Source organism: Alligator mississippiensis, chromosome 11, assembly GCF_030867095.1.
Source record: "Alligator mississippiensis isolate rAllMis1 chromosome 11, rAllMis1, whole genome shotgun sequence".
Lineage (NCBI taxonomy): Eukaryota > Metazoa > Chordata > Crocodylia > Alligatoridae > Alligator > Alligator mississippiensis.
Window position 1 is genome coordinate 72,968,914 of NC_081834.1, and position 71,606 is coordinate 73,040,519.

General features: G+C 47.8%; 1 protein-coding gene and 3 long non-coding RNA genes across 4 annotated transcripts; all 4 read right to left on the minus strand.

The window, feature by feature from the left end:
* Positions 1 to 10,097: 10,097 nt before the first annotated feature.
* Positions 10,098 to 17,185, minus strand: LOC132244241 (uncharacterized). The gene is made up of 3 exons (XR_009455833.1): positions 16,997 to 17,185; positions 15,017 to 15,109; positions 10,098 to 11,539 (listed from the first exon to the last, which is right to left on the minus strand). It is a non-coding gene; the product is annotated as an uncharacterized LOC132244241 (long non-coding RNA).
* A 6,297-nt stretch (positions 17,186 to 23,482) lies between these two features.
* On the minus strand, positions 23,483 to 46,207 carry LOC132244242 (uncharacterized). The gene is made up of 5 exons (XR_009455834.1): positions 45,387 to 46,207; positions 39,503 to 39,618; positions 33,595 to 34,128; positions 33,299 to 33,412; positions 23,483 to 27,619 (listed from the first exon to the last, which is right to left on the minus strand). It is a non-coding gene; the product is annotated as an uncharacterized LOC132244242 (long non-coding RNA).
* Positions 46,208 to 47,273: 1,066 nt separating this feature from the next.
* On the minus strand, positions 47,274 to 50,943 carry LOC132244243 (uncharacterized). The gene is made up of 3 exons (XR_009455835.1): positions 48,934 to 50,943; positions 48,217 to 48,338; positions 47,274 to 48,040 (listed from the first exon to the last, which is right to left on the minus strand). It is a non-coding gene; the product is annotated as an uncharacterized LOC132244243 (long non-coding RNA).
* A 9,405-nt stretch (positions 50,944 to 60,348) lies between these two features.
* Positions 60,349 to 71,268, minus strand: LOC132244244 (fibrous sheath-interacting protein 2-like). Its single transcript, XM_059715371.1, has 6 exons — positions 71,145 to 71,268; positions 66,705 to 69,427; positions 65,327 to 65,379; positions 64,355 to 64,413; positions 61,205 to 61,265; positions 60,349 to 60,709 (listed from the first exon to the last, which is right to left on the minus strand). Exons 1-6 carry the CDS (start codon positions 71,205 to 71,207, stop codon positions 60,561 to 60,563), a joined length of 3,108 nt encoding a protein of 1,035 aa, XP_059571354.1. The 5' UTR covers positions 71,208 to 71,268; the 3' UTR covers positions 60,349 to 60,560.
* Positions 71,269 to 71,606: the final 338 nt, after the last annotated feature.

Consider the following 71,606-nt stretch of genomic DNA (forward strand, 5'->3'; position numbering starts at 1 on the left):
TGACTGGTTCTCATGCAGGCCACCATCAGGCCCCCAGTCCATTCTGTGAACAGTGATGAGCCGAGGCAATCACCCAAACATCTCAGTAGAGAAATTACGGTGCACTTCCGACGTTGTGACTGCAGAAACAAACAGCTGTATCTAGAAAATTGCTGTGAATAACAATGTTTTGTGTCACCAATCAATGTCGACTTTGAGAATGGGGCAAATGGGTAGATATAGCCTCACAATGGGGCATATGGCCCACTGTTTTCCGCCGGGCAGAAGCCAAACTGCTAGCAGCTAGAGCAGACTTCTGATGGGCAACGTAGTCCAATATGTCAAGAGCCACTCAAGCACCAGGAGTATTAGATGCTATTTCTGACTCCACTACATACAGACTTTGGGCAAGTCCTGTCATCTCCATGTGCTTTCATCCCTTGTCTCTCCCTGTAGAACATGTCTCAAAATGAGGTTACATAAGAGACTTATATCCTGGCATTTCCTAATATTTACATGGTTGACTGTGCAACCATAATTAACTGTGTGCGCGAATGTGCACACACGCTCAAACATATGGGCATGTCTGTGTCCAAGAGAAAGACCACCAATGCAACGTGGGATATCCAAACTCTACACCTTAGCTTTGTCATTCTGAAATCACTTCTTCAGGCCTGCCTTTTATACCAGAGCAGATTTCTGTCCCCACATGTCCTGTCTATGAATAAACATGGTAGCAGATTCATGTCTAATCATCCCAGGGTATTATTGCTCTTTTGTAAAATGATCTGCAAGAGAGTAATAATAATAATAAAAAAAAAAAAGTTGCAGACCTACATTGTACTCATTAGGCTGAGTCAATACAATGCACTCTAAGGTTACAAAATGCTCTTTAATATAATATAACCTCATGTTTTAATGAGTCTCTATTGATAAAGGAGTTTTGTTTTATTGGTTTTCTTGTACTGAAATGCAGCTCTACTGCCATACCACTGCAGCTTGCACTTGGAGACACATCACAATTAACCCTCTGCTCCTTTAGGACCCGTTTCAAGCCCATTTTAGTGAAGGGAAAGGCTCCCACTGACTCAATTGACTTTTGACATAGCATCTGAATTTTGGCTCTAAGGAGATCACTACCAGGGGCAGCTTTATGGGTTTGTGTGTAATGTACAGTCAACTTGGGCTCCCACCTATGATTTTACCTTAACCTATCCCTGCCATCTGCAGAAGAAAAAAAATCCATATATATATATATATATATATATATATATATATATATTTATATTTATATATTTTTTTTTGATGGTGCTTTATGTACAGCTTAGCTAGCACAGCGGGGAACCTAAGCTAACATGTTTGCTAAGGCTGGAAATACAGAAACAGTGAGGACAGTGCACTAGTTTTGCAATGGGAATGTTCCTAGCCAGGTAAGGCTAAATTGGTTGAACTGTAATAAACATAATCTAGACATGATACAAAGCAACCAAATTATTTCACACTACTGCATAATGATCCCCAGGCCCCTTTGATAGTGTCTTCTTCATGATCCCTAAAACAACAGTATTGCCCTCTATCCCTGTGAAAAAGAGATCCCTTTGCATGGCAACTTCAGCCTGGAGTGGTAGATTTAACTCTTACCAAAAGTTCAGTCCATTTAATTAGTAGCTAATCATACTCAGGACCTAAAAAGACCTACTCTTGCTGGAAAAAGACTCTCTTTAGAGAAGTGTTGCAAACTCTACTGTATGTGCCTTTTAAACTAGACCATAGAAAGCACTCAGGCATGTTTCTGACTTAAATTGACAGGAATGGAGTAGATTGTACTTTTCCATGTCTTACGACTGCCTTTCCCGTGTCATTAAGTGCATAAAATTAACAATGAAAACACAATTGCCAACTAGAAAGACATTAGTCAATTGTTCTAATTAATACATGACAGGCTAATGGTAATTAATTGGTGACTGATTATACAGCTCTTAGGTGTCAAGTCAGTTACTAAATGCTGCATTTAATGCATGAAAAAGGAGTGACTTTGTACCTTTATAGCTGATGGTTTGGTAAATTGGTTACATATTTATTGGAGTGTTTTAACTTTGGAGAAGTTGTCAAATGTTCAGCTAATGGTGCCATGCAGTGCCAAGTGAATTCACATCACCTTCCACTCTCATCACAGCCTTCGAACTGCATGGCAGACTATTTTCCCATCCAGAAAAAAAAAAGCTTTTGTCAACTTGGAGGGGAAATAAAGTGCTCCGAACTTCATCAGGATGAACCCAAGACCTTTCAAGTGTCTTCAGGAAAAGCTAGAAAGAGATAGCCTCACCGACACTAGAAGAAGCAGCTGCTTAATGATTAAGGTGCTTAGCTGGGAGGTAGGAAACTAAAAATCCTGAAGGAGGAGGAACAAACACTTGAACTTTGCTCTCCAAGAGCTGATCCCTGGACAAACCCAGAACAAATACCCTTTCCACGGATCCCAAAGAACTGCGCATCTAGAGTGAACTCAAACCAATGTTGGCAAAAAGGTAGGGCTATTCTCTCCTTTTTAGCCATTGGGAACCTACAGCGAGAGAGACACGAAGACTCAGCTCTTCCAAGTCATTGATTTTCCTCATTTCTAACTAAGATCAGTGAAAACTACCTGTGCTCAACACTTGGAAAAAAAATCAAGTCACAAGTGACAGTCAAACAGCTTATGGCAGAGCAAGAAACTTAATCTCTTTCTCTTGATGCCCCAAAGCAGTGCTGGACCAATAAAACCACCATCCTTCCTTTCTCTTGGCCATAAAAGAAAGCTATTCCAGGGGGCATCTGAGCACTATGATCTGTCTCCTGTAAAGGTAAAGGAGTTTACAACATAAAGCGGCTAATCCTGTGGGTGAACAAGAAATGGTTCATTAAGTGTCAATAATTTAAAAGACCAAATGGTTTGTTCTTTAAAAAAAAACAAAAACCAAGAAAACCCAAAAAAGTAATTTTGTTATTTGACCTTTCATGATCATACAATGGGTCTGGCCCACAAATCAGACCATTCTTCACTTCAGCATGGATCTGGTATTATTCCACATCACTAGGAAATAATGCAATCATGTAAAAATAAAAATGTAAATATGAAAATGTATTTAAAAATGTGTTGGTAATTAGATTCCAACATTTTTTTTAAATATTTAAAAATTCTGCCAAGAAATGCTGGGATTATGAATGGGAATTTCTCAAAAAAATCCATTTTATAGCAAATTACAAGAATATTTGTTTTTATGCAGAATGAAAACAAATTTCAAAACACCATAACTTCTTCCAAAACCAACTCTGTGATTTCAAAAACCTGACCTATTTTGTGTCAAGTAAGAGACATCACCTAGAATTAGAGGCAGTAAAGCATCAGTTATAAAATTGGTCAAAAATTCTCTGACAAAATATTTTTTCCATCATAAAATGTCATGTCATTGAAATAAAAGCTTTCTACAAGAATGTGTCAGTTTTGACAACATTGCATTTAAGAACTTGTAAGGAGGGATGTTGATGATGCAAACATGTCCCACTTCCGCATTATCAGACTGGAGTGTTTCCATTTCTTGTTCTGAAATGGCTTTTCACTCCCTGCCATGCTCTTTCCCCACACAAACTATAATTAGGTCTCCTAAAGAACCAGTCTGATTTTCCAAGTATTAAGTACTCAGCAATTCCCATTGACATAAATGTGTTTGCCATTTTTGAAAATCAGAATGAGGACAAGTGAGCCAAAGACAAATCTGTTACTACAAACACTAGACATAAAGGAGTGCAAGCTGGGAAAGAGTTAAGGCACAGACTTTCTGACTTCCCTGCAGCCATGTTGTCCCTAACACTAACTCCATTTCCATTAAAAAATACAATCCTCCTTTAATTCAACTACTGGTGAATTTTTCAGATGATAATCAGACTGGCACTGGCTTCACTTTATGGCTCTGTTATCAATGTTTTGGATGAACTAAGGCAAGATACTTCACTTGTCCATGCCTTGGCTCCTCACCTTTGCCCCTTCTCCCTTACTTGTTCAATTCAGGTTAATGCCTATAACATGAATTTATTCTTAAGGAAGTTTGCATGTGTCACTCAGCAACAGGTGGGGCCACGGTGTCAGTTGGGATAACCACACAGTACCATCAAACAAATGGTCACACCTTCATTAGAAAACAAGAACAGCAGCAAAAACCCTGGAGATTTTAAATGAGCCACTGTGATGCACAGCTAACTTTAAAAAGCAGTAGATTTTGTCTGTAATTTTCTTCTTGTCTAGGCCAAGTTCAAGCAGTCTGTAAAACTTGTCTCTCTTTCTGTGAGTGTCTATTGGAAAAAAAAAAAAAAAAAAAAGGATCTGATCATAGTTAAGGGATTTCCTCCTGCAGATTGGGGGGAAAACCTACCTGATCTTGAGCTCTGTTGAAATAAAAAATCTTTTTTTGCTCGTGGGTCTGGGAAGAGATGAGCTCAACTTAGTGGAGAGTTTTGTAGGGAAAATCACATTTAAGCATTAAAATATGTTCCTTTTCTTTTTGGACCACAAAGTCTCTCTTGCGTATTGACTGGTTCTGCTCCTTGTTGCAACCAGTGACTGCCACATATAAAATACAATGGCTCCCAAGAAGTCCTATAAATCTTCTCAGATCTAAGCAGATGCAGCAAATAAAGAGTGGCGTCGAATGCTAACATACAAACATAGCTGTACACTGTCTTTCAAAGTGGATGCTTTCATTCTTGGAGAAATGGCAGACTGGTTATACTAAATGGTCCGGGGCTCTGATAACTTGTAGAAGATGTGGGGCAGACAAAACACAAAGAGCCTGCCTGGCTGAATTACCAGTGAGTTTCACTCCTAGATCTGAGTATAAATTTTCCAGCAGAAATGTTCATGCCTTTTCCAGCTTTTCAGTGTGTGTGTGTGGTGGGGAATGGTTTTTGTCCCTACCCCTTTCCTCTTCTACAATTCCCCCACCCTATTTCCCTCTCTCTATTTAGCTAGTGGAAAAAGATTTTTTTTTTTTAAATGCACAATTTGTTAAATGTTAACACTTCTGAGTTTCAAGAAAGGTTAACCCACTGTAGTTAATAACCAGATCATGAACAACTTGAGGGGCCCTCCATGCTGACAAATCACAGTACTATTTAATTTCTTCTGGATCAGGTTGAATTTTTTGTCAAAGTTTGTAATTTCACATTTTCCCTCCCGCCCTGAAAATGCAATGACAACTTTTCAAGAAAATATCAACCTATTTGACAACTAGCTTGCATCTTTGGCTCCTCTTCTGGTGCTGACAAGGGAAGCATTTAAAGCCAAACGTCTAATTCCTGCTGGATAGACCCATGCACCTTGTGGGAAGTAGATTTATACAAAATAATTCCTTTTGCATAAACACTAAAATTACATTGTTCATCGAGAAGCCTGCTGTATTCCCATAAAACCAGCTCGGCAATTTTAAAAACCCCTTGGGAAAATGCCAGCATTCAATGAAAAAATAAAATAGTGTCTGCAAATCATTATTTTAAAACAACCGTGTGCCTTCAGTAACCCAGCATATTCATCAATTTTATAACCCATGTCAGTATTAACAAATGTCAACATCAGTATGACATCAACAATTTTCAAGGGAAAGGGACATGTGAAGGAGAAAGGACATGCTGCTGGAGTGACATGAAATGTATCTACTGGCTTTATTTTCCCCCCACTGCTGGAAAAAAAAATCTTTTCATAAGAAAAAAAAATATTCTAAGTAAAATGCTGGACAAAACATTCACTGTGATGAATCGTAGCTGAGGATTAGGAAAAAGAAAAAAAATCATAAAGTGGATGGAAATGGCTTTGTGAATTCAGGGTTGCTTTCACATTGGTAATTTTTTCACTGGAAGACTGCTTCACACATGGCCACCATCTGTTCGTATCTCCTCATGACTTTGCTAAAGGAAGGACTGAACCCCCCCAGCTTGCAGACCTCCAAAATGAACCTCAGTCTATCACTGGAAATGTGTCCAGCTGCACAAACACAACTGCTGGGCCTTATAGTTTCATAGTTTCCAGGGTCAGAAGGGTCCTGAGAATATAATCAAGTCCCACCCCCTGTCATGGGCAGGAAAGGATGCTGGGGTCAAACGACCCCGGCTAGGTGGCTGTCTAGCCTCCTTTTGAAGACCCCCAGGGTAGAGGTGAGCACCACTTCCCTTGGAAGTTGGTTCCAGCTTCTTGAAAGCAGGAGTCTGAAAACTACTGCTTATGTAGCTACAGTGTGCAAACAGGCAAGATGCATCAAATGCATTGGCATTTCAAAAGGAAAATGTCTTCTGAGGCAGAGAAGTATTTAGAGAAGAATAAATGTTAAGTGTATCTGACAGGAAGATAAATGCTTTGCACAGTCCTTGGCCTTATCAAAGCCTGGATATGATGTTCAATGCCAATCCAAAAATGTTGAATTCCAATTCCCAGGAGTTTTAAGGTGAGTCTCAAGATGTCCCACTGTGCTTAGTCCTTGATTCAGCAAAGTGCTTAAATGCGAGTGTGTACTTAGCAGGCATTGCTAATTTATGGCTTTAAAAAAGAGCCCGGGTTAGAGCCTGTCAGAATATTTAATGAAATACAGCTTTGCCTGACCAGAAAAAAGGCTATGCAAGTGAAGGTGTGACTGCAGCATAGACAGAGTTACAGAGACAGGGACAGTTTTATATCTATATCACTGAAGTACCACTACTAGATAAATGGTATCTTTGACCTTCAGCATGGACTAGCAAGAGGAGTATATGTCCTCAATATATTTGAATACATTTGTCTTCAGCATACTGAAGACACATTGCTGCTTACTCCCTTTTGACAGGGATTCTTTAAGAACCCATAATAATGATGGTGGTAATACTAACCCTGTCCTGACAGGTAAAAATCAATAGGAAGTTAACTATAAAGTGAGTTTTTAAAATAAAGTTGTTTCTTACTTTTGTTGCTCCTAAGATTGAAAGCAACTACATATAATATCTCAAGACTGAAGAAAAAAAAAACCCCACAATAATTTTACATTGCCCTAAACAAGGAGCTTTAAACTTGCTCTGCATCGTTCAGCAGCTGTTGCCGTCTGGCAGCCATCCATACCAGTAGCTCAGGTGACCTTCACATGGTGACAGCCCTTAAATGAAACTTCCAAGTGATTCTTGAGACACCCGGCTCCTGTCCTTTAGCCCCAAATCATGCTTTGAGCACAGATCTTAATTCATCACACCCCATGAAGATGCTGCAATGATTCTTTTGCTGATCTTTACAGTGGGGATTTGTCTAGTTGAACATCCTGGCTGGACGCTGACAATCAATAACCAATGATTTATTTATGACAGTGATGAATTTTATGGGGAGATTATAACATTTTGCAGACTGATCTTCTAGTTTCTCTCCCTATAACTTGGACCCACATTCATAATTACTGCGGGTGCTCACTTAAGCCCTGCCAGTAAGTTGAAACTAATGATAGGCTGATGGCATCACAAGCCTGATCCTTTAGCTCCCAATTTCCATGCACCCACTACATAAGGGGTATTCTGATCACCCATGGGTTCATTTAAAAGGATACCGTGCACAAGACATCACATATGCCATGAGGCCATACTCAAAGCTTACTCAAAACCTTACTGAAGGTCACCACTCAACAAACCAACCAAACAAACAAACAAACACAAAACTAGTTCTGAAACCTCTGCATCTCACCCCTTCCTGCTGGACTTGTTGCACTTGGTACGTGTATATGATTTGGGCACATCTCTTGCCGTAACTAGCATGAGAGACCACAATACCCTATGGGAACATGAAGCAGTTGATTGACAGCTCCCAAAAGACATGACAAGGGCTTTGAGAATCAAAAAATTCATTTTTAGAGTTCAGTCTCCCACCCCCCACAAAATGACAAACTTTGTCACAGAAAGGAAACTATTTTCCAGCCAGTTCTGTAAATCACCACGCTCCCCTCGTTTTGCCTCCTCAAATAAGCAACCCGTTTTAACTGCTGTGCGTTGACCTAGTGCACATCTAGTCCATTATCTCTTAGCTGCTCGTTTATGGATGAAAATATTTTAAGGCCCCTCTTCCTCCTCCCCACCCCCACTCCCAACCCTCAAAAAACTAACAAACACATAATAAACTTTGCTCCTGGTCCAACTGCAAGACTGAGTGTGAGGTTTACAAGGTAAATTCTTTAAAAACATAGGATTTTTATGGAAACTTGGACACAGCCTTTGCTAATGTGAATGGCACTTCTATTTTTTTCAACAAGAAGTAGCACCGATCTAGTAAGGCTGTTTGAAGGTTTGAGTGCTGATTCAGTTCGGAGGAGATTCGGCCCAATTCCTGGAAGTCCTGGAATCCAAAAGATTTCCTTAGGGACTCAGATAGCTACCACAAGACTAGTGCTGTTTTAAGCAGCACCTTAAAATGCAAGATGCAAAAAGGAGGTGGGATGACCCCTGTGCTCACCATTCATTACATGTTGAAGTGCTGTGCTGTAGCTGGGGGACACAAAGAACAGGGAAATGAGATCTGCGTGGAGATTGCCCACAGTGGGTTTTGCAGCAGGGTCTCTGTGCCTCCATTTAGATTTTTCATTGTCCTTCTTAAGGGTCCAGTTATACATAGAGATTTGTACAGGAAAGCAAGGATTTGAAAATCAACTTCATGGCTTGAAAGCTACTTGTTTTTTGGAAAAAAACAACAGTCATTCAACAAAACACATTAAGAGTTGTACACGTTCTGCTGTGAACATAAAGCCTTCCCCAATAAAGCGGTCAATATACTCATAGCCGAATAGTTTGCCTTCTATTGTATCTTAAGATTTTCAAAGTAGCAGATTCTCCACTTCAGAAAAACCAAGACTTCACAATCACTCGTGCACACGTTTATCTTGAATTCAGTCATGCAGAGGAACTGAAAGTGTTTGCAAAATTGGGCCTAAGGCTCACTAGTGAACTCACAGGGGGAAAAAAATAATTATCCTGGTGTCAGATCTCTCCCTCAAGGCTTGGTGAACCTCAGGAGACCCACATTGCTATGGCAGAGAAGGGGAAGTGTGCACATCCTATACTAGATCACCAGCCCCAGACCCTGATTACATTCAGCAGACTAAATATTGAGCATATGAATATATATATATTTTAAATCAAGGTATTCTTTTATTGTTGCAGTCTCTAAGAAACCCAGAGACCCGAGTCTGTCAAGTTAAGAAATTTTTCGCTATCCACAGGGCTTGCAGCCTGATCTCATGCTATCAGGTACTGAAGCTAAGATTGCAATCTACCCACCTGGTGATATTAAATTGGATAAACTTCCACTGCAGGCAGCTTAATATAAAGCTTGAAGGTGACTACTAGTCACAACACATACAAAAACCTGTAGGGAGAATTTGTTTAAAAGATGAAAATCTCCTTCCCAGCCTTTCCCCTCCCATCTGAGACTGTACAGGCAAATCTGAAGTCCACCACATTTGACTAGGATATTTTAATCATCATCTTTGGTTGGCTCCCTTTTCCAATCTGACCTGGAAAATAGCAAGCAAGGTTTGACAGCCTGTCTGTACCAGTATAAGAGGACCAAGTGAAATGGTTTCATGGGGGACTCCAGATTGCTATATACCCTGGCTGGCTCTTCCATGAAATGTCCAGGAGAATCACAGTTATCAAATCTCTCAGGGGGCCTTGCCAAAACAGCACTGGTTAGGGAATAAAGCTACCACAAAGTGATGTCAAGACTTCCAGTCTCTCTGTTGAGGTTAATATGGCCAGAAGAAGGTTACTTTAAACTTACTTGCAAAAAGCAATTTCCCATTTTCTTTCCCCTTTGTTTTCCAACAGGTTCTACTGTTACAAAAGCATCTCTACTTAACACACAGCATCAATGATTAATGCGTGGTAACCAGGTTTAATGCACAGCAGAAATGATGGATATAGAGTGGTAGCTTGCTTAATATAGTGCTAATACATCATGTTAAAGGTGGACTGTTGCGCCACATCAAAACGGAGAAAAGAAAGCATTTCTACAGAAGTGAATTTACTGGGCTGGTGTTTCTTGGCTTTCCAAGAAATAATTAATTAGAAATAATTTGATCAGGGTTGTGACTGAAGTGGTAGGACTGTCCCATTGCCCAACCCCATTTCCAGATAAAGCAACCAGCCAGGGAAATACAGGCCAATTCTTCTTGATTCATTCGTGATTGTGTCAGCAGCCTGGAGGTCCAGAATGAGCAGAGGAAGAGCCATAGGAAGAATACTTGAGTTGAATTTTATTCTGCTTCAAGAGGCTTTGCAAATAATAAGCAAGAAGGGGAGAGGTAAAGCATCTACACAGGGAGGCTGCTTCCTGCTTTCCCAAAACTAGAAACCTGCGTGGATTTACCTGTGCACAAAGTGGAGGTAAAATGCTCCCCTTCTGATCAGGTACTATTTACCTCTTAGATTAGATGCAAGGGGCTATGTCACCCATCACTAACCATGACATAAATGCCACATGGGCCTGGGACCGCAGTGGTTTGATACTGGGGTGTTTCATAAGCATGCCTTTTCAGTGGTGTGCATGGACACAGAAGGTGTCAGATGGCCAGGAATCAAACACCCTCATTGTGCAATAAAGCAGGATAAAAATATTGACAGAGGGCACTAAGGAAGAGCCAAGCATGACTATCAGCCCATCACTGAAGGCAGGGTAGCTCTTCTCTAGAAACTTTTGGCACAGTTACCTCCCACTGAGATACAGCCAGGCTCAGGGCAATTCTTTAATAGTGTAGGGCAACACCACCAAAGCTCAGGCATGAAAGGAAGACCCTAATGCAATAAAAGTGGGGGGAGGATTGATTCAAGGGGAAAGTGAAGTGCCAGACCCCTAAATTAATATTCTTCCCCTTCTTAGAAGTGCCCAGCACTTTTAGGAACTGATCCTTCAAGGTGCCCGTCTTTCTCACTAAGCAGCGCAGGACAGATCCTGCATCCCCGACTCCCATTGGTCCTAGCATGTACTATAAGCAGGCTAACACTTTGCGGGAGTCACTCATCCAAGTGTAAAATCAGTCCCAGCTAGCTAAAAAATCCCATCCAAGGATTTGCTCACATCTAAGATGGAACATGCCTGCCTTCCACGAAATAACCACCAGGCCAGTGGTGAGGGCATTTATCTATGTTGTAAGAGAATTCAATTCAAGTCTCTAGCCTAAATCAGGTGCAGAAGAGCTTGAACCCTGATCTGTTGGCTCTTGGGCGATTCTCCAAACCACCTGGCTGTTGTGTCAGGAACATGTCAGTCTTACTCTCTTGTAACATGGGCTCATGTAAACATTTTCTGCCACAACTGGTGTGTGTGTTCCTGCAAAAAATTCTCTTTTAATGAACTGGAATTTAATACTGAAAGCAATCCTTCCAAAATCCCGAACTAGCTCCAATGATCACCCAGCTGAAGTCAGATGTGATTAGTTTGTGGCTTCTTTCAGCCTTCAACTGAGCATGCCTACATCTGTTCTTGTTGTTGATGTTTTTTAATCACATCCATATTAGTGATGGGACTAGGGCAAATCTGTGGACAGCAGGAAAACAAATGTAAAGTAAATGTGCACTTCTAGAAAAATCTTTTAAAGCCATCATCAATATAATATGCTCTATTACTTGTATCCAAAGTTCCAAATCCATATTTCATGCAACTTCCAACTTCTCTTCTAACACAGTATTTATTAATTTAAAAGCAGTGATATGTTTTTATCATCGATTTTGACTAAAACAGATGGCGAGCAGAGTTGTCATTCCCAATAACAGATTAACTCTTTGCAGGCTTCTTATTCTTTTGAGGCTGTTTATAGATTTCCTATTAGGCCTGTGTGAATAGGGAACTATTCGATTCGGATTCAGCCAGTTTGGATGCCAGAGTTTCAATTCAGATATCTGAATTGTTTTTCCAATTCGATTTGGCTGCATCGCTTCGAAAGATCCAGAGACGATATGGAGATTCAGCCATAGAGTATAATGGGGAATCAATGAAATGACTATAACTTCATTGTCTTTTAGCCGATTTAGATGAAACCTGCCAAGAAGGCAGACTATTCTGGGAGCATGAGTCATTCCAAGCTTCAAGGTGATAGGTGTGGGAGTTTATGGGAAACTGCACCTCAAATTGCTGAAAGCAAAAGTCATATCCGTGTGTGTGTTAAGCCACAGTGCGGTGAAAACTGCAGGGATGGTAGCTCTTCCTTAGGCCACAAAGCCTGCCAAGTTTCAAGGAGATCGGTGCAGGGGAAGATAGGCTCTGGGGCCCTGCACCTTTGGCCACAAGCAGGCAAAACTCGTGACACGGGTGCCATCTCCCAGTCTCTCAGTCCTGATCCTCAACGGGAATTTACAACTCACTTCTCACAGACAGACCTATCAACTTCACTTCATCAACCTCCTAGATATAGAAATGTATGGACTGCATTTATGACACACTACAACCTGCCTGACATCTGACTCCCCAGGTACCTCCCTACTTTTACCTGCTACATACCCCTTCCCCTACCCCAGCCTCTCTCTCAACCCTGACACCTCCATTTCCATTCTCACTGACTGGCTTTCTTGCCTGCATTGCATGCCAGCCTCTGGCTTCTTTGCTATTCCTTCTGTCCAGCAAGAGCATACACATATGTGCACACAGACGTGCACACACCCACACACCAACTAGATGCTTTCTCAGTCTGACGAAGGGTTTTTAAACCTGAAAGCTTGCAAAGAACAATTTCTCCAACTCTTCAGTTAGTCTAATAAAAGATATCAGATTGACCCTAAGAAACTTCTCTGCACAACATCCTTACACTGACATGGTTACAACCAGATCCCTTCACACACACAAGTGACACAAGTTTTGCTTTCAGCAGTTTGAGGTGCAGGTTCACAGAAACCCCTGCACCACTGCCTGAAACCTGGCAGGCCTCATGGCCGCACAAGCGGCGATACATGTGGCAAGACAGGGCGGCCATGTAATGACCTGCTCTCAGAGCTGGACGTGGCTGTTTAGTTTCTCACCCAGAAGCAGGGGAAAAACATCTCCCTGCTGAGCTCCTGTGCCCGGAAGAACTTGGAGGCATAAGGGCTGGGGCTATATGGGGAGGAGGAGGCCCCACATCATCCTTGCACCACCTAAAACTGCACCCTGCGAGGGTAGGGAGGTCTGGATGGGACCACCGGTGGCATGGCAGCCCTAGGAAATGCCAGGACCATGAACATCCCTGGTGAAAGGCAGGTAGGAGAAGGAGGCACCTGATAACCTCCAGCCACCGCACAGTCTTGGCTGTGGAAAGCCCAGACCTGTAAGATCTCGGAGAAGCCTGAGGCTTACTGGTTGCAGTGGAGTTGTGAGGGTGAGGACAGGGGCTACCAGCCCTGCAGTTTTCACCCTGCTGTGCCTGAACACACACACACAACGTCACACATGTCACCAGTTTTTCTTGTCAGCATCTTGAGGTGCAGTTTCCCAGAAACCCCTACACCTATCTCCTAGAAACCTGGAAGGCCTCATGCCCTCAGAAAGGGCTACCATCCCTGCTGTTTTCATCCAAATCTAACAAAAAATGACCAAGCTAAAGGTATTTCAGTGATTCCCCGTTATAGTCTATGGGCAAATCTGTGAATCTGCACTGAATCGTCCAAAACTGATTTGGCCGAATCGATTTGGAACAGTGATCTGAATCAAATCACTGTCCTCCGAATTGGCGGAATCCAAATCGAATACATCCTTGTTTGCACAGGCCTACTCCCCAGTTGTATTTTTCTTTTGGCCTCTGTTTATACCATTAGCTGTTCGCAAGTGTTTACAGGGAACATTATTCGTATCACAGCTTGTGTTAACTTTGCAGTGGGGGGTATTTTTTTCTCCATCATTTCCACAGAGAGGAAATTTGTGATCTAAAAGTAAAGTAGCAGGGTCCTTGCTCGATTCTTCTGCCCTTTATTTACATGCAGGAATACTTCGAACTGCAAATGTTCTTACTCATTTTAATGGGACTGCTCGTTGAGTAAGGAACTACCAAGCGTTGAGGTGGAAGAACAGAAACAGCCTGTTAGGCCCAGGGCAAATTGGTCCAGCCACATTTTTAAAGGTGAGAAACTGCTGAAAGGGATTTGAGTGTTACATTAAATCATACTTATGAATTGGGGATATATTTTGATCATGAGCATCCAGAGCTCAAGGAGAAGTCCTCCCTCCTGCTCCCATGTGCGTCTTTACATCTAAATAGATAAGCAAGAAATGACCCAACCCTTCACCTTTAATTCCCTGTGAATAAAAAGCAGTGATTTACAGCCTCACAGGATTTAGAAGCATCCTTAACTACTACTGAGCTGATGAAAACAAAGAAAAACATTTAGAAAAGTCAAAATGCCCAAGCTATTTTTGGTCAAAAAAGTTAAGGTTTTTTTTAAAAAAACCTTAAAAAATGACAAATTTCATCCAACTCCAACTTGAGCAGCACACATTTCTGTATCAAAACTAACCCAACAGTGCACATGATACCACCTGGAACAGTTTTGAATGACATTTTATGCAATAGTAAGGTGCTCTAGTGACTCGGTTTGGATCCTGTAGACCTCCTGACACAAAAGTTCCTCTGCTAGAATCCAGTGACACAGGATTGGACAGCAGATGACTTTGTAGTTTCCAACATCTGATCCAGTGCCTATTGCAAAGGCTCTAGCTAACTGGAATAGGCACTGGTTTGTTCCCCAAATGAATACTGACATCATCTTACCTTTCCACTGCTTTCCAAGTGAGGCTTAAAAAATGCAGCACTGGAAGTGCAGTTCCCCTTGTTTCCCCATCGTAAAAAAAAATGGGAGGGTTTCACCAGGGTAACCCTCTATAATTACTGCATATAGCAGTGTTGAAATACATGAATTGTGTTGACAGATTGTCACTTAGTTCACTGATGATTTTGCATAATTACAATAGTTTCTCACTTGATTGTTTCTCTAATTTGCTGTCTGAATTATATAAATTAGATTGATTAACAGAGGTGCTTGCTTTGCATACCTTGTAGTAGAATATACAAATGGTGCTCTGTCCTTGGGCTGTTTAATCCTTTGGCCATGTTGTGTATTATCCTCTGCAGAGGCATTTCTCTGCCTGGGTGAGAAAGAGAAAGCATTGATGAAATCAGAATATCCTTCCCTGAGTGCTTGCTAGCATTTTGCTTAGGCTGAATTTTACAGGTGGCAACTCTTAAAAAAAAGACTGATTTTTATGTTGTTTTATAATGGTTAGAAAAGGATGCTGAAAGCAAGGACTTCTGTGTTTTCTACTCAGCTCTGTCACCAAAACCACGGAACAGTATACTTAAATTTTCTGCACCTCAGTTAACTCGAGTGTGAAATAATTCACATTTATAATTATGTAGATGCTTTCACTGAAGGATAAACAAGTGGTTCAAACTTACAAAAAATAATACTTATGACTAATAATGTACCCAAACAGGGTCCCCAACAGTGTTGCTAGTTGGCTCAAGGCCATCACTGCAAAGTGCTACATCAAACAAATAATAACACCTGTGTATAATTAAGGGGACACATTTTCGCAGCCTGAAAAGCAGGAGCCACAGGCTACTGAAAGCTTAATTCTCCATGGGCATGCACAAAGTATGGGCATTTAAATCACTGACAAATGAGCGTGCAACACAACAACATCAAAACATGGAGCATGATGGACTCCATTTGATCTGAATTTAAAAAATAGACAAAGTACTCGTCAGAGAATCTGGACTCCAGAATCTACCGCTGGATTCCAGGTACATGCCAGGATTAGCCAGACTGGTTAATGCTCTAAAGCAAGAAGGTGTTTAGTATCCTCAACCATTTTCATTATACAAAAAAATCTCAGCACTAATCACATATAACGGCTTTTGTCACCTATCCCATAGATGTCCAGTCTCTATGCTTTATATGTAACAGAACATAGATTCTGCCCATTGTAAGAAGTAATGGAAGTACTTCGATTGATACAGTTTTGCAAAACCTCTTTTTCACAAGTGAGTGTGTCTAGACTCAGATCTAGTTTCCTGCTTTGCCAGCAAGCCCTATAGAAAGGGGATCCACAGCTATGCAGAAGGAACACAGGGGGGAACCATGCCCCAGACAGACACCACTACATACTTACCTCCCTAATGATGGAAAGCAGAAGCCTGACACAACTAAATACCTCTCTCGACTCACCTAAGAGAATAGATAGCAATCTGCTACTATCCCATATTAACTTAATTAAACCTAGGAGCTTGGCAGAACTTCTGCTTCATGGGAAATAAACAGTTGCAAAATTATTTTTTTTTTCTTCCTAACTGGAAGAGAAAATTTAAATTCAACATTTTCCAGAAAAAAAATATTGGAGGGATCACAGACAGAAAAGAAAGCAACAATTATTTTGAGATCCCAAAACAGTCATTCTAAATGTTGCCTTATACTGTTTTAGAAAAAGAAATGCCTTTTGTTTTCAAATACATTTTTCATTTGGAAAACAAAAATATTATTTATTTAAAATGTTTTGAAAGGAACTTCTTCAAATTTTCTAATAAAAAACATGTATCAAAAGCAAGATCCTGCAGCAGAAAATTTAAAATTGATATTAATGGGCATTTTTGACAGGAAAAGTTTCTGTCAAAAACGTTAAATGCTCGATTTAATTTGCAAGATACACATTAGATAGTAGTAATTGTTATGGAAGAACAACAGATTCTGTTAGCACTGGAGGACATTTTATTCTTCACAAGGAAGTCATCTTAAGCAGAAATAAGTTAGGTGCTTAGTAGAGAAACACTTCAAAAGAAAAAAAAAACAAAACAACCTTATGAACTTCTTTAAAAGTTTACTGTAAATGATGCAAAAACAAAAATAACTAAAAATTAGCAGTAGAAGACTGCCATATATAAAGCTTTGCTATATGCTTCAATATTGGCAAGTCTTATGGACTGATTTCCTTCTTAAAAGGGAGCCTGATTCTCCTTTCACTTAAAAGGGCACAAACCTGGAAAAATTACACCGAAAATGAGCGAGTTACATAGGCACGAATGAGTGGAAATCAGAAGTGGGGTGCTTTTCAAAGAAACCCAAACAAAACTTAAGTGATGTAGTAGGTCCCTCAGGACTGAATCATTGCTTCACAGATGGACTCATCAGAAAAAAAGCCACACAGCCCTCTGTGTTCTGGGTTAGGTTTTATTTCATTAGGCTTACATTACCTGCCTGGGACATCTACCAAGGGGCAACATATCCCACCCATGAGTCTTTTGGATTTGTTCTCAGGGTCACAGGTGCCAGGAAGAAAGGTTTTTATTAACAGCACCTGGAATAGCATAGCAACCGTCTGCTCATTAGCAATCAGGCACATCTTCAACCCAAGAGTGTGTTTTTTATTACTGTTATGTGCTGCTTTACCTCTCAAGGCCTCTCTTTAACTTGGCATCTGTGAAGATCCAAATCCAGAAAATTTTTTTTGGTTGGGTTTTGGCTTTGCTTTGTGTACAAATATACATCATTTTCAACCCCACCAAGAAAGGTACAGAAGAAACCTGGGCTTGATCCTGACCATGACCTTACATTGAATAAACTAATTAAATGGTAAGAAGTGACCTGTGCTACAGGGTTCATGCTTTTTACTAAGAGAAAGTTCCTTTTCTCTCTGCCAGACAGGTGTAGGTTTTGCATTGAGAGGCCTGAAAATACTGGGTCATGGCAATGAACCAGGCCCTAGAGTGGCAGTAGCATAATCTAACTCCTTATTTTGATCTACACTCAAATAGACCAGTTGAGACTCTGACCCTATGAACTGGAAATGCATTTAGGATGTTTATCACTATTGCTTGTATTTTTATATTGCAAGTAAAATTGTCAGAAGTGCCCAAAGTTAGTTAGGAACTCAAATGCCACTTGAAGAAAACAGAACACAACCAACAAAAAAAGTCTCCACCTCCCCAAAAAAACAAACCTAACAATGAAGCATCAAAGTCACTTCAGTATTTCTAACCTTCTCACTTGCACAGTTTCACATTAATAATGTTCCTGTTAACAAAATGCTTTTGGCATCCAAGCTGCACATTTCTGAAGAGAGCTCCTGATAAGAAGCTGCATTTTTCAAGCAAAATCTGCACCCTCAGCCTTTGGGCCCACAATTACAGCTCATCTATTTACGTTCTAGGCATTCAAGGTTCTTTGGCTGAATCTGGTATCTTTTATTAGACCAACTTAAACAGTTGGAAAAAAAAAAAATCCCTCAAGTATTCAAGTTGGTCTAATAAAAGATAATCAGATTCACCGAAAGCACCTTGTCTGCCTTGGTCCTTAGAGGCACAGGGCTACAACCTACATCCCTATTAATGCCAAGTAGTTGTCAGGCTTGTAGTTAGCAGACATGAACCTTGGCTACCCAAGGGTGGATGCTTGCTTATTTCTTCTTGTCTGTTGAGGGGCTGTCACCAAATACTCTTTCTGACAGTCAGAGAAGAGCAACTGTAGAAGTCTCCCAAACTATCCATCTCATCCAAAACTTTACAAACAGGCTTTTACCCACTCAGCAAAATGCCCCACTGCCCAAACTATTTCATCCCAACACTAATAAGTAATGCTTTTTTTTTTTTTCCCAAAAAGAGAGAGACATGGAAAAAAAAACAAAAACCCAAAAGTTTAAAAAAAAAAAAAAGACCAAATAACCCTTTACTTCATCACAGACATGCAGGAACCCGAACTCCCTTTGGCAGCCTTTAATCAAGCCAAAACCAGTCTCAGCTGCAGTGGGTTCAGTTCCAAGGCTCTGCTTTAACCCTTTCCATTCCTCCTAGGGACAGGATCCTTTAGGGCCATGGCAGTGCCAGCAACTCCAACAGGAAATAAGCAACACAAACTGTTCTCCAGGGAAAGTGGATGAACAGAAAGCAAGACCAGAAATACCGTGGTGTGAAGGGACGTTCTGGAATCACAGATACACAGCAGAGGCTTGCATGCTGTGTGTTCACAAAACACACACACGCACACCACCCCTGCTTCTGTTTTCAAACTCACAAAACATTTTTGAAAACAGGCAGGGACCCTAATTAGGCCTTTGTCTAGGAACAGCGTTTCTAAATATTGCACGCTGTTTTGAAGCAATACTGGGGATGCACTTATGAAACAAACTAATTTTGGGGCAGCATCTGTTGGGGATAATAGCTTTATTATAATAAAACAATGTTGATGTCTTCTAGATTTACTTCCTCCCAATTCAGCAGATATATTTTGTTCACAAAATAAGAGAAGTTACATAAAAGAGGGAGATGAAGTTACTGACATACTGCAAGACAATGTCTGTTAGCAGGGGGCTGTAAGACCTGCTTTCAGGTGGCTTGTATTTGCTGCTCTACATTTGCAAAAATGATAAGCAGTTCTTCTTCGTATTTACTTATGGAGCTGGGTATTCATGTCATAGGAACTCAAGCTCAGTAGTAAGGCAGACACCTTGCCAACGTGCTTCCCACAGGTCTGCCAAAAACCCTAACTGAATCACATACTCTTTGAAAGCACTCAATGTCTTAACTAAGTATCAGGCTTTAACCTTTTTATTGACAGACCATCTGCAGACACTTCCTTAGTCTGATGAAGGTATTTATACCTGAAAACTGGCAAAGAAGATTTTTTTCCAACTATTTGAGTTGGTCTGATAATAGATATCAGATTCACCCAAAGAACCTTGTCTGCCTATGTCCTTAGACCAATACAGCTACCATCTGCACCCCTGAGGCTTTAACCTTGGCAGCTGTTGTCTGACTACTGAGGAAGACATCCATGTGCAACAGGGGGAGTGTCACTGAGGCCTTGATGGTCCTAGAAATGAGGCGAGAAGGGGTGGGAGAGCTGTGACATCTGCAGCTGGACCAACTGTACAGCTGGGAGAGAGGTTGGACAAGGTTTCCATGGCCTTCTCCAAATGTGGGCTCAGTATGGAGAAGGGCACTTTGGACCTGAAAGCTTGGCCAACAGGCCCCCAAGTGCACAACAAGGGAAAGGAAAAGTATCCCTAATGCTAATAATACTAATAATATTAATAACAGCAGATGCTAAACTATACTGTGTTTACACAATCCTGTATAACTTAGAGCTGTGGGCTTTCTGGATGTCTGTACCACACAGGATTTGAAGCGCCATTCACTGAGGTGCCAAACCCTGGTTGTGAGAGTTTGCGGCATTCAGTGAATGCCCCCCACATCATACTAGGGACACTAGCACTCCCCTGGCCCCTAGGGCTCCTGTGAGAATCAATGCACCGCAAGTTATGGGCATGGGGGAGATGGAGCTGAGAGCCGGGCACAGGAGAAGAGAGGGACAGTGCAGGCCCAAGAGCCCCTGTCCTGCCTGCACCTGAGGCAGGGCCCTATTTGAGTCCCTGGCCAGAGCTGGCTTGGGGAAAGCTCAGGGGTAAGAGCCCCACACTGGCTCTGTGCAGGGCAGTAGCTCAGGGGACAGGAGCAGGGGCGCTACCTTTTGCAGGAGCGTGAATGCAAGCAAGCAGCTCCTGGTGCAGGCAGGAAGGAGGCATCAGCCGTGAAAAGAGCACAACCAGTGTTGCCAGCTGTACAATAATTGTCATATATGCATGGTAATTTCCACCCTTGTGTGATGTACCAGCAATACTAGTAAAAGTGTTCAAAATGAATGATAATTTGTGAGGCAGATCATTAGGGCAGCATACGCAAAACCCAAGTCACCCTCAGGATGTCTTAACTGGCTTTTGGGTTTGCTGTTAACACTTTCTTGTGACTGCTTGCCACAAAATAAAGTAATGCTTCAACTCTGAAGACCCAGTTCTCACCCACTCACTGGCAATATACAGTAAATAGGAAACAGGCTTATTTGTATATTTATTTGCATATTTTCAGTGTACAATAGTTTTTCAGCAAAGATGATAATTTTGAGCTTCTAATATGATCATTTTTATATTTAAGACATGGCAATGCTAATCCCAGCAGGGGCTGGAGGCTGTGCAATGCCCAGCGTGGGGGCACTGTGCTTTCAGGGTGCGGCTTTGGCACCAGCAGTGACTGGGGTGGGGTGGGAGACATCAAAAGCAGCTGGAGGAGAAGAGGGACTGTAGGGCTGCAGACACCTAAACACATCCCATTTGGTGCCTCCAAGAGGCAGGCAGGATAAAAGCAATATACTGTAAGGAAAGATGGACTGAGGAGTCTCTCCATGCCATTTATTCCTCTGTGAATAAGGTGGGGAGGCTCATTATACATTCTGCCTCTGTGGCTCTGTAGAAATGAAAATGCTAATTAGTTTTCTTGAAGTTTGATTGAAAATTAATAGGACTTCACTAGAGATTTGTTGAATGGGACCAGAGTTAAAATTACATTTGATTCCAGTCAGGCTCAAAATCAAGAGCAGGGAATTTGAAGACAGTGGCTCGATGCTTTTTCAAATGCAGGGGATACATACTTGTCTGTTGGTATCACCGCAAAGATGGGTCCTTGCTTTAAAAAAAACAGGGTGGGGGCAGGTTTGGGTGAATGGCAGAGCAGGGAGACTCAGAGCAACACTCCAAGAAGCATATGACCTTTTCTTTTCTTCCGATGTCTTTGTAATGCAAAGTGATAGACTGGATACCTGTCACTCCCTGAGTGAGGGGCACGTCTTACCCCATTGCCGGGAGTCTCTTTCTATCTCAGAGCACTTAAAGTATGCCAAATCGGTCTGTGCTTCCCTGAGCTAGGACTAAACGGTCACTGGCAACCCCATCAGAAACCTACAGTCCTTTGGGAGCGTTTCATAACGGTGAATCAGCCACAGTAAGTGTTCATCAGCTCATCTAAGAGCATCCCTGAGGGGGGCCCTGCAAGGTCTGAAGCTAGGGCTGTAACTGGGGGGGGGGGGGGGCAAGTATACCCTCGCTCCCCCCCAGCAGGGCTGGGTTTCCATGGAGACCAGCCCCAGCAGCGCTGGCAGCACCAGCGGTGCCAGCCTCTTCCTGGTCGGGGGGGGGGGGGGGCTGAGGGGGACCTGTGATGAGCGGGTGGTGGCAGCAGCACTGGAAGGAGTGGCTATTGGGAATTTTGGGGTGGCTATAGCCCCTGCAAGCCCCTCCCCAGCGCTTCTCCTCCTGGCAGGACTTGGAACTGCTCTGGGGCCGGGCTGGGATCTATCGGCAGTGACAGCCAGGGCAGAGCTGTGATCTGCAGCCTGCGTGTCCTGGGCAGGGGTGTGCAGGCAGTGGCCCATGGCTCTGCCCTGGCTCCGGGCCATGCTGTCACCACCACAGCATCCCAGCCCAGCCCTGCAGCAGCTCCCCCGTCCTGCCACGCGCCATGCCAGCACTGCGGAGGCCAGTCTCCACAGAAACCTCGCCCTCCTGCTATCACAGCACAGCTGCTGCTGGGCTCTCCATGGAAATTGGCCCCAGCCACACAGGCAGGGGCTTCTGGGAAATGGAGTCTGGCCACCAGCCAGATCCACTATTTTGCCCACCCCTTATTTAAGGTCTAGGAAGCTCTGTTTCGGAGGCTGTACCCCTAACGCCCATGCTCAATAGTTAGTGACGCACCTTTCCTCCCAGCATGTGTCCAATCCCTTTCTGTATCTAGTTGAACTGCCAGGTGCCACCACATCTGGTGGCAATGAGGCCCACACTTTAATTGCATGCTATGCCAAAAAGAACTTACTACCTCGGCGTTTCATTTTATGACCCGTAGTTTTTGTACTGTGAGAGACTGTAAATAGTGCATCCCTATTTACTCTCTCTTCCCCACTTAATATTTTGTAAATCTTTATTATATCTCCCTCAAGCACTGCTATTCTCTAAACAAAACAATGTTCCAGCAGTCTTGAAACTTCTTTATTGCCAACCACTGATGCCCTGTTGTAACCAACACAGTTCAAAATGAAATGTCCTTAAAAAACAAACGAAAAACAAAATTTTCCTTTAAACAATTTAAAAAGTTTGTCCAAGTTAAATTGTCAGCCTTTGTCCACAGGGCATGCGTGTGCATGAGTGGCTGTTAAAAATGGTATTTTTTTGATGAAATGTCTTACCAAAATACTTCCAACTAGTTCCTCCTGCAGCTCTGGAATCTCACTTAAAGCAGGAGTTTCTACTTAAGCTGAAGAGCTAGGTACCTTATTGAAGGAAGAACCACACACACCCCTTCCACCACTGGAAGAGGAAGTAATACTATGTTAGTATGGTGTACTGCTTGGATGATGCTCCTTAAAGATCAGTGCAAGATTGGGGGCCTTGATTGTCTATCACTGTTTTTGGACCAGGAGATACTAGATCATTTAAAAGAATCAAGGATGGCGGCTTTTGAAAACAAGTACCAACAGTTTGCAGGTAGTTTAGGTAGCTATGAAATCTGATTTATAGTACCTTTTAATCCTTATTTGAATTCACCTTGTGGGAATCCACAGTAATAAAACATTCTGCAATGTTACAACTGCCAAGCTGTTCAAGTTTCAAGTGCTATGTACAGAGAAATGCCATACATTCAGGTGGATTTTCCATTCATTTAGTCACACCACTATGAACCCTTTAACTATAACCTAGTTCAGTTGTGGGTTCTGTTTCTTGTTGTACATAGTTATATGTTAAATGAGAAACAAAAGCAGAAACAGATCCTTCCAAGGCTGCCATCCATCTGCTATGGCAATGCAAGTAAAGCTAACAAAGTTTGACATGTAAGTTTGAGGTGAAATTAAAGTAACAGTGTGAAGCAACAAATGGAAGCTGTTGATCACAGGATTTGCTTTAGTGCTTGCTGTAATACACACACTTACCATGTGAGATTGAGGAGCTTGCTCACTCACTGGAAGGGACAGGGAATTCACCGCCTTGCTTGAAATGCTTTATTTGAGGGGGGAGGAGGGGAGATATTGAGATGGGAGACCAGCAGATAAACTGGAAACCACAATGACAGGCACTCTTGAAAAAGCAAGTATACCAAGGTGCGGAAAGAGGCTGGACCTTGTGTTGAAGCAACGTGCAGAGGCTCAGAAGTAACATCTTCTACTCCTAGGTCGGCCACAGATTTGACATGTGACCTTGGGCAAGTCTCATCATTAATTTCTTTCTGGAACTATGTGCTGATTCAGAAGTCTAAGTACTATCACAAATGAGGTTGGCACTTAGAAAGCTCAAGTGTCAGTGAAAGCCAGAGACTTAAAGGCTATGGGCCTGGATCACTGTAGAAAATAAGATGAGATTCTATAGGTGCCCATGAGCAATCTGAGCTCCAGTTTCCTATACATTAAATATGGGGAGGCTATAAACATTATTTTCCTTATTGCCCATCTAGAAGGTAAATTCTTCAAGGCAGGGACTGTATCAAACTATGTATGTACAGCTGCCTAGCACAATAAGGTCCTCATTACAGTCTGGGGCTTTAGGGACCACCGTAGTAAATATGATAATTAGCTGGTTTTGTCCTGACAATGACAACTAGTGCTATCTCAATACAGCCCCTGCTGTCTCCAAGGAGGAAGGTAAGCTGTGCCAGGAGAAATAACCCTTGCCAGGCTTCCCCTCTCCATTGCAGTTCAGTTATGCTACTGGCAGGTTGGAGTCCAAGTCCTTTCCAACCTAGTGCTGCCACTTGAAGCACCTGTGTGCCCACGGGGGACTAAGAAGTTTCCTTATTTCCTAGAGCAGAAAAGCAGCAAGGATTTTGAATTCACCAAATAGCTCACAGAGAAATGTTAACCCTCCTTCTGCCACCTTCCCTTCTGTAGAGTAGTAACTAGCTGCATGAAAAGACCTACCGGTTGGGTGTATCTACATTAATGTGAAGCGATAAACCCTGGAGTTTATTGCTTCAGAGTTTAGTGCTTCCAGACATGCTGTTTGAATGTTTGCCCAGGACTGCAGCATGTTGAGCCAGATTGGAGGAGCCGTGGATGGTGGGGGGCCCTGGGGTCAGCCTGTAGGCCCAGGGCTGCTCCCCTCAGCTCAACATGCTGTGGCCGGGTTGCCTGGGGCATAAGGGTGCTTCAGTGTGGGGTTAGCCGTTAGGCTTCATTGTAAATAAAAGTTAAAAAGGTCACACATTCAATATACCATACAAGTGGAACAAGCTGTTTCCCTGCTATTCCTCCTCCTCCCCCTACCTCAAATTCCACTAGTACTAACATAATTTGTAAGGAAAGGGAAATTGGAAGGTTAAAAGAAAAGACTATTATGGATGCTCCACTCAGGTTGAACTGAATTATAGATCACTTCAATTAGAGTTAATTATGTTTCAGAATATTAATTTGATCTGTAAATCCATTGCTATCAATGTCAACTTCCAGTTGAAAGTCTGGGGGGTTTCAGTCATGATATCACTATGATGTCTTGCAGGGCATAGACTCTGAAGTAGCTGCATGGAATAGAAGACATGCAACAAACTAGAACTCTTGGTTCCAAAGTGATTTGCTGGAATGGAAGAGGAGGCCAATATGCAAAATCCAGGTCTGTGAAAATGCAAATACAATGCAGTGAGGGACAGAGGATATGGGAGACAACAGGTGTGAGACAGGTACATGGCGGGGAAAGGAGTGTTGACCTGGTGATAAGAAAATAGCTGGTAAAATGTACAGAGGTTACCTGAGGTTAACCAGATAGCAAACAGACATTGGATTTATGGCACATTATACCCTATATGTAGTCCAGGATGTTTTGTATCCACTAAATTTATGAAGTGCAGTTTTACCCCAATTTCCATGCCTGTAATTCTTCTGGGCAAAGAGATGCTCGCAGTGTTAATTACCCTTGTATTCATTCCCAGTGGTTAAGCATTAAAAAAAAAAAAAAAAAGGTCACTTTAAAAACTCCACTCTGTCAAGTACATGTGGGGAAAACATGTCTTTGCAAGTTTACTTAAAAATGACTGAAGACACTTGCAAGCACTGGCTCCAAACTTCTTTCTGATGAACAGGCAGAAAAGACATTTTTCCTAGACTGCCTGTGAGCAGCAATTAGTGCTGAGCAATAAAAACTCTCATCCAGTCCCTGGCAGTGCTGCTCTCACCATTGCAAGAAAGGAAAAGTACCCTCTCCCTAGGGACTATCATTATGGTTGACATTATATGAAAATGGAGACGTAAGGAGGAAAAACAATAGAGAACAACACAAGATCAATGATTAGATGCTTTCACACACAAAATTCTTCCTTTGTTGACACAAAATTATCCCACATGCCCCTTGCCAGATCAGCTCTTGCTCAGATTTTCTAGCAGTGCTCAGAACCCAAAGATCTGAGCTCTTCCAAAAATTGTTCCCCTTTTCTGATACATAAATGGGAGCTGAGCTCTCTGGAAACCTGCACTGAATGCATGCATTGGTGGTCCCTCGAGGTTGAGGATGACATCCATCAGGCTTGATGGGTCCTCAGGTGACTGAGGAGCCTGATTCTAGATGCACACGTTCTTTGACAAAGGGGGCATGTTGTTGCACGGGGGAGTGGGATTCGGAGTACTGAGTTGGCCTCTTCTGCTTCCTCCACCACCACCGTTCCACCTCACTATCATGTCATTGTGCCTCAAAGTGGCAGACACCTTGGTGGACCAGGTGGTGCCATGCTGAATGGTCAGCAGCTTGCTCCTCCCAGCCATTGGTGTCTATGCCCCGGTGCTTGCGCGTAACCTTGAGTTTGTCTTTGTACTGTTTCCTTTGGCATCCCTTTGAGCATTGGCCAATGGAGAGCTGGGAGAAGAGAATCTGGTGAGAAAGAGGTGGTTCTTGGACATCCAGACTCAGTGGCCTATTCATTGGAGTTGATTTCTCAAGAGCAAGGCTTTGATGCTGGTTGATGCAGCTTCATGAAGGACGCACATGCTGGTCTGGCAGTCCTCCTATTTGGTCCCCAGGATTCGATGCAAGCACCACCGGTCAAAACTCTCGAGGGCCTTAATGAGGTATGGGTAGATGGTCCAGGTTTCACTGCAGTAGTGGAGGGTGGTCAGCACAACAGCCTTATAAACCAGGACCTTCATCGACTTCCCAAGGTCCCTATTTTTGAAGGCACATTGTCACAGCTTGAAGGCAGCACCACTGGAGCAGCTGACCTGGTGCTGGACTTCTTTATTGCTGTTAGCCCATTGAGGGAGGTGGCTGCTGAGATATGGAAGGTGCTCCACGTACTGCGGAGCCTCCTCGTCTATATAGATAGTGCAAGGGATGTTCAGTTCTCCAGCAGGCCTAGGAAGAGTTTTTGGAGAAGCTTCATCTTGGCAGCATTCAGGGACAGGCCAAGTCTCTTGTACAAAGTGTTGAAGAGCTCTAGGGTCGCTTGCATATCCTGTGCAGAGTCAGCCATCAAGCAGCAATCAGAAGCAAACTTAAGGTTGTGGGTGTCCTTGGTGGTGAGCTTCATTTATGCCCAGAAGTGCCCAAGATGAAAAAGCTTCCCATCCAGTCGATACTGAATACGGACGCCAGATGGTAGATCATCTTGGATGAGGTGGATGATGACGGTCAGGTAGATGGTAAACAAGGTGGGGACGATCACACAACTTTGTTTGACCCCGGTCTGGATGTGGAAGGTATCAGGTTCAGATCCGAGTGGACTGAATGCATGGATCCCTATCTCACCATTCATTCATTCTCCTTTCTTTTATTACTACTAGCAAACATAGAAACAGATGTCCCTTAAACCTGAAAAACATGAATTTTTAAGACTTAAGGGCAGTGTTGCATTTGTAAGGAACAGTTTTTACCTTGAAAGATTAAAGGACGTTTCAGGTGGCTGCCCAGATGGAAATTAAAACTCCCCTCATGACTTTGTAAGCACTTCCTGTCTAGAACTGCTTCTCAATAAAAAACACCTAAGACATCTAAGCTCTTGCTCAGCACATAATGATCTCTCTGTCTACTGTCAGCCAGGTACTGGTTTCTAACTCATTACTGTAAAGTGTAATAATCAGGAGGGCTACAACACAGGCAGTCAGGCTTTTACTAGATGGCGAAACAGTGATCAAAAGCCGGAGATAGAAACCAGGAGGTCTGAGGCGGGCAGAAAAGAAATCTGAGGACTTGCGTTTAAGTTGGCAGACCCGGATGAGTTCCATCCCAGGGTACTGAAGGCACTGGCTGATGTCATTGCACGGCCACTGGCGGGAATATTTGAAAACTCGTGGTGCATGGGCCAGGTCCTGGAGGACTGGAAGAGGGCCAATGTGGTCCCCATTTTAAAGAAGGGAAGGAAGGAGGACCCAGGCAACTATAGGTCAGTCAGTCTCACCTCCATCCTTGGCAAAGTCTTTGAAAAAATTATCAAGGCTCACATTTGCGACAGCCCGGCAGGAAAAATTATGCTGAGGGGAAACCAGCACAGGTACGTAGCAGGTAGATCATGCCTGACTAACCTAGTCTCTTTTTATGACCAGGTTACAAAACTCCTGGACGCAGGAGTAGGGGTTGACGTCCTATACTTGGACTTCAGGAAGGCCTTCAATACGGTATCCCACACCATACTGTTGAACAAGTTAAGGGGCTGTGACTTGGATGACTACACAGTCCGGTGGGTGGCAAATTGGCTAGAGGGTCGCACCCAGAGAGTCATCGTGGATGAGTCGGTATCGACCTGGAAGGGTGTTGGCAGTGGGGTCCCGCAGGTCTCGGTGCTTGGACCGATACTCTTCAACGTCTTCATCAGCGACTTGGATGAGGGAGTGAAGTGTACTCTGTCCAAGTTTGCAGATGACACAAAACTGTGGGGAGAAGTGGACACGCCAGAGGGCAAGGAACAACTACAAGCAGACCTGGACAGGTTGGACAAGTGGGCAGAAAACAACAGAATGCAATTCAACAAGGAGAAATGCAAAGTACTGCACCTAGGGAGGAAAAATGTCCAGCATACCTCCTGCCTAGAAAATTACCTGCTTGGTGGCACGGAAGCGGAAAGGGATCTTGGAGTCCTGGTGGACTGCAAGATGAACATGAGTCGTCAGTGTGACGAAGCCATCAAAAAGCTAATGGCACTTTATCGTGCATCAGCAGATGCATGACGACCAGATCCAAGGAGGTGATACTTCCCCTCTATCGGCCTGTGGTCAGACTGCAGTTGGAGTACTGCGTGCAATTCTGGGCGCCGCACTTCAAGAGGGATGCGGATAACCTGGAGAGGGTCCAGAGAAGGGCCACTCATATGGTTAAGAGCTTGCAGGCCAAGCCCTATGAAGAGAGACTAGGGCACCTGGACCTCTTCAGCCTCTGCAAGAGAAGGTTGAGAGGCGACCTTGTGGCTGCCTATAAGTTCATCAAGGGAATTGGTGAGGTTTTATTCACCAAGGCGCCCTCGGGGGTTACAAGAAATAATGACCACAAGCTAGCAGAGAGCAGATTTAGACTAGACATTAGGAAGAACTTCTTCACAGTTCGAGTGGCCAAGGTCTGGAATGGGCTCCCAAGGGAGGTGGTGCTCTCCCCTACTCTGGGGTTCTTCTAAAGGAGGTTGGATAGGCATCTATCTGGGGTCATCTAAACCCAACACTCTTTCCTGCCTATGCAGGGGGTTGGACTCGATGATCTATTGAGGTCCCTTCCAACCCTAACGTCTATGAATCTATCACTGGCTTTGTAATCAACCAAACAAGGGAAGAGACTGAATCTGAGAGGAATTTTCCACTTGGCTGTCCAAAATAAAAAGGAATATTCTCAAAGGCTCTGATAAGCTGTCGAAAGCAGGAAGTGACATCCTGCTAGACAGATGACGAGAACTATGTATACAGAGATGATTAGATGGACCTTAACTTGGGTTTTTAGCACAAACTGGAGCAGAAGGGGCTGGATAATCTTTGGGGGCAGCACCATGGCTCAAAGACACTCCCGTGAGTCACGTTTCCTTCTGAGCATGGGAAGGGAGTGTACTTTATTCATTTGTTGCTGGCTTATACTAACAGCAAATGATGACAATACAGAGCTGTGCCCCAAGTAGGGAATTTTCTTTCCCCTTCATAGTTTCATAGTAGCTAGGGTCAGGAGGGACCTGACCTGATCATCTACCATGATCCCTGCCACAGGCAGGAATGAATGCTGGGTTCACAAGACCCCGGACAGGTGATCATCCAACCTCCTCTTGAATATGCCCAAGGTAGGGGCAAGGACCATTTCCCTGGGAAGCTGGTTCCAGATTTTGGCCACCCTAACTGAAAAATATTGCCTTCTGATCTCCAACCTAAACCTATTCTCCATCAGCTTATGACCATTGTTCCTCATCTCCCCAGGTGGTGCTGGGGATAAAAGAGCTCTGCCTATTTGCTGTTGAACCCCCCTGATGAGCTTGTAGGCAGCCACCAGGTCCCCCCTTCAGCCTCCTTTTGTTGAGGCTGAACAGGTTAAGGTCCTTCAGTCGCTCCTCATAGGGCCTGTCCTGCCACCCTCTCACCAAGTGAGTGGCCCTCCTTTGAACCCTCTCCAGGCTGGCCACATCCCTTTTGAAGTGCGGGACCCAATACTGGACGCAGTACTCCAACTGCTCCTGACCAAAGTCACATAGAGAAGGAGGATCACCTCTCTGGACCGGCTTGAGATGCACCTTTGGATGCATGACAAGGTCTGGCTGGCCTTGTTGGCTGCGGTCTGGCATTGGCGGCTTATGTTCATCCTGGAGTCAATAACGACTCCAAGATCCCTTTCCGCCTCTGTGCTTTCAATAGGTGAACTCCCCAGCTGGTATTTATACTGTGGATTCCTTCTCCCAAGGTGCTGCACCCTGCATTAGGCTACGTTGAACCCCATCTTATTCTCATCTGCCCACTTTTGTAGTCTGTCTAAATCTAGTTGCAGCCTCTCTCTCCCTTCAAGTGTGTCCACCTCACCCCACATCTTAGTGTCATCAGCAAACGTGGATAGCGTGCTTTCCACCCCCTCATCCAAGTCACTGATGAAGATGTTAAACAGTGGGGGTCCGAGGACCGAGCCCTGGGGTACCCCACTGCTCACATCTCAACAGATTGAGTACGACCCGTCCACCACTACTCTCTGGGTGTGCCCTATCAGCCAATTTTTTACCTATCCAACTGTGCAGGCATCAATGCCACAGTCGCTTAATTTATTGAAGAGGATGTGGTGAGAGACAGTGTCAAAGGCCTTCTTAAAGTCTAGAAAGACTACGTCCACAGTGACACCATCATCCAAGGATTTAGTTACTTGGTCATAAAAGGCAATCAGGTTGGTCTGGCAGGACCTGCCTTTGTTGAAACCATGTTGATTGCCCCTGAGCACGATCTCCCCTGCAGGCCCCACAGATATGCTCCTTGATGATTCTCTCCAAGATCTTCCCGAGCACTGAGGTGAGGCTTACAGGCCTATAATTACTTGGGTCCTCCTTCCTCCCCTTCTTAAAAATAGGGACCGCATTAGCCAGTTTCCAATCCTCCAGCACTTGGCCAGATGACCATGAATGCTCATTACAGCCCTGCCAAGGGCTCTGCGATGACCCCTGCCAACTCCCTCAATACCCTTGGGTGGAGGGCATCTGGACCTGCAGATTTAAAAATGTCGAGCCCTTCCAGAAGATCCCTAACTACATCTGCACTACTGACTGAAGACTTGATAGAGCTAACCCCAAGATTGTCCCTACCTCTGGTAGGTGGGATGTCCCAGTCCCTGTTCAGGAAAACAGAGGCAAAGAAACTGTTAAAAATATCAGCTTTCTTGTCTGGTGTGGCCACCAGATTACCGTTTGTCTCTTGCAGGGGCCCTACGTTGCCTGGTGCTCTCTTCTTGTTCCCAATGTACTTGAAAAAGGACTTCTTGTTTTCCTTAATCCCGGATGCTAGCGTGAGTGCCATCTCTGCCTTGGCCTTCCTAATAGCCCTCCTACACTCCTGGGCCGAGGAGGAGGACTCCTGCTTGGTGATAGTTCCTCCCTTCCACTGGTTATACGCCTCCCTTTTAATCCTAAGGCATTGCTGGATGCCCTTGCTAAGCCAAGGGGGTTTCTGAGCGCTCTTACCCCGCTTGCTACTTTCAGGGAATGTTATCCTTTGGGCCTGGAGGATCGCCCCCTTAAGGTACAACCATCCCTTGTGGGCTCCCATCTCCTCTACCTTCTGGGCCCTTAGTGCCTCCCCCACTAGTCTCCTAAGCTCATTGAAGTTGGCCCTTCTGAAGTCAAGGGCTTTAGCCTTTGTGTGAGCCCTAGACGCCCTGCATTCCATAGATTCATAGATGCTAGGGTCGGAAGGGACCTCAATAGATCATCGAGTCCGACCCCCTGCATAGGCAGGAAAGAGTGCTGGGTCTAGATGACCCCAGCTAGATGCATATCTAACCTCCTCTTGAAGACCCCCAGGGTAGGGGAGAGCACCACCTCCCTTGGGAGCCCATCCCAGACTTTGGCCATTCTAACGGTGAAGAAGTTCTTCCTAATGTCTAGTCTAAATCTGCTCTCTGCTAGCTTGTGGCCATTATTTGTTGTAACCCCTGGGGGCGCCTTGGTAAATAAAACCTCACCAATTCCCTTCTGTGCCCCCGTGATGAACTTATTACAGGTTATTCACATCCCATTTGAAGTGTGGTGCCCAAAATTGGACGCAGCATTTGAACTCGGTCTGATCGGCGCCCGATAGAGGGGAAGTATCACCTCCTTGGATCTGTTCTTCATGCGGTGGATAGTGAAATCCAGCAGGTGATGATCGCTATTGCCCAGGTGGTCAAGGACCTGCAGTCCCCTCACCAGGTCATCCCCCGTGGCCAGGACCAGGTCCAGCAAGGCGTTACCCCTAGTGGGGCTGTGCACTTCCTGGATAAGGTGAAGGTCCTATAATACAGCCAGGAACATACGCGAGTGGTCAAACCTGGCTGTCTGCTCCTCCCAGCAAATATCTGGGTATTTTAGGTCACCCATGACAATAGCATCCCATGACCTAACCGCCTCCATAAGCTGACTGGAGAAGTCCTGATCTAGCTCTTCCCCCTGGTTGGGGGATCTGTAACAGACACCCACCGTAAGGTCCCTTTTGCCACGCCCCCTCGTAGTTTGCCCCATAGCATCTCTGCCCGACCCTCCTCTAACAGGAGCCTATCCTTGATGATACGAGGTGCTCTTTGATATAGAGCACAACCCCCCACCTTTCCTGTCTGTCCTGTCTCTTCTATATAGGGTGTACCCCCGAATGCCCACTGCCCAGTCATAAGTAGGGTCCCACCAGGTTTCTGTGAGCCCTACTAAGTCTGGGTTCTTGCAATCAGGAGGCAAAGTTCCTCCTGCTTACACCCCATACTACAAGCATTAGTGCAGAGGCACCTGAGGCCTCTTGAGGGTTCTCGGGCTTTCCTCCCACTCCCAGGACAGTTGTGGCCCCCTACTCATTGGACATTGACACTTACCTGTTCTTCCCTTCCTCTCGTCACCCTGCGTGCTGGTGAAGTATCCTCTTCACTCAAAGCAGCCCCTTCCCCCAGTGAAGCTAGTTTAAAGCCCGCCACATGAGATCAGCAAACCTAGAGGAAAAGATATGTCTTCCATTAGGGGAGAGGTGAAGCCAATCCCACCCCAGCATTCCGTCTTTACAGAAACCTGGGTTGTTGTCAAAAAACCCAAAGCCTGCCTCGTGGCACCAGCTCTGAAGCAGCTGGTTAACCATGTCAATGCAGGCCTCATGATGCCTACCCCATCCACTTACCAGAAGAATGAAGGAAAATACCACCTGAGCTCCCATCCTCTTCAGCTGGTGTCCCAAGGCCTTGTAGTCCCCTCCATGATGTTATCCAGCTTGCCCTTGGATGCATCATTTGTACCCACATGGACCACAACCAGTGGGTAGTAGTCAGAGGGCTTGATGATTTTAGGAATGGTCTCTGCGACATTGCGAATCCTCGCTCCAGGCATGCAGCAGACCTGCCGTGACCAGGGCTCTGGGTGACAGTTTGCACCATCGGTTCCCCTCAGGATGGAGTCCGCGATGACCAGAACTTTGCATCTCCTTCTTGGGCTGTGACTCTTCTGAGCTGGTGATGTAGGTCAACCGGCTTCAATTCCTCTGGGGACCAGTTCTTCTGCCTCCTCCTCCAGGGGCCCCAGGGCTGCATACCTGTTCCCAAGGGGTGCCTGGGGAGCAGGCACACCAGTTGCTCAGACTGCCCTGCCCTTGAGAGGTACCTGCTGCCACCGATTAGTTGGGCACTGTGCACACGGGGTGTCTGGTGGATTCCTGTCCCTGCAGAGAATCGAAATGCAGGTCAATTTCATCCTCCGCCACCTGGATCTCCCACAGCATGCTCACCTCAGCCTGAAGCTCTGCCACCTGCCCCTCCAGAGCCTGAAGGTGCTCACAAGAGGGGCAGGTGGGGGAGTCACCAGACCTGAGTCCCACCCCAAGGCATCCCACCAGGCCACACCCACAGCTCAGTGGCAGGTGGTTGCCTGGCCCCACAAGGGCTCCGTCTGTGTGGCAGCCTCAGAGGAGCTCTGGAAGCATGGCACCATGTAGGCAGGACCCCTGGCAGCACTGTAGGACCCCTGGCAGTACTGAGGTGGAGCCAGAGATATAAGAAGCCATGGATATATGGAGTGAGACACAAACGGAGCCAGAGATATAAGGAGCCAGAGATGTATGGGGACAGAGAATATTAAGAGCCAGAGATACATTGGGGCCAGAGATATAGTGGGAGACAGTTATATGGAGCCAGAGATATATAGACCCAGAGACATCTGGGGACAGAGAATATTAAGAGCCAGATATATATTAGGGAGAGAGATATATGGGGACAAAAATATAAGGAGCAACAGATACATGGGGACAGAGATATATAGCGCTAAAGATATAAGGAGCCAGAGATATGGGGACAGATATTTATAGAGCCAGAGATATAAAGGAGCAAGAGATATGTGTATGTGGAGGCAGAGACATATAGGGACAGAGATATATGGGGACAGAGATATAAGAAACTAGAAGTATCTGAAGGCAGAGATATGAGGAGCCAGAAATATAAGGGGAGAGAGATATAAGGGGAGAGAGATATGTGGAGCGAGGTATATGGGGACAGATCTATATGGAGCCACAGATATGTGGAGGCAGAGATATATGGGGACACAGATACATGGGGACAGAGATAGAATTAGCCACAGATATATGGTGCCAGAGATAAGCAGAGCCATAGATATATGGGGACAGGGATATAAGGAACCAGAGATATATGGGGACAGATACATATGGTGAGAGAGGTATATGGGGACAGATCTATATGGAGCCAGAGACATATAGAGCCAGAGATATATGGGGACAGAAATATATTGGGAGAGAGTTACAGAGAGAGCCAGAGATAAGGAGCAAGACATATACGGAGTCAGAACTGTATGGGGACAGACGTATATGGGGAGAGAGATAATGGAGCCAGAGATATCTGGGGACAGAGATATCTGGGGACATAAATATATAGTGCCAGAGATAAGTGGAGCCAGAGGTGTCTGAAAGCAGAGATACACGGGGACAGAGATATATGGACCTGGTATATAGAGAGCCAGAGATACATGGGGACAGAGATATATGGACCTGGTATATAGAGAGCCAGAGATACATGGGGACAGAGATATAAGGAGCAAGACATGTATGGAGTCAGAAATGTATGGGGACTGATATATATAGAACCAGATATATATGTGGAGGCAGGGATATATGGAGCCAAAGATATATGGCACCAGAAATATATTGGGAAAAAGATATATAGAGCCAGAGATGTATGGGGAGAGAGATAAATACAGCCAGAAATATAAGGCACCAGAGATATAAGTCGGCAGAGATATATAGATCGAGAGATATACGGGGACACAGATATACGCAGCCAGACAGATTGATGGAGAGAGAGATTTATGGAACCAGAATTATACAGAGCCTGAGATATACGGAGCCTGAAGTATACGGAGCCCAAGATATATGTAGTCAGGGATAGTTAGAGACTGATATATATTCAGCCAGAGATAAATAAAGACAGAAATATATGGAGCCACAGATATATAGAGGAAGAAGTATATGTTTGCAGAGGTATATGGAGCCAGAGATATATCAAGCCTAAGATATATGGAGCCAGAAATATATGGAACGAGAGATAAATGGAGCCAGAAATATATGGTAGAGAGGATATGGAACTAGAGATATATAGGGGAAGAGATATATGGGGCCAGAGACATATTGAACCAGACATATATGGAGCCAGACATATATAGAACCTGAGATACATACAGCTTGAGACAAGTGGACCCAGAAATATATGGGGACAGAAATATAAGAAAACAGACATATCTGGAGGCAGAGATATACGGAGCCAGAAATATACAACCCAAGTAAAAGACAACAAGAAATTGTTTTATAGATATATAGGGAGTAAAAGGAAGGCCCAGGGAGGAATAGGACCACTGCTAAATGGGCAGAAACAATTGGTGACAGATAGGGGGGACAAGGCTGAACTCCTCAACGAGTTCTTTGCCTCAGTGTTCCTAAGTGAGGGGCAAGACAAGTCTCTCACTGGGGTTGTAGAGAGGCAGCAGCAAGGCACCAGACTTCCATGCGTAGATCCTGAGGTGGTGCAGAGTCACTTGGAAGAACTGGATCCCTTTAAATCGGCAGGCCCGGATGGGCTCCATCCGAGGGTGCTGAAGGCACTGGCCGACATCCTTGCAGAGCCACTGGCAGGAATATTCGAACGCTCGTGGCGCACGGGCCAAGTCCCGGAGGACTGGAAAAAGGCTAATGTGGTCCCCATTTTCAAAAAGGGGAGGAAGGAGGACCCGGGCAACTATAGGCCAGTCAGTCTCACCTCCATCCTTGGTAAAGTCTTTGAAAAAATTATTAAGGCTCACATTTGTGAGAGCCTGGCAGGGCAAATTATGCTGAGGGGAAACCAGCACAGGTTTGTGGCGGGCAGATAGTGCCTGACCAATCTAGTCTTTTTCTATGACCAGGTTACGAAACTCCTGGACACAGGAGGAGGGGTGGATGTCGTATACTTAGACTTCAGGAAGGCCTTCGATACGGTATCCCACCTCATACTGGTGAACAAGCTAAGAGGCTGTGATGTGGATGACTGCACAGTCCGGTGGGCGGCGAATTGGCTAGAGGGTCGCACCCAGAGAGTCGTGGTGGATGGGTCGGTATCGACCTGGAAAGGTGTGGGAAGTGGGGTCCCGCAGGGCTCGGTCCTTGGACCGATACTCTTTAATGTCTTCATCAGCGACTTGGACGTGGGAGTGAAATGTACTCTGTCCAAGTTTGCGGATGACACAAAGCTATGGGGAGAAGTGGACACGCCGGAGGGCAGGGAACAGCTGCAGGCAGACCTGGATAGGTTGGACAAGTGGGCAGAGAACAACAGGATGCAGTTCAACAAGGAGAAATGCAAAGTGCTGCACCTAGGGAGGAAAAATGTCCAGCACACCTACAGCCTAGGGAATGACCTGCTGGGTGGCACAGAGGTGGAAAGGGATCTCGGAGTCCTAGTGGACTCCAAGATGAACATGAGCCGGCAGTGTGACGAAGCCATCAGAAAAGCCAATGGCACTTTATCGTGCATCAGCAGGTGCATGACGAATAGGTCCAAGGAGGTGATACTTCCCCTCTATAGGGCGCTGGTCAGACCGCAGTTGGAGTACTGAGTGCAATTCTGAGCGCCGCACTTCAAGAAGGATGCGGATAACCTGGAGAGGGTCCAGAGAAGGGCAACTCGTATGGTCAAGGGCCTGCAGACCAAGCCCTACGAGGAGAGACTAGAAAAACTGGACCTTTTCAGCCTCCGCAAGAGAAGGTTGAGAGGCGACCTTGTGGCTGCCTATAAGTTCATCACAGGGGCACAGAAGGGAATTGGTGAGTATTTATTCACCAAGGCGCCCCCGGGGGTTACAAGAAACAATGGTCACAAGCTAACAGAGAGCAGATTTAGATTGGACATTAGGAAGAACTTCTTTACAGTTCGAGTGGCCAAGGTCTGGAACGGGCTCCCAAGGGAGGTGGTGCTCTCCCCTACCCTGGGGGTCTTCAAGAGGAGGTTGGATGAGTATCTAGCTGGGGTCATCTAGACCCAGCACTCTTTTCTGCTTATGCAGGGGGTCGGACTCGATGATCTACTGAGGTCCCTTCCGACCCTAACATCTATGAATCTATATGAGGAGTGAGATATAAGGAGCCAGAGATATATAGAACCTGAAGTACATGAAACCTGAAATATAATGATCTAGAGATATATGGAGCCAGAAAGATATAGAGCCAGAAATATAAGTAGCGAGTGATAATTAGAGCCAGAAATATATGAAGCCAGAGAAATATGGAGCAACAGATATATGGAGCCAGAAATATTGGGAGCAAGAAATATGTAGAGCTAGATATACATGGAGCCAGAGATATGTGGAGCCAGAGATAGCTAGAGACTGAGATTTATTTAGCTAGAGATATATATTTCTTGGTCCATATAGAGCCAGAGATGAATGGATCCAGAAATACGTAGGGCTGGAGATATCTGGCACCAGAAGTATCTGGAGCCAAAGACACACAGAGCCAGAGACATGATTTCAGAGATGGATGGAGCCACAGGTATATGGAGGCAGAGATATATGGAGGTTGAAAACTATGGAGCCAGAGATATAAAGAGCCTGATATATATGGAGTTGGAGATATATTGAGCTGGATTTTTATGGAACCAGAGATCTATAGCATAGTATATATATTGATCTGTAGTTTTATAAGACCAAATGTATATGTAGCCAGAGATACATGGAAGCAGGTATATATGGAGCCAGGGATATAGGGAACCAGGGATATACTGAGCCAGAAATATATAGCGTGGGACAAATCTCTACTTTATTGAAACCAGAGTTATATACAGCCAGAGGTATATGGAGCCAGAGGTATACAACGTGTGGGATATATAACGCCAGAGATATATGGAGTCAAATATATATGGAGCTGGAGTTGTATGAAACCTGAGATAGACAGACCCAGAGATATATAGCGCAGGGCATATATAGATCGGGAGTTTTATGGAACCAGAGATTTGTGTAACCAGAGATATATAGAGCTGGAATTTTATGGAACCAGACATATATAGAGGCAGAGATGTATATAATTATAGATACATGGTGCCAGAGATATACAGAGCTGTAATTTTATGGAGCCAGAAATATATGGAGCCATAGGTATATAAAGGCAAAATATATAGAGCCAGAGATAGATGGAGCTAAATAGATAATGAACTGTAATTTTGTGGAGCCAGAGATATATGGAGTTGGAGATGTATGGAGGTAGTGATAAATGGACTTACAGTTATATACAGCTAGAGATATAGGGTGCTAGAGGTATAGGGAGGTAGAAGTAAATGGACATAAAGGTATATGGAGATAGAGATATATGGAGATATATACAGATAAAGATATATATAGAGAGAGATAGGCACACTGCTGAAGAGCTGTTGTTGCTTAGTGGCTTGTTATAGAAGAAAAGGGAGCTGCAGTTGTGCAGCCACATGAGCCCAGGCATGCTCTCTCACACAAGAGTCATCCTCATTTTCTGACGTACAACCAGAGCATTCCCATAACGTGGTACATACCTTTCATTAGGAGGTTGGACTCCGCTGGGCGCTGTATGACTTTTGAAAGAAGCCTTGCCGTTTTCGTATGGAGAATGAAAGCAAATGGAAGAGGTTCACAAACATTGAGGACATCACTGTGAAAGCAACAAAATTGAAAATTACAGCAATTACTGGCAAAGTGCAATTCAAATACTCAGGAAACACCAAAATGTTTGCTTACAGTAGTATAAAATGACTGGCTTCCAAAAAAATGGAACACTTTTTAAGCTATTTTTCAACCACTGTGAGTTTCTGTACATCTGGTCCATAAGCACACTTGAACAGGAAGCACGGGAGCGGGAGTCCCAGGAAGCTGGAGACCTGGGGTAAATTTGCACGGCTGTCTGCGAGACCAGCATCGATCCCATGACAAACGTGCATGTGGCAGACTGATCTTTCCCAAAATGGAAGTTCTCTCATCCTCTTGGGCCTTGGCACCTTCTGGGCAGAGAGGTACCTATACTTAGCCCCATCAGCTGGAACTCAGCCAAAGGCAGGATATATAGCTGCATTTGTACAGACTAAATTAATCCCGAAATCCATAGGCATCCATAAGGAGCAGCTTACACCATCACATGCTGCTTTCCAGAAACCCTCTGACACTGCATTGAGTCCAGTCGGCTCCATGCAAAAAAGCCCCTCTTGTTTTCCCTTCCTACCTCAGCTGAGGTGCCGCCAACTTCAGCCTAACCCTGAGACATCCCCCCCCACCCCACCATGAAAGGGAAGAAAAGGGCTAAAGCCTCCGTCCTGCACCACCCCCAGGCAGGGTGCACTCTGGGCTCCTGTCACCACAGACACCCCCAAGCATAAAATCCCCATTGGGAGATGTCACCTCTCTACCACCAGCACTTAAGCTAACTGAAAGAGCGCCAGCAGCCTCGGGCACAGCCACAGACAGGATACACCCTGAGCAATAGCCTCTTCATAGAAGGGGGGGTGCAGACCAAGGTTCAAAGAAAAGGATGATACCAGAACAACCCAGGGAGAAAGGACAGGCAGCAGGTGTGGTGACACAGTGCCAGAGCAGCAGGGGAAGCACAGCAGGAGGAGGGATGCGAGGGAAGAGGAGGCAAGTGCCAGCAAAAATGAAATGGGGAGGGCTGAAATTGGGCTGAAACTCCAGGAAGGGCCAAGGGGCAGGAGCTGAGGGCAGGGAAAAGGGGGAGAAGGTGCCAAACCAAACAGGGGAGTGAGGTAAGACAGGGGGTTTAATAAAGAGAGAACAATAAACGGGGACAGGGAGAAGTGTAGCTGCAGTAGCATCCCATGTTTCACATACGCTAAAGGCCAACACAATTGCACTTCCCTCAGCAACCTTCAGCCCACCACCAGTTTCAAGCCCCAGCCCACAGCCAACCAAACTAGGGGCTGCCTGTGTGCGCATCCCGAAACCAGGCCCATGGGTTACGGGCAGTTGCCACCAACTGTGCCCGCACACCCCTTCCCAACACAACACCCAGCAAATCCCATCAGGAATCCAAACTCGTGGACTCCAACCATGTACCTGTGAAGTGCATGTTGTCCATGCCAACCCCCACCCCTCGTGGTGCACCAAACACGTTACGATTTGCACCTGGTCTAAGCTCCGAGATGCAGCCAAACAATCCTTGCATCCCAGTTCCATCAAACCTCTGTCCCCAGCACTGCCAGCCTTCACTCCTACTGCCATGACAAGGCCCTCCCGTGTGCACTCCACTAAGAAGGAGCCCCACAGGGAGCTGTCAAACAAGCTAGCCTACGACTATACTAATTTTAACCCAACAAGCCAGGACTCCCCTGCCATGCAGAAAACCCCACCAGGTACTAGGTAGGGGACTGCGCACAACACAACAACACAGGGCTACAACCTGTCCCACACCCAGACCAAACAGCTGCCCCATCACCATCCCCCAGCCCAACCAGCCCCACTCACTGCCATCACGCAATGTCTACTTCAAACCAGAGATGTTCCTATCCCTGTCCAAACCCAAATATGGCACCCAATCCAGACAGGTCTCCAAGCCCTATCTCCATACAACCAATCAAGGCATTCTACCAATTAGTTGAGCTCCCCAGCAACATAGCCCCCTCACCTCACCTGAGTATCTGGCATGACCCAAGAACATGTTGTCTCTTCCCTGAACACCAGGTTTAGACTCAATCTCCTGAGGACCCCTCTTGCAACCCAAGCCCCAGGCCACAGCCAATGTCACTGCCCCAGCCACTTCTCAAAGTCCTCAGGCTGCAGGAAAATAAGCCCCAGCAACAGACTCCCAGTGTAACTCCAGGATGCTCCCAACCAGTCAAGCCACCTCATCACTCTGAGCCCACAAAATCCAATTAACCGATGCAGAAGCCCCCAAGCTTCCTAGCCTGCTCCTAGCTCAAAAAGGCTCCAGGCTCACACACCAAAGGAGCTGAGGCTCTTCTCTCAAAGCCTCAGAGCTCCTGCCTCCGGACTCCTGAAATACAGCACGGATACACCCTACTGCTTGAGTACCCAGCGTGCCCCAAAGTCTAGTCAGTGCCCCCACAACTACATCCCAACCCCAACAAGATGCCCCACAATCCTATGCAGGCTGCAGCCATCCCAGCCAGCCCCCATCCTTTGTGGAAAGCTTCCCAAACTCCCCAATGCATCCAACCAAGCCACGGCTCTGATCTCTCCTACCTCTGCCCACAGTCTGTCCCAACCAAATACCAACCACCCTTCCTGGCCACAGGTGGCACCAAACCAGGCTAGGGAAAATCAAATGTCTTTTTCTAGTGCAGTGACAGTCTCAGAAGCATCCTAAACAGGCATGTCTTCGCCTCACAAAGAAACCATGCCATCAAGTGCACACCAACACTGAAGGATGCATATCTTAGTACCAGTGCACCACTCCTAATTCAAGAACATGTCTCAGGGGCAGAGTTATGTTTATGGTACATATTTAATAAATAATTCAGTGCCTAATTATTTAATAAATAATGCAGGTGTTTATGGCCCCAGGTATAGGAAAGGCTAGGCAACCAATTCATTCCATCAAGTGTCAGGGGTCTTACACATCCACCCAAAAAGCAATCACTTCATAGTGATACCTATCTTTTTCAGGAAGCGGGGCACACTGCTTAAGAAATGTGGGTACAACCAGGACATTACTGACTACCTATAACAGACAAGAGAGCTGCAGTGATGCAGCAACATGAGCCCCAGGCATGCTCTCACGCAACAGCCATCCTGCTTCCTGGACCTACAACCAGAGTGTAGTCCAGTAAAATGTGCTATCTACCAAAATATGCCATTTGCCCTATATGCTAAATATCACCCTCCCTAAGTACCATATCCTCCTTAGACTTGCAGCATAATGCAACCCTGCACTGAAGTAACTAGGGCTGGACACAAAACCTGACAGTTTTGTAAAAAACAGCAGAAATCTTACAGGTAAGCTTTCAAAAAACATACTCCTCACTTTCCAATACCAGTGCAAGGCATGTCTCGGTCTCCCCACAATAAATGCCACTAATGACCATACCATGTTTCAGCTGCTCAAGTAGACTAAGTCCGGTGCTCCAATACATGAGGATTTTTTTTAAGGAAATACAAATCAAGGGAGAGATATTCAGGCCATAGTCTCAGGGCTACCCATGAAACTGAAAATGTTGCTGAGGAGCAGGGGTACAAGAAGGCTGTTCCAGAGGACAGACTGTACGTGGCCAAAGGGTGCCCTTTAAGGCTCAGATGCAAAACTGTCAAGACAAACTGCCACGTCCAGCCTCCAATAACCTGCCTATTGGAAAGGCTGAACTCCTCTGGGGGAAAAAAACACCACCATCCCACCGATCCATTCTCCAGTCTTCCTTGCAAACAATGAGAATGCAAACCAAACCTGGTGTTTTAGTTCTTCAGAAGTGCAAGGGCGAGTAGACTTTTTCAGACACCGGGTCCCCACTGCTCAGCACTAATGCTCGTACAAGTTGAACAGGAGCTCACATGAGCAGCAGCGAGGAAACCGGAACGGACCAAAAAAACCCCCTCCTTCTCTCGGAGACACTAGCTACTATGACAAGTACGTCTGCGGGGCCTACCAGAACGGGGCCCTGATCTTTGGCCCTCTAATGATACAATACAATCAGTACATGAAAATGGAAACAGGAAGCCAAAAGGTGTGAGGACATACCCTCTGAGGGCAAGGAAATCAGTAGAACAGAATCCTAGAAAAAAGTAACAGCTTAAAAATCAAGCAAATATACTGCATGTTATAAAGAACAGTGTTCACAAGTTTTACGTAACACCACAAATGGTTTGGGAAAACAAACCAGCCCAAATTCAGGCCATTACACTGATAGCCTGAACTTCCAATGAGGGTGGCATTTCAAAGCCCCAAGTCCCTCCTAAATACAGACTGGGGAGGAACGTCCAGCATCATGCAAAGTGGCAAGATTTTCTTTTCCTAACGCATAAGAGGGGTGTCTGCCCAACTGCTTTTTGGCAGACTCCGACAGAAATAAAGATCACAGCTATCTTTCTCCTTTGGATTAACTTGGGTTCAGAAGCAGGATGGAGCCACCATACAGTATGTTGCTGTGAGTAAATGGTCGAACCTGCACAACTTGACTATAGCAGGCTATCAGTACTTTGCCGTGAAAGAAGGGTTATTAGGAATACCACACAGAAGGTACCATGGGACACCTCTTTCCAGAGCTTTACCAATGAACCCCTGCGGGGCACACAGAAACATCTGAATAAAGCTCCCACTCCCAAGGGCAGCAGCATTGAGCAAAGGCCAAACCATCCAAGCCCTTAAGTTGGTGGGGATCACTGGATGAGAGACCAAGAGGGAATGCAAAGCAAGTGTAACTTTCCGTCACCACCGAGGGCTGGGTTCAGATTCTGGGGCCGAACATCACCTTCCTTGCCCTGGCTCTAGCCCCAGACAGAAAGCCAAGAAAGTATTTTCTGACTGGGTGCTCTAACATTTACAGGCTCCCCACCCCCACCAGCAAATATTCCATGGAGACAGGACTTGTTATAGGGACAAACTCAACAGCACCAACTAAAGGCCACCCTAACTATGACACATTCAGCAAAACCAAAAATAGTTCACTCTTGGGGACTCACAAGGCAACCCAAGGGAGGTGCCACTTGGCCCAGTTAGTGTGGAAGGGAGGATCACCCACAGCTGTCCTTGTGGGGCTCTGGCAGCTACACAACCCAAAGCACCAAGTGCTGAGTAGGGAGGTCTGCACCGTAGCCTAGGCTACACCTTGTCAAGTCATCCCTGTTCCTCCTTGCTCCCCATCTACTGCTCTACTGTCTCTGCCCCAGGGCTGTTGTCCCCTGGCCCTGCTTGGGGACCCCCCTTGGTGCACTATGTGCCAGTCAGCCTCATGAACAGTCTTCTTCCCTGTCCTGATTTCCCCCCTCCTGCCTCGCCTCCTATTCTGCCTCTACTGTACAGTCCTTGCTCCTGTCTTTATTTCAGTCCTGGCTTCTTTTTCCCCCTCTTCTTTCTTTTTGTACTTTGGGTAGAGACTGGCCTTTTCATGAGGCTGTAGTTGGTAGAAGCTTGGGGACATTCAGGAGCTTCATTTAGAGGGTGAAGGGTATGGTGGCATTAGCTTGGTTGTATATAGTGTGGAGGCTTGGAGAGGGCAGGGTGTTGGGCTTTGACGGCTACAGGGCAGGGGGTTGAATAGTAGTCAGCTTGGATGGCTGCTGCTAGGAGGTAGGGTGGTGTATGTTTAGTAGGACTAGCTGATGCGACAGCATGGGCTGTGTAGGTTAGTGCAGCCTTGGTGCTCAGGTAGATGGGACTGCTTGGAATTGGTGGTGATGGATAACTGAGGGCAGTGCAGATTCTGAGCTTTACAGAAGAGGTTTGAATTAACTGTGTATAACCTTAATGTTAGGGCTGATTAGAACGGAGTAGGGACCCATGGGCATTATGCCTCTGCTGCTAGCTTTCGCTGGTGAAGGGTAGCTTTCACTTTCTGCTCCAAGTTGACACACAGAGCATGAACAACACGCATTGTACCTCCAGCCTTTGGTCAAGAGCTTTCTGGCTTCTTTCATCTGAAGGCAGGCTCTGAAACACAAGACAACACAGATGTTAAAACCTCAGCAACAGACTGCAAGCAAAGGAAGAGTAAAGCTCACTCAACTCTGTCCATGCCTCCTTTCCCCTCCACCTTACTTCTTTCTGACCTTTCATTTGTGAGAGAGAAATCCACCTGTACATTGTACCCACTAAAATATAAAGCAGATAGACAAATGTTTTCTTATTGTAAAAAGAAAAAAAGTGACACGCACTGTGTGTTACATAACAAATATGTGGACTAAATCCTTATACAAGGACAAGTGTCCAACAGACTTTTTGATGGCTTCTATCTCCAGCTCACTCTTCTGTGCTGGGTACAGTATATCTCAGTGATGCAAGGACACACATTCAGCCCAGGCACTCATCTCTGCAGCATTTGCATTCTTGAAGCTGGAATCTGTTCCTTGCACATAGTTACAAGCTTTGGCCCAAAGGTGCACAATTAGTTTGTGTGAAACAGGCTGAACAGAAAAGTTTCCATGGACAGGGTAAAAGTCAAGCCATACATTTTAGGCGTAAAATGTACACGTAAAAGGTGAGCTGCAAGGTAGCAGGGGATGCTACTATATGCAGCTTTCTGCCATGGTTTAGCAGATGTGGGGAGCTGACTGAATCCCAGGCCCTGTTCTCTCCACCCCTGCCCACAGAGCCAGGCGCAGTCACCAAGGGGCTGGCCGTCCTTCTTGCTGTCCTGGAACCAACAGTTCTTGAAGGCGGGCTGTGGCTGCGCTCACATGTCAGGTCCCCAGGGCCACGGCACGTGCAGCACTCAAAGCACTCCTCCTCAAATTGGGCGTCTCCCACCTGTCAGTGGGGGATGAATGGGAAAACAGGAAGGAACATGCAGAAACACTCATGCAGATCCCACTCTGGGTCCAGGACGACTTGTTATACTCAGCCACTCTCCCCAGGCCAGAGGCAGTTGCATCTCAGCTCCCTGCTGCACTTGGTGTTGCCCTACTCCATAGCTGGCTGCAATGGGGCTGTGCTAACTGCAGCTGTGCCCTACCCCACACCTGGGTGCATCCAGGCCCCTTTCTACCCCACCATGCCCCTGCCAGCTCACCGGGTGGTAGGTGCTGCTGGGCCAAGGCAGCTGTAAGCTGAGGCCAGGATGCAGTCGGTTCCACTGGAGATGAGGTTAGCCAGGCAGACGCAGCCCTCAGCACGGCCCCCTGGGGAGGCTGCAGAGCAAGAGGTGGGGCAGTGGGAACCATAAGTGTTGTAGTTGCTGTTGGCCGGGCAGGTGAAAACTTGGCGGGGAGGGGCAGAGAGAGAAGAGGGGGCGAGTGCCCTGGTGCCTGGGTACCCTAGGAGGGGGTGGGGGCCGGAGAGTGAGAGGTAGGGAGTCAGGGGGCCTGGCTGCTTGGGCCCTGCACTCCAAGCACATGTTGGGACCATGCCAAGCCCAGACACTAACGGGGGCACCAGAAGCAGGGCAGGCAACTGTGCAGCTGCTGAGGCTTGTGCAGAGGGGCTCTTCTGGCCCCCAGGAGTTGCACAAGTTGAAGTGACAGGTCCAGAAGAATTGTGTGACGGACATCTGGGCCTGCCATTACCTGTGGGGGCAGGGGACAGCAAGGCCAGTATCCCTCACTCTCAACAAAGCCCCATCTCCTTCACCCCAATACCCCTCACACCCATCCTGCAGCCCCCCCACCCCACCCGATTGCCCCCCAGTCCTGACCTGCAGCCACCACCGAAGACCCCACCAGGGTCCAGCAGCTGCCCACTACTCTCGGGTCCTTCTGTCTTGTCCAAGATCTCGAATCTGCAGTCAGTGATGATCTGCCTCCCAAGCTGGCATATGGCAGCTGGGCAGGGACCTCCCAGTTCTCCTGCATCTCCCAGTACCCAAAAGCTACCTCCCAATCCCCTCCCAGCCGCACTCACAGCCTTCAGTGTCCCCCACTAAGAGAGCCCAGTAACCTTCTATTAGCTCCCCAGAAAATTCCCAGTATCCCCCAGGGCCTCCCAGCACCCTCCCAGGCAGACCCAGTAAACAGCCCAGCTCCTCCAGTAGCCTCTCAATAGCCCCCCCCCCCCCCCCCCCCCCCCCCCGGTGCCTTCCAATTCTCCCAGACGATGAGGAGACACTCAGTTGCTGGGGGGGGGGGGGGGGGGGCGGCACTGGGGCTCCTTGTGCTGAATGCCAGGGCACTGTCATGGCCCTCGTAGATCCCATCCAGGCAGCACTGGTCATTCCTGGGGTCTCCATGAGTGTCACCCCATGGGCCCCACAGCTGCCAGGCCACTGTACTGGGACAAGCAGAGGAGGGAGGGGTTGTGCACCAGGCATGCCGTACACTGGCAGGGGGACAGGCCTGCAGTGTGGGATTGAGAGGAGACCAGCAGGGCTGGGATGGGGGCAGCTACACCAGATCTGCAGGCTGCTGCCCCCATCCCAGCCCTCACTCTGCGCCCAGTGAGGAGCAGGCAACAGTCCAGGAACCAGCTGCAAAGCAGAAGAGGGGGCATCACTCACAAGCCGTTTACCGGCCAACAGCCACAGCTCCCCAGTATCCTCCCAGTACTTTGAAGGAAGCCTCAGTAACCCTCAGCCCCCAACTTGTCCCAGCCAGTGCCTCCAGTATCTCCCAGTATTCTCCTAGTTCCTCCCAGTGCTCTCACCAGGACACAGCACCACCAGCACATGCTGACAAGAGCACCAGGCAGCTGTATCATGGCCACACAGTCCCGGGAGCCTCAGCCTGTGGTCCCCTTGTTCTCACCCTTGACCAGCAACCGCAATCCTGCCGGACAAGTGAACATACATGGGGTCAGGTGGTATGCTTGCAGCTGCCCCAGCACCCCCACCAGCCAGCCAGCTCCCACCCCACAAGTAACACAGTAACCTGTGACCTGACAGTCACAGAAAAGCTACCAGCCCAGGAACACTAAAGCAGCTGCCAGCTACAGCCAGGCCCTTAGACCATCTGCTGCAGCTGCATGGAGGACCGCACGGGACACCCACCACATCCCTGACATCTGCTGTTCCCAGCACAGACACCACGACAGGGCCCAGCTGGCATCCAGACCCCACGCGCTGCACTGACCAGCTAGAACAGAGTGAAAAATCCCCTTTCCCATTCCTGGTACTTGTCACCTGCTTCCCACATGGTACCAAGAACAAGGGCCAGCAGCTCTCTCAGCCTGTGCTCGCAGAGTGTACGACCAGGAAAGGAACACGCCCAAACCCCCTACTTCTCTTCTGCACCTGAGGAAAGGGCCTCTGGGCCAGAAGCCTTGTCTGCCACTTCTCCCAACTGCACTCTCGGTCCAATACAGCATCCAAACAAAACAGATCCTTGCCTCACGCATTCCCTGGACGATCAGAACTGCACTTACCCTTCCCGACTTCTGCTTCAATCCAGTCTACAAACAGCTGCAGCAGACACGACTCAACACAACCGATTCTTCTTCTTGCTACTTAGCTCTGGCATCACTTCCTTCCTCCCCAAACACGAGTAAGGCCTGTGAGCTTGTCTGCCAAGCCTCTGAAATACACAGCTGGTCCAGTATAGGCAATTGCCAAAGACCTGGCTTCATATACATTTCTTGGACCATCCCGCCCAAAGCTATACTCCAAGCCTGCTAGCACACAGAAGTACACCCAAGCAATGGGACACTAGCATGGAGGTGAGAATTGCAAGAGCTCACCACAAATACATTATGTTAGGAACCTGCCCATCATTGCAGATCCGGATAAACAGACCTGATGTAGCTTCACGTGACTAAGGGCTGAGGCAAGAGCTCCGAGCAGATCTGGTTCCAGGCAGAATAGGGTTGAGGAGATTCCCCAGCAAACACTGTCCTCCTCAAGTTACAGGCTCCAGCTGCTTAGTCAGGGTGTGGAGCCCAGGGCCAAAATCCCTGGGAAAGCCCTTGGCTAGGATCCAGCCTTAGTCCCCTGAGAGTGCAGGAAGGGTGGGAGAAGCTGCAGCACCTATGTTACCTCCTGCCACCCTGGGAGCCAGGGCTCCAGCAGTCTCAGAGCTGAGGGGCAGGGGCCAGGCTGCAGAGCCCCATTTCTGAGAAGGATGCAGGACACATCCTGGAAGTTTGCAATCACTGCTTCTGCTTGACAAGAGGAGAGAGGGGGCAGGGGAGGGAAAGGTGGGAGAGGGGTAGGATGGTATCCAGGGAGGAAAAGATGCACAGGAGGCTACTCAATGGAGAGGGTGGAGGCATGAGGCAGAGGGACAGGCATCCTGTGCAGCTGTGGGAAGGGCTTCAGGCACTGGGGACAGCAACACTACAAAACCCAATCCCAGGGAGGCTCTAGAGCCTTGGGGTCTTTGCAGGTGAGATTCAAATGATTATTAACCAGTCTCTCTTCCCAGACACCTGGTTCCAGGTGCAGCTGCTAGAGTTGGGCAAGGCCATGAGGAAGCCTGGAGACTCTCTGCACCTCTCCTGCAAAGCCTCTGGGCTTGCATCCGGCAGCTCCCACATGCACTGGGTCCCCCAGGTTCCTGTGGAGGGGCTGGAGTGGGTAGATGCTATGAGCAACCTTGCACCTACCATACACTGCAGCAGGTCTGTGCAGGGGGGGGGTCACCATCTCCAAGGGCAATTCCCTGAACCTGCTACACTGACAGATGAGGCATATGAGCCCTGAGGACAGTCTCGTATTGTGCCAGAAACACTGTGAAGCAAGTCCTACTGTTGCTGAAGGAAAACCCTTGAGCTGCAGACCTCTTTTCTCCCAGGTACCACAAGCAGCACTGGCTTGGGGACTGGGCTGGAGAGACAGCACTGTTAGCAGGGCACCAGAACCGACAGCAAGATTTAACTGTCATCACCTGCAAGGATTCCCTCTGCTACCCTCCTTGTCCAGCATTTCCCTGAAATCAGCAGCACTTCTCCTTCTCCTGATTATGAGGGCCCAGGCTGTTAATTAGGCACAGGCAGAACCACCCCTCCCCACAAGGGTTCAGGGACTGGGGAAGGCAGCAGTAACTGGGACATATGTCAGGGTGGATGCAGACTAATCACTGATTTTCCAGATCTCTGCTACCAGCTCCAGCTCAACAGAGCCCAGACCAGGGATGGTGCAGCCTGGAGAGACCCTTACCTTGACCTGCGCAATCACCAGTGTCTCCAAGACAACTTATTACTTCACTCCCTTATAGTGACCACAGACTATGCTGCATCTCTCCAAAACAGAGTAACCCTCTCTGGAGACTCTTCCAAAACCAGTTTTCCTTGCAGTCCCAACAGCCAAACAGGGGAGTTGTACCATGATGCCAAACAGAGCTGGGATGGCACAAAAAGGGGAAGCACCTTTTACACAGACTTAGGGCCCTTTGGCATTCATTTCTCCATGAGAATCAATCCAAAACCTGACCCAACCCTTCCCAGGCCCTGACCCCCAACATCCTGCCTGCCCCTCCAGTGCTGCCCAGCTCTTACTCCAGGGACAGTCACCCTGAGCTCATGCACCCCAACACCCATGTCTTCCTGCTTACATGGCACAAACTCTGAGCTCAGGCCCCATCACCCCCACTGTCCTGGGAAAGGGCTGAGAGTCCCCCCCAGTGCCAGTTCTCAAGAGCCTGCTGAAAGCCTCACAAACCCAGAGCCAGACAAGACTCAGCTCCCTCCCCATCTCTCATTGCCCCAGGGGCAGAACAAAACCCACAGGGGCTAGACAGTGAGAAAGGGAGGGGAGCACCTGCAAAGTGAGGCCCCAGCCTCACGCCCAGGGGTGGCTCCTGTGGGACATTTCACTCCAGGGCTTCACATCTGAGACCTCAACCCTGAAGAAGACAGCTCTCACCTCAGCTTCCCTTCCCAGCAGCAGGGCAATAGTCTGCCAGGTGCAGTTAACAGCCTCCCTGCAGCCAGCTGGAGCAGCTGAGGCTGATGTAGCTGATTGTAATGGGTACCAGCTGATTAGGGCCCTCCTTAACCCTCTCGAGGCTGCTACCCTGTGGCCTGCCCTTCCCTACCCCAACCTGTCTCCTGAGCTGCCCACAGGAGCTGGGCTTCCCTCCTGGCTCTGGCCTCCCCTCCTGCAGCACCAGGACTGCCCCCTTCTCCTCCTGCCCTGGTCCCACTGCTCTTTTTGATCAGCAGATTCAAAGCAAAAGCTAGTGCTCTGCTTCTGCCTGTGGCTGCCCCTGCCTGGCCTAACTAAAAGGTACCTGAAACCCCACGGCCTGTCTCTCCTTGCCATGGACATGTTGGCAGCACCTGAAAACATTCTCCCAGCATGGGGACTGTGTCACAACTCCATGCTGAGACAGTATGAAAAATGCTAAGGAGTGATTCATGGTTATATGCATTATTCCCATCACCTTCTCAGGACCCATTAAGGGGCTCAGGGTCCAGCATAGGCTTTAGCACTTCCTTGTGAGGCAGAAGCAGGTAACATCCTACTGCTGTCATCACTAGGGACTAGACACCGCAGGTCTGTCTACACATGTGCGTTGCACAATGGCTGTGGGCACTACCGTGCCCGCCCCACATCCCAGGGCTGATCCCCTGGGTAAATTTCCCTCTGGGCGTGGGGACTGGCACCAGGCCTGGGCACCTACAGACTCATGAGCCTGAAGGGGCTGGCAGCAGCTCGCACACTGCTCTGTACCCTCTGTGCAAATAAGGAGTCCCCTGTCTCTGCCGCGCTGACTCCCATGTTCCCCCTTCCCAACGCTGGTGCCAGGCTCCAGGGCGCTCAACACACTGGGAAGAAATCCTCCTATTGAGCACAGCCCCACACTCACCATTTCATTTTTACCCTCATTTGCATGTCATGTACAAACCAGAGACACAATCTGAACAAAGGAGCCCTTACACCTGCAGCCAACAGAGCCAGCTCTCCTGGCCTCCCAGCCACTGCTGCCACAAACACAGGGCATGGGGGTGGGATGCAGGTTTGTGCCTCATGCTTCTTCAGGACAGGCGCTGCCCACTCCTCCTGCCATAGCAGCAGCCTCTGCTAATGTACCACACCTAGGGAGAGCTCCCGGTAAGCCACAGCCAGAACAACTGGTCCCTGGGTACCCACAGGCCAAGCAATCATCCTCCAGCTCGGTCCTGGGCACACACAATGAGTCAAACCCCAGCCACAGCCCATCTCACTCCCTGAGCCATGGGTGTTGCAAGGGTTCAACCCCGGGAATGTTCCCCTTCATTGTGGCTTTACCGAGAAAGGAAGCCCCTTCCCAAAAGACAGAGCTGAGAGCACAATGGCCACTCATCTCCTGGCAGTTCCAGGGAAGGTATCTGGGACACTTGGCCATGACTTGCCTGCCTGAGATCAGCCAGGGCACATTTCAGATGGAGCACTGCAGCCCAGCCCCTGCTCCCCACGGGCCAGCCACTGGAGTTTGAACAGAGAGCTCTTCCTGGGGCTGGCTGGCACCTAAGCAGGGATGAGGGGAGGCAGGAGTTGTCTGTGGGTGCAGCCTGGGCAGAGCCAGACAGATATAAACTGGGAAATGTCACTGGGAGTTGCATACCCCACTCCCTAAGGGATGCAGATTCTGCCCCTCCAGGGAGCCTAGTCTCTACGAGGCTCTGGGGAGGGGGAATGGGACCATCCCTTCTCTTGCCTCCATTCCAGGCCTGGCCCAGTGCTGAGGCCCTGATGACATTGCTGAGTGAGGGACATGTCACCATGTGCCTGGAAAAACTAACCCCCAACCCAACACACACACACACACACACACACACACACACACACACGGGGACTCGACCCTGCAGATGCTAGTGTGGTGGGGTAAAGGGAGATAGTTGAACTTTGGATTCACCTGGTATTCATTGTACCAGCTCTGGAAGGTATTTTCTCCCCCTCAGGAAATTGGTGAGACTGACACACCTGGTTTCACTCACCATAAACCCCTCCTGGCTAGAAGTGACTCTCCATGCAGGTGCCTGGTCACAGGGGCAGCTGGCATAGTCTGGAGGGGCTGCAAGGAAGCCTGGAGACTTTCTACACCTCACCTGCACAGGCTCTGGATGTGACTTTAGCCAATAAGGGATGTACTGGGTCCAAACAGCTCCTGGGAAGGGCTGGAATGGGTCACACTTTTATGTCTTAGGAAAGCAGTAAAGAATACAACACAGACTCTGTGAAAGGGAGATTCACCATCTCCTCAAACAACTCCAAGCACTCCAAGAGCAGCGAGTAGCCTGCCCACAATCTACGCACAGATCAGGGGGTGGGGGGCACATGTCCCCTAATTCATCCCCTGGAGATGAGCAGAGTGGTGGGAGCTGCTTCCCCCTTCCTGGCCCCAGACAAGCCATAGCTCTGTCCTGCACCCCACCCTGGCTGCTCAGCACCTGCCCCTGCCTGAGCACCAGCCCCACTCCCTCCCTCGCCTTGGGGGCCTCTTATCTGTCCCACCCTTGCCCCTTCCTCCACACAGACTTACCAGCCAGACTCTGCTCTTGAAGCTGCCAGGCCACACTGCTGGTCATGTGCATGCACATGGCATTTCTTGGTGACATTACTGGCCACATCAGCCAAAAAAGTCAATTGCCAATAATGTCAATTTTCATTTAACGGTGCCAATACGATATGGACTGATGTATTGGTGCACTTCTAGCAGATGCTCCCTTCTTCCTCCTATTTCATTCCTAAAACTCACAGCTGATGAACCCAAATGATCCAGGACACCCTGAGCAGGACACAGGCAGCTCAGGTCCTGCTGAGCAGAACCTGGGTAATTTGGTCTAGAAGGTGCAGCCCAAGGGGATAAAACTAGTGGAGAAGCTTCAGTTTCCCTCATGAGATGACTGTCAACCCCAGATCTTCCTTTCTGCACCACTGTCCCATGTCAGCAAGCAGGCCCAGGAGTGCTGGAAGCACTGCTGTGAGAGGGTGAGGACCCTGCCCCAGACCTAATGGGGTCTGTGAGCTGCCCTGTGACACCCTCCACACCCTCAGAGCCTGGATTCTGTGGAGGCAGCATTGCACCTACGTGGGAAGTATGGCCCACTCACGGCTGTCAGGGACTGCCATCACCAGGAAGCCTGGTTTTCCCTGATTAAAATAAATAAATAAATAAATAAATAAATAAATAAATATATCACAAATTCTCTGTTAAAAACACCTAAATCTGTGATTAAAATTAAAGGCCCTCCACAGCCCACCAGGTCCTGCTCATGCCGTTCTCTCCCCTACACAGCCCTCCCCAGCCCTGCTGGTGAGCCTTGCCCCCAGTCCACTGCTCCCTGTCCCCCCCACCTGCGAGGGTTATGGGGCCAGGGATCTGGGTCCACAGCTCCCTACCCCCAGCAGGAGGTGACGGCTGCTGCTGCGGAGCAGGAGCCCAGCTCTACCCACTGCTGCCTGCCTGCTGCGGGCTCGGGGGGGGGGGGGGGGCTTCCTGGGGAGCAGGGGAGACCCTTGCCCCTCAAATCTGTCTGTGGGACAGAGGCAGGGTGGGCTGTAGGGTCAAACAGATATCTCCTAGGTGCTGTGAGCTCTGTGCTTCTCTGGCAATGCAACCCTTGTACGAGGGACACAAACCTGAGCAGCCACCCCTGGTGCTGCCAAGCAGTCAGGGGACGTGTCAGCAAAGCAGCATGGAGATCAGTGTCAAGAACTTTTCCTGTGCTGCTCCACTCTTCTCTGCAGTGCTGGGCCGCACGCCCCACGCTGTGCAGGTGCTGAAGGAGGGCAGCAGGGTGGGAGCCTGAGCCTGTAGCGGGAAGCTCATGCCCGCCCCTGCTGCACACACAAATGTAGGGGAGCACGTCCCCCTGGCTCCCCAGGCATACATGCCCCTCCCCCCCAACCCCTTGTATGATCCTCCCATGGCCCTGTCCCCCTCCTTGCTGGGGCCCTGCAGCCATCCATTGTGGCCCCGGGTCCCAAGCACCGCCCAGCTGTGCAGCAACCCCAGCCCTGCCCAACTGCATCCCTCTGGGGCTCTCAGTTCCCACCTCAACCTCTTACCTGCGGGAGATGCTCTCCAGGCTTCCTGGCACCTGTGTCCATATAGATACACATGGTACCTCCTGCCTGACAGCCCTCCTCCTGCTCCCCACAGCCCTTGGCAGGATGGACCTCTGCTGGGCGGTAGAGACCTCTCTGCAAAACTGCAAAATCCATGGGTTTATCAGCTCAAATGAGAAATACACATTTCCCTTTGGTAACAAGGGAAATCCATATTTTACTCTATTTCCCTGTGGGAAACGTAAAAGCCAGATCCAAACTCAGACTGCCAATCATATAGGCCTGATCTTCTACCCCAACTCAGACTGCCCCCTTCTCCCAGGCACTGAACTCTCTATGAATTAGGGACTGGATCTCACACTAACACGGTCACAACCAGGCCAATAGCCCACATGCGAACCTGAGCACTGCCTCTCATCTCTCAGCCTCCCCCACCCACCCCAGCCTTGCCTGAGGGCCGGAGACCCACTGACTGCCTCGAGTCCCCTGCAGTCTCTGCACGAGTGGCACCAGTCAATGCTGTGGCCAGTGGCCAAGGGGTGCCATTCAAACTCTGTCACAACCCACAGGGAATGATGACATGTCCCTGTCCGGGGAGACACTGGCTGTGCATACAGCTGACCCACCGCACATGGGGACGGCACTCCAGTCCTGACCTCCCAGCCCAGGATGCCCCAGGAAGGGACGTGGCCTGACTCAAGGAGCGGGAGAGCAGAGGGTCTCCAAGGCCTTGGGCTGTTTCCACTTCAAGCCTGGTGGAATCCAGGTCTCCTGGTGCTGCTAGTGAAGGAAAGAAGAGGCAGCCTTCCTCCTTCTCTCTCTTGCTCCCCTCTCCCTCTTCCACACACTTCTAGTTCCTTAAAATTCAAGGAAGGGCACCTCTGCTTCCAGGGACAGTCTCAAGAGCCTAGTGCATTTGCAGGGGAGGGCACTGAGACTGAGGAGATGCCTGGTGTTACTGCAGGAAAGAGCATGTAGGGCCTGGCAGCCTGGGTGGAAGGCACCTGGTTACACAGTCACCTCGATTCTGATTCGGCTTCAGATGGGGGTAGCCATTCCCAAACCAGGCAGCTGAGGTAAAGATGGGAACAGGTGGCTGTGCAAGTCCAGATCAGCAGGTGCATTGCATCCTGGGGTCTAACCCTGGCAGTGGCTCCTTTGCTAAACAAAGCCCCTTGGGACCTGCAGGGCATAGGTTGCTCCCCGGCTAAAGAAGCCCCGCTGTGCCCCACTAGGAAACAAGGGGTAGAGGAAACAACAGCCACTACATGAGACAGAAATAAAGGGAGAGGGAGGGGGAGCCATCAATAAATAGCACCTGTTCCTGGGCACTGGTAACCAGCTTACAAGTTCGCAAGGATTTAAGGGAAATCTAATGTCTTCCGCCATCCAGGTTCCCCATCAGCATCTGCATGAAAACCCTAGGAGAGTAGGTTGTGGGGATATGGGAGATGAGGAGGCAGGAGAGAGGCCACTTCCCTATCACCGCTTTACCAGCCTCACTTCCCTAGGACTGCCCCGGCAGTGACCATAAGAGGAAAACTTGCTGGGGCTGCTCATGCTCTGACCCCCTCCACAGGGGAAACTGAGGCAGCCTGTGCACTAGCCCTGCAAGGGAACAAGTTGGGATCCACCAATGGGGGCGCAAAGTCTTTCTGACCCCCAGACAGCCCTGCCCAGCCCTGAGACTTTCCAGAGACAGTGGAAGACTCCCTGACATTGCTGGAGGAAACAACATATCCCATTGTAAGGGGCTGTTCTGGGGCCCACTAGCAAATCCCCCAGCCAGACCTGGAACCGGGCACCTGCACCCAGAGACACGACAGATGTGGGAAACAACTAGAAACAACACAGCACTCTTCCTCTGCAGTGGTAACGGTGGTGGAAATGCCTTCTGCAGAGTCTGCAATGTGACCTTCAAGGCCCTGCCCACACCACCCCGGAGAGCTGGCTCGAAGGGCCTTGGGCCACACAACTCTGAATTTCTCATGTCGAAAAGCCATGGGGATGGATTGATTGATTGATTGATTGATTGATTTTAAAGGGCAGATTCCTTCCCTCCCACGTGTCCAGGATGGGTTTTTTGAATGTTAGAAATTCAGCTTGTCTTTGCCCTGTGAGAACATACTGATAATTGGGAGGGAAAAGGGCAGAGAACCACTGCTGACTGGACGGGAGTGAAACCAGATCGCTGCGGGGAGTTCAGGGCCCCCAGGGCTGTAGTATCCGAGTGCCGGCATTACTCAGACCAAAGAGCTTTCTGCATCCAGCCCCGTTCTGGTGACTGAGCTAGGAAATATTTTCTAGGAAGAGACAGAGGTTGTTTCAGATACCGTCCCCCCTGTATCAGGTAGCAGGTCACAGGGAGGTGACCTCAGTCATTCCTCTCCAACACTCTGCAGTATGGGTCCATTTTGCAGAGGTCCTTTCCCATGCAGCCGGTTGGTCCTCCTCCTCTGATGCCCTGCTGCCATGCAGTCTGGTGCAGTATTCCTAGCAGGAAGTGCAATGCACAGCCAGACTCTCTGGGTGCATTTCCAAGGGGCTTCCCGGGTAGTCCCCCTCCCCCCCCGCCCCTGTGTATGTGAGAGCTTCATCATCTTGCTCTGATGACAACAATCACACTGACAATGGGACTCTGCTCCAGCTCATGCATCACCAACAGGCACATCCAAGGGGGTTCCCTTACCGCTCTGCCTTGCAAAGCCATGAACCGGGAATAACGGAGGGCGGGATTACACTCTGCTCATTGGAAACCAGCCTGCCTTTCAGACCATTCCCCCTGTCCCACCCCAGCATGTCCTTGCTGACAACCTCCAACCCTTGTCCTCTCCGTGCCCAGGGCCTGGACCTCGGACACTGCCTTGAACTGTCTGTTCAAGAGCAATACACCAAGATCATAGGACTAGTGCTAGAAACCCTCCTTGCACAAGTTGAAAGGTAGCCAGCCATGTTGCAGCCCTGGCCTCACCAGGTGACCTCGTGTGGGTCTGTGGTGATGGGCTGGTGAGTGCTCAATGGGGCAGGATGCTATGTTCCCCCCGGAGCAGCAGATCAACCCAAACACAGGCCAAGGTTCATAGAGGATTTCAAGGTGTGTGACTGCAACCCAGGAATCGAAGGCAAAGGATGCAAATGGGTTGGCATGGCAGGATCTTCTGAGCTTTGAATTTACTTGGGTCAGTCATCAAAAGGATTCACTGTCTTACTCTTCACCTAAATCTTGAGCTGAGAGAGGGGCCAATTGACTCGCTTCAGAGGGGCAATCGTGACCCCATTGCTACCTTGGACTGAGCTGCTTGAGCAAGATGACGTTTGGAGATTTCCCTTGGGATAATCAGCTCATCAGTGAAAGGGCATTAGTGAGGCTGTGCGATGGACTGTCTAGGAGAGTTGTGGGCTCTCATTCATTGGAGATATTCAAGAAAATGATGGATGAGCCTTGTCAGGGATGACTAGGAACAGCTCTGCCTTTGCCATACTAGGGGTAATTCTCATGCTTCGGAGCATTGCTGGCTGCCACAAGGGTCAGGAAGGGATTCTCCCTGGTTGTCAAACTGGTGCAGGCTGTGGGGGTTTGCCTTTCATTGTAGTGCTGGGGCTTGCTCATCACCTCCTCTTCCTGCTTCCAGGTGCCTCTGGGATTTGTAGACCACAGTTGCAGCCAGCAGGAAGTTTGAGCAGGAGAAGGGGTGTTTAATACATGTCCTTGACCCCAGACTCCACCGGAGTTTGCCTGGGAAAGAGGCAGTCCCCCCCTGTAGACTGGGCTGCATCCCCAATGGGGCTTGCCTGCCCCCAGGCAGGGAGCCATCAAAGCTCCCAAAGCATCACCTGCATCAGTCCCCATGCTTCCCTGCTTCCCTTCCACATGACCCAGCACAGCAGGGAGCAGAGAAGCCCCAGGCCCCAAACCCCAACCCCTACCCAGTGGGGCAGCAGCCCCAGCCCTACCCAGATCCCTCCTTATAGGGGCCTCAGTCCCCCTCTTTTTCCCTCCCGCCTTTACCTGTTGCAGCTAGATTGCAGGCTGCCTGGGGCCACATGCATGCCCATGCTTGTGGCCAGCCTGCAGGCAAAATCCATGGGTTTATCTTGTAAAACAAGAAATTCATGTTTGCTTCTGGTAAAAGATAACATCTGGGGTTAACTCCGTCTTTTCATGGGAAATGGAAAACCCGAGTCCCTGGTAAGGACAATACATCAGAGCAGGCTGGTGGCATGTCTATAGGTGCCCCAAGTGACCAAGTGGCAGACACGGAAGCTAGGAGCACAGCCTGTGAATTTGAATTACCTGGATCTTAAATGCTAGAGGCTAGGGGCAAGACAGGAATAGTGGGGAAAAAATCCCTGGTCATTCCCTGTTCACTTTCCCTTTCAGCAGCCACTCCCTGGGCACGTCTATGTGAAAAGCCCCGTCACAGTAGCAGTGAGATATGGTAACATAGTGTGGGGGGCACTCGCCATGACGCTACTGTGCAGGAGCTCATAGGTGGCCTCTGGTGAACCTGAGCTCCCAAGGGGGAGCAGGGGTCAGTGACACCAGCAGGTCCTCAGTCCTGGGTGTGTTTGCTCCCTGCAGGCAACTGTGCCACGCTGCTCTTCTGCTTAGAGAGCTTGAGCTCCACCCCTGGCGCTGTAGCTAAAGACTCAGACAACTGTTCCCTGTACTGGTGCAGAGAAGGACGGGTCAGCACCTCTGATTTCAAGGGCCTTCTGATGACCCAGTGATTGCAGGTGGAGAATGAGGCCCTCTCCAAATGGCATTATCTGCTGGCTTTAATCCCCCACTCTTGCTAGGCAGCACCTCCACGTTGTCTCAAGGAGTGCTCTGGCCCTTTGTGGCAAGACCCGCTGGTTGGGCTGGCTCCTGACCTCTGTCTCCAACTCCCCTCCAGCGGGACAGCCACCCGCTTGGGAGCACACCTTAACTCCGGAATAACGCATCCCGAAAGGAGATTCCTGACTACACAAGAATAAAGTTGCAAACACTCTCAAACTACAATTAGCAGCCTCCACCAGACCCCAGTTTTTCTAACTCTATATTTTTCCTAAAACAAATTTAACATTGCGGAATAATCTCAGGTGCAATTTTCCGAAATTTCCTGGGGTGCGGTAGGCAACGTGACATGAGCGAGCGGACTCTGGCCAAAGCATTTGGTATGTTGTTAAACAAGGAAGACAGTTTTTTTGGCCCATTGGCACCAGCTGCTATGGAGAAAAGAGAGCAGTCAATTAATATAGAAGAATAAAGCAAGGGTGTCCGCAAAGGTCATTCAGTCCAATGCCCTTCCTCAAGAAACAAGCCTCTCCTGTGGACAGGATTTGATTTTGTACTGGGAAATAGCTTGGGATTTCCAACCCGCTTCGGTAATCACTCAGCCCTGGCGCTTAGCCACAAAGGCGTCTACAAACAGAGTGAACAAGCCGTGTGTGCTAGGAAGGTGTGTGTTAGGATGGGGCACTGATCACCAGTGTGACTGGATCCAAGCTCTGCAGACTTTCAAGCTTGAAGGTCAGGTGCTAACTATCTCTTTCCTGCAGTGCTGCATGGGAGATGGGAGATAGGTCAGCAATGATGGTCTCTGGGAGGTCAATGAATGCAGATTTAGGAGGCCTTGAATCACTCCCTGGCCTCGCTACAGACTTCCTGCGTGACCTTGAGCACATCACCTAACTTAGGCAGTGTCGCTTCCCCATGCATACCTGTGTTGACCCCCATGTCATCTGGTACGGCAGGTCCAGCATCTTCAGATGGCGTCTTGAACTGTTCCATGGAAAGAGGGAAAAAAGAAAAGTCAGACCAGGTCTTGTTTGATCCGCGCTCCTCAGGATTTTTCTTGCTTACTCCAGCTGCACTCACTAGCCCCACCCTGAAAATGCTTGGTAGCTCTACTGCTGCCTTTGCTGCCCACCCTCCGTTCCCTACCTGAAGAGCTCTGCTAGCTCCTCTCTGCACCTTTCTGTGCGTGTCCAGGGTGGCGGGGCTTGCAACGCCGGGGTCAGGAAGTATTACACGACCCCCACAATTAATTCTTGGATGTGGCACCTGTTACGTCTCCGCTGTGTGTTCTTGGGCAACCCTGGCACAGGATGCAGTCTGTATGACTCACAAAGGACTCACCCCCCCGCTCCCCTCCTCTACCTAAACGAAACTGATTAAGATGCAGTGAGAGACACACCTAAGACCCTCAAGATAAGGGTGACAAGAGTGAAACAACTGCCCTAGGTCTCATTTGCATCCGAGATGAAACCAGATGACCATTCATTTACATGAGAGATGGAGAACAGAAAGCCTGAAGCAGAGACTGCAGTGAATTCTGGGACCAGAGAAGCAGGGGAGCACTGCATGATGGGGAATCTGTGCTCCAAATGTTAACCAACCCATGTTCACACACACCCAGCTCAGCATTTATCAGACCAGTTCTAATCTGGATTTACTAAGGACTTTTCACCCCCCAGACACACACACACCTCTAAGTTTAATAGACATCTCGGGACGTACATTCCCCGGTCCCACTATGGGAGGCCTATATAAACTTGATTGACTAAAACTTGGTTGCCGGGTTAGGGAATGCAGAGGCAAGAGACCGAGTCAGAGGGGGTATGGGCAACATTTGAACAATGATTAAGGGTTCATCGCAGCGTCCAGCCCGTTGGAGCCCTAATCACTGGTGTTGTCATACTTTTCCCGAGACGACTGGTGGGAGTCCTCTCCACAAAAGGTTATGAACACCCCAATAATTGCTTTAAGTCTGTTAAAAGACTATAGTAAGATCTGGAAAAGTCATGCTAAGCTGAGGCTTGTGCACAATAAGTAAAAATCCAAAATCCTGATGCTGCAAGATATCTATTGTTTCTGAAGAAACCATGAGATATCCCATCAGTATATCTGCCATCCATAGGAATTTCAAGCTGGCTCCCAAGTATTTGGTTACTCCCTAATATTAAGTCTTTCCTGATTATAAATCAGTTTCTTGAGATGTTCCAAACCAGATAACCCCTTGTCAATAGAAAAGACAATGATTTACACAATTAAGGATGCTTCAAAGCAGCTGAACTGAGAGTATAAAAATCTGCAAAAAAGTCTGTGTGTTTCAAGAAAAAGAGAAGAAGAAGAAGGAGGAAGAAGAAAGCAGAAGAAAGAAGAGAGAAAGAACGAAGAAAAACTCCTGTGCTGACACTATCCCCTGTTGTTCTTGGGACGCTGGAAGAACAGATCATCTCCCTTCAAGGACTATGCCTGTCAGCTTTGCAGCCCAAGTACCTTGGACTGGTGAGATCCCAGCACTCTCTCTCTCTTTTCACTCTAGGCTTAAACTTCTGAACCTGAACTGTATCAGTTAAGCTTGAGCTAAGTTTCCCCAAATACTTAGTGAAACCAGGGTAGTACTGTAATTGTTTGTGTTTGCTTTTCTTTTGCATGTCTATTACTACTAGTGCCATTATATATTTCATATGCTTAGCAATAAATAACTTTTATAGTCAAACTGGTAGTAACTGGGTATATTTTTCCTTCTCTGCTTCTCTTTGCTCCCATGCTCTGCAGCAACGCTTCTTTTACCTAAGCTAAAGATCCCTGTGAAGCCCAAAAATACTGTGGGGTCTGCTCACCAAGAGGCCAAAGATTGGGACGTGCTGAGTTTGAAACGCATTAGGGGATCAGCTTGTACAGGCTGATTGACCCAGTTTGACTCAGACATACCCCTATGAACTGAATGCTGGCCCATGAGGGTGTCAACTGGACACCTAGCCGGATTCAGAGGGATTTTGTTCACCTGTGTGGTTGTGTCTGACTGCAGTGTATTGTTGCTCTTATGAACTGATTCTTGGCATATGAGGGTGTCAGCCTGTCCGTGCTGATCAACCCAGCCGGGTCAGGTGTGTCACGTTAATTTGTGTGTGTTTGTGTGTGTATGACTGATTTGGTGACTGGAGGAACCCAGCCCCATTGAGACTGAGTCCTGCAAGATAGCTCCATTGGGGGTGAGGGCTTGCAGAAGGGAGAGATACAGCTCCATATAGTAACACAAGCAGCACATTGACAGAATCACCAAGACACTAGAAACTATTCCTAATAAATGAGCACACCCCAAAGTAATGGGCAAATCTGGTAACACAGCTGAGCAATGAAGTGTGGCACTTGGCATTGCTGTGAGCAGCACTAAGGGAGCAGACCCCAGCTACCCATTGTATTGTAGGGCTTAGAGCTGCAGATTGCATGGAAGGGAAGATGCTCCACACTAATCCTGCACAACCAGCCAGCCTGAGCAGAGGGGAGGCAGCACAGATATCCTTCATTTCAGGTCATGCTCTAGCCTCTCTTTTACAGAGACCCAGCCTTTATTTCAGGACCTCAGGTGAGAGACAATTCATCGTACCGCTGCCCTGGTAAGTTGTTCCTGCGGTTAATAAGCTGGTGTGTAACAAGAAAATAGGGTGCACCGTATTCCTCGAACGAATCTGTCCAGATGCATCTTCCAGTCACTGCGTTCTCTGGAAGATTTAAGAGCCTTTAATAATTAGAAACTTTCTGTACATAGAGGTGCTTTTGGCCCACGCTCAAATTGCTGTTAGGATCGAGATTAGGAAAAGGCACTCAGCCCTACTCCTATTGAAACCAGTGGAAAAAGACTCCTTGACTTCAGGGACAGCAAGTTTGGAGCAACTGGGCTGGGGAACAGACTCTGTTGCATGGCTAGAGGCAACCTCTGCGTAGAGATGATGGAAAAGATACCAGAAGTGAATGAAAGAGTGAGGAGCCTGCGAAAGGCAAGGGGTCAGCTGGGGAAGCCAAGAGACCTTTTGTGGGCCAATGTTCCAGGGTTGTTACCCGAGGCTTGACAGGATCCTTACCACAGCCGTGTCTAATGAGTCTTCTCTGTCCCAGGCCAGCCACGTGTCCACAGACATCCCTGTAAACCAAGGCACATGCACACTCAGCTCACCTGGGACTTATTTCCACTTTCATGACTGATGTTTCTAGTGTTGTTTTAGCATCACTGCAAAGCAGTGTCCTGCAAGGTTTTGTGCCCACGGGCCTGTCTCGGCCGCTTGTGCCCCAGCAGGGAGGGGTGCGGTGAGGTGCACTGTGTCTGGTCCTGCGCACACTGCCTTCCCCGCCTGATGCCATATCCCCACCCGGCGGTGCGATGCTGCTTGGATCCAGGCAGCTCTCGCTCCTGGCTGAGCCTCCTGATGTACACACGCCACCTGATTTCCATTGCAGGGGAGGGACAGCTTGTGCAGAGCTCATGCTGCGGCCCTCACTGCGGCGATCCCTGGTGCAGTGCTGAAGCACACAGGCATGGCCACTGCTTAGGAGGAACCAGTGCATGCTCTCTTTTTTTTCTGGAGCAGGTTTGTCTCTGTTTTCATGTGTTTTGGTGCTACCTCTGGGGCATGCTTGAATACTGCCTAGTTCCTGGAAGCAAGGGCCCCGCTGTGCTGTCCTAACAGCAATGCACACGTGGGGGATGCTGTATGAACGAGCTGGTTCTTCCACACCCACAGATCAGGTGCAAATTCAGATTCATTGTGCAGGCTGTTAGTGGGGATATTTGTGCAGGGAACTGCCAGACAGAAGGAAAACCATGGGGAAGGTGTGACGAGCTTCCCTTTCAAACATGACTCCCTTTGCCAGAAAAAGTCTGTGCTGGACAAATCCCCCACATGGGTAGCATAACTATCCTCTAGACTAGTGTATTTGGAGACGGTTTTTCACCAGCCAAATGGTCGCTGATATGAAAGGAATGAAAAAAGTGATAGATAATTGTAGAGACATTAAGGGAAATAAATGAAACCCCCCAAAAAATGCAAATTGCATACATTCAAGCGATGTCTGTGCTTCTAGTGATCCTGATAGTCCTCCAACAGCCACACTAAAAACAAAAGGAAAGAGTCATTTGGATTTAGAGACGAGCAGGAGTAAAGGCCTGTAACATTAGCATTTCAATACTATTTTTCATCTTTGTTTCTTGTTCCCCACACTGACAACGTGTTCAGCACAAAGACGTGCTTTAGAAACAGGAGGCGAGGGCACTGTCCTGCTGAAATACTACATGGCTGGGGACGTAGAGGCTGGAAAGCTGCCTGGGACTCTGCCACTGCTCTGCTGGGTGACCTTGGGTGACACACTTCATCTCACAGGTCTCGTAGGCCCAGTCCAATGTACTGTTCACCTGTGAAATGCCATTGCTTCCCCCTAATGCAGTTTGGGACTGTGATTCTCAGCAGTGGAATAGGACCGCCCTTTGAACTTAGCTTCACGTTTGGTGGCTGAAATGGCTACATAACACCTGGGTTTCTTCTTCGCATTGGGAACCAGGATAAAACCTTGGACCACCTCATATCCCCACTTACCTCCCTGTTTTGGCTGCCAGGGGAGCAAGCTTGGAAAGGAGAGATGGGGAAAGCTCTAAGCAAGGTCTGGATTATGACCTAGTGGTTAGAGCATGGCGCTGGGAAAAGCTGAAGCAGGTTCAAGCTGTTTCTGGGTTGGTAGGACTTCAGACCCATGTCTGCTGCTTCCCAGGCAAGGTGGCATGCCAGTTAATGCCCTTCTGGTAAGCAGGGGCAGACCGCCCTCAGGCTTGCTCCCTGTCCTAGCTGTATCGCAGTCAGAAGTGGAGAACCCCCAGGTGTGGCCTGCCTGTAGGCCCAGCGCTGCCCCAGGGACAACGCTGCTAGGGATGCCCATGTGTTCTGGGACAGATGCACCCAGGAAGGTCTCCCCTCCCACAGCAGGAAACATTCACTGCTTCAAACTAAACAGCTGGAAGCAGCCAGTGAAAATATTGGAGGGGCCAAGAACAGGCCCCCAGCCTCACAAAGGATTTTTTTCTCAGTGGAGTCTGGATGTACAGCTGATGTAGCTGGGAGAGATGCCCTTGCTCTAATGCCCCTCTGCTGAACACGTCCTCCCACCAGCTGTGGCTGTGGAGCATGATCTGGGCATGGGGAGGAAGCGCACAGATGGTGGCAGAGTAAATGAGCCGTGTAGGAAGTGCAGAGTCCGTGACACTGTCTGGTCCTACTGTGTTGCATCAGTGAACAGCTCTGGTTAGAAGCAAGCAGAGAGTGGGGGAGAGCCCTGTGCACCTTCATACCAAACCCAGTCTAATGCAGGGACCGCTCTGTCCAGAGACCCCAGATTATCCCCCTCCGCCACAGCTCCCACTCTCGCTGCACTGCCAGAAAAAGTTACCTTGATGGTTCAGTGTCCGTAAATGAACCCAACGGGCTCCACAAATGCACAGAGGATTTGACTGGAGTGGTCTCCTTGATCTGCTGCAGCTCTTCTTCCTCCTCCCACTGCTGCTCTGATTCAAGGTCATCTTCCACCCTCTCCTCTCCCTCCTCATCTTCAGTGTAGTGAGCTGCCAGTTGTGCGAGGAGGTCCACCTTGGGCAGAAGAGCTCTCAGTGTGGCTAACTCCTCTGTCCCTGTTGGGGTCTTGTCTGCACTTGTTCCTGGGACTGCCTCTTCATCACGCCATGACTTAGACTCTGCACTAATAGACTCATGGGAAAGAGCCTCGTCGGCAAGCCTGTCTGGGTCTGTCGTGCTTTGGCTCAGTCGGTCGCTCGCCACCTGTAAAAGGGGGCGATTGGAGATTTCCTCAATTATGACGGTAACCACGTCTTGTGGAAGATGTGCATCAAAACCTGTTACGTCCTTGTACAGGTCTTGCTCAGATCCAGATTGTTGTGGTATAATCAGGTAGTACTTTCGATCTCCAGGAATAAGTGCTCCTTCCTGCTCTGGACATCGCGGTGGCTCTTCCCCTGTAGCCGGCACAAGGCTGATTTGATGTCTGGACAGGCCTTCTTCCACAGCCTGGTCCAAGTTCTCAGCAAGTGTGCTCACTTCGGCCCTTGATAAATGTCGCTGGTGCTGTGAGCTTCTGCCAGCAGTTGCATCCTTCAGCAATGAAGTCTTTTCTGCATCCATCTCCGCAATGGGAAAGAGGGATGAAAACATGGACAGATTTCCTGCTTGTTTTTTGATGATAAGAGGAACTATTTTACTCAGGTCTGATGGTACGGTGTTTGAGTTCTCCAGAGGCTCAGAAACATCTCTGGGTGTATTTCCAACAAAATTGTCTGCTTCGGCACGGTGGCTAAGTGATGATTCCCCAGAAAGAGAGCTCTGCAGTGGACTCCTGGAAACCTCTTGGAAGACCAAGTCACAAAGAGCTTCCGAAAGAACCAGGCACCCATTTCTTAAGCAGTTCTGCATGCTGACTTGAGAATGAAACTGTGATAAAAGCTTGTTGTAAACCGAATCAGCAGTGGTTTGAATCATAGCATCCTCTTTGGCATGCAGATGGTCAGTGTGCTGGCTACAAGAGTCGTCGTCTTCAGAGATTTTTGCCATCACTTGTCTGATTACCTTCAGAGGAAGCAAGTCAAAACCTGCAAGCTCCATTTTCTTTTCTTTCGGGGAAGATGTGCTGGCGGCGGCAGGGAGAATATCAGAGAAAAGCCTGCTGATTATATCTTCCAAATATCTGAGCCAGACCTCCGGAGTAGATGGTGTGGGACTTTGGCATTGGGAGGTGCTTTTGGTAGCATCCTCAAAAAGCTTCTCATCCATTTTCCCAGGCTCTAGAGGTTTGTACTGAGCTGGAGGGGGTGCTTTTGCTAAGCGTTGGTGATCAGTAATTTCTCTCCTTTGCAAAACACTTAACCCCTCTGCTGACACACTCCTATTGCTTTTCCTGTTTTCAACAGCTGTGATTTTAGGAGCACTTTCATGCCGAAGGTCAGACAAACTGGAGTGAATAATTTGGGCCGTCAAGGTATCTATGTCAGGGAAGAGACTCTGATCCTCTAAAGGCTGCCGGGCTGTGGCCTGACATCCGGACAGCTTACTTAACACTGAATCAACCAGCTCTGTACTGAAACGTGAAGGATCGCTTCCAAGGATAACACTGTCCTGAGCAAGGAAGTTTTGGGAAGGAACACGTTTGTTCATGAGGTCATCATATGTTTTGTGGAAAAAGGCATCGGCACAGATACCAGCAGGTGAGTGCCAGTGCTGAGGCTTAATGCTGTATCTTGGCAGTGGTGCTTCCTCTTCAGGGAATATTTTCCTGCACGATGACAAGCAGGGCTTTCTCGGAAGCTGTTTGCCGAGCTGGGGTAGGGTCATGCTGGATCGGACTGTCCTTGGCTTGTTGAGTATGTCCTGGGGGGATGGAGAAGGTTTGAGCCCCAGAGCTCTTGCATGGTAACACACCTTGCTGATGCCCCCTGAGTGGGGGTTTGCAAGCTCAGGAACCTGAACCTGTCGCGGCATTTGCCCTTCCCTTTGGACCTGTTCCCCAGAACCGAGTGCTTGTTCCTGGGCATTGATCGGTGAGAATAACTTTCTAAGCATGCCTGTTTTAGGGCGATCTTGTGCGACATCAGAGGAAATATCTTCCTTAATGAGATGGGTTTGTAATTGGCCATCTTTTTGTGTCAGGTTGTATTGAAAGTACCTTTGGCCACGGGGAAATCGCTCAGCTTGGAAAGTCTGCCTGGGATGCTCAAGCTGAGCAGCGCTGCACACACTCTCCCTGCGCAAACGGGAGAGATGATTAGCCAGACGAGGAGGTACTGCTGCCGGTTCAGTCTCAGGAAGATTGTCTTCCCAAACCTCTCTGCCAAGACCTGGAGACAAGCCAGGTGAGTGTTGAGAAAAAAGTGAGGTTAATTTTCCTCTACTCCCTTTCTTCCCACATCCTGGTGAGCTGCCGGGTGTTATCTTTCTGCCTGTGCAGACACACTTTTTGGCACTGGCTTCCTTGTCTCTCATATCTCTCTCGGTTATTTTTCTCTCTTCATATTCCATTATGGCTGGATAGATGATATCTGTTACCTCATCCATAAACCATGTCGTTATATTTGTAACTGCATCGGTCATTTCTTTGGTCTTGTTTTTCTGTAGCAGGAACAAATGAAAAAGGGCAGTAAAGTGTTAATTAATTCCTTCATTCTCCCTTCTGCACAGGACAAAAGCGCTCTCCTGGGTGCAATTCAAACTTTTAGGATAAATAATAATAGCCCCCCATGAAAAGTGACCTCAATTAATAGATGCTTGGGTCAGAAGGGACCTCAACCGATCACCGAGTCCGACCCTCTGCCCGTGCAGCAAAGAGCGCTGGGGTCAGGGTGGGATAAAACCTAACAGAATAAATATAGGAAATAAAGAAAGAGCCAGTTCAGGAAAGATCAGTGAAGGACCAACTAGGGTCAGCATTGCTTCTCCCTCAGCTTGTTTCTGAAGGGCCGACATGAAAACCATGGAAGAAAATGCTGACCATCTTGAAGGCCAGCCAGGGGAGGTTTGTAGCTGATTTTGGCAGGACCAGGGTTCCCCCACAGGAGCTGAGAGATGACTTAATTTTCACCCAAGCCCCCTCCTCTGAGAAAGCACTTATCAGCTAGCTGGCTTCTCCTTACGGAAAAAGAATCAATTAATTTGTAGACGTTTAATCCATCTCCTACCAAAACTCGACGTCTGTGCTCTGCCTGGGCAGTGCCACCCCCTGCTCTTCCTCGCAATGAGGCATCTAAACACTGTCTGCTGTGCAGCTTTTATGTTTTTCAAGGATGGCACAGGCTTTTGCTAATGAGCACCCTCACGCCAGGGCAGGAGGAAAATAGTTTTGCCCCCATTTTGCACTTATCAGCTTTGACCCAGTTCCACTATCTACTAATTTGTGGCCACCGGGCTGTAGTGCCTTCGGTAGTTTGGTCACGCCGTTGTTTCCCGTGGTGTTAAGTAAAGGGTATCTGTCACACAACCCATCCCAACACCACACATCTTCTAGCATTATATCCTGCTCCTTTGTTTCCGAAAACAGCGTGGAAGATTGTGGTAAATGATGCCATTTGGGCGGGCGAGTCCTTCACAACAATACATGTCATGGTAGGTGCAGGTCATCTTCCAGTTCTGACATCTCCCCATGCCCTGACTTCTTACCTGGGAGGAGGATCTTTTCTTGTTTGTGCCTTTATTAGCAATTGGCACAAATCGAGGCTGCTGGTTACCTGACATGAAAAGCAGTAAAGTCTAGGACAGTCCGAACTGTTGAGTGTAAACTGCTTGCAGATCTGGGAATTTGTGTCGCAGGCTCTGCTATAAAAGCCCAATTCTGGGGGTGAGTAAGGGTAAAAGTTTGGCCCTACTGAATTAAATGGGAATTTGGACAGTGACTTTGGTGTAGCCAGAGTTTTGCCCGAGGTACATAACCATTTTACTGGAAAGACAGTGAAAAGACAGATGCAACAGTGGAGACAATACCAGGAGATCAGGACCTTGGAGCATTGTAGCACTCTGCTCATCAAATTTAAAAACCACCAGGGCCCAGTCGGCTCTGCGTTGGACCCTGAACCTGCAAACATTGATGCACTGTGCTAAGAAGCAAGCATGGAGCAGTCCTGTTGAGCTCCCCAGGATCACAGACATGCTTGAAATAAGGCACGTGCATCTTGTTAAATAGGGGCTGCAGTCATCAACTTCTCTGTGACCGTCTAGATAGAATTGCCAGCAGACCCATAGGCTATTGACTCTAGCCATTTACCACTTGTCTTGTTAAGGTATATATGATAGCTACACATATATATGCAAATTGTACTATGGCTTTGTTTCTAACCTTCATTGCTTTACAAAGCACGTTGTGGGTTTTTTTGCTGTGTCGTTTTTTAGGTCCATCCATCTGAATTTTTTTTTTTCTGAGAAGTTTTTGAGTGTTTTGTACTCCGTGAAAACCCTGGCTGAATCTGCTGAGAAACACATAAACAGTGGGTTACTATCACTTTTCCTGCAATCAGTGTCTGCTCCACTCCCCGCATTACCCGGGTTTCTTTTTGCTAAAAGGATTGTTGCTTTTTTGAACAGATTCCAAGAAGTTTCTAATACCATTTGTGAACCAGAGCTTGGAGGTTGGCAAACTGTTACAGTGGAGTGTATTGCTGATGAATCAACATGGGCCATGTCCTGCCTTTGCAAAGGCACAATGAGAGGGGAAGGGGACCCCAAAGCAGAGGTCAGGCTTGTTGGGGGCAGAGAGTGTGCACAGGGCCCTGGGGTCACTCGAGTGAAACCCTCAGCAAAT

Coding starts and splice junctions, on each gene's coding strand:
- LOC132244244 (XM_059715371.1), bottom strand. CDS start 71,207: ATGGATGGACCTAAAAAACGACACAGCAAAAAAACCCACAACGTGCTT. Junction 69,428..71,144: donor TGCTTTGTAAAGCAATGAAG/GTTAGAAACAAA, acceptor TTCCTGCTACAG/AAAAACAAGACCAAAGAAAT. Junction 65,380..66,704: donor ACGGACACTGAACCATCAAG/GTAACTTTTTCT, acceptor TTTTGTTTTTAG/TGTGGCTGTTGGAGGACTAT.